At 44.9% G+C, this 72,089-nt stretch overlaps 1 protein-coding gene across 2 annotated transcripts; it reads right to left on the reverse strand.

The window, feature by feature from the left end:
• Positions 1-25,965: 25,965 nt before the first annotated feature.
• Positions 25,966-45,209, reverse strand: LOC125508605 (long chain acyl-CoA synthetase 6, peroxisomal). 2 transcript variants are annotated; one of them, XM_087525911.1, is made up of 24 exons: positions 45,096-45,209; positions 44,805-44,984; positions 43,878-43,938; positions 43,729-43,806; positions 43,170-43,241; positions 42,990-43,071; positions 42,733-42,838; positions 42,576-42,652; positions 42,024-42,068; positions 41,817-41,903; positions 39,993-40,082; positions 39,816-39,895; positions 39,626-39,719; positions 39,248-39,336; positions 39,031-39,119; positions 37,889-38,018; positions 37,680-37,798; positions 36,416-36,539; positions 36,248-36,334; positions 34,966-35,069; positions 34,796-34,881; positions 26,724-26,810; positions 26,540-26,626; positions 25,966-26,459 (listed from the first exon to the last, which is right to left on the reverse strand). In XM_087525911.1, the coding sequence occupies exons 2-24, from the start codon at positions 44,941-44,943 to the stop codon at positions 26,364-26,366; spliced, it is 2,109 nt and encodes a 702-aa protein (XP_087382037.1). In that variant the 5' UTR covers positions 44,944-44,984; positions 45,096-45,209; the 3' UTR covers positions 25,966-26,363. The 2 variants fall into 2 exon arrangements, with proteins under 2 accessions (XP_087382037.1, XP_048529322.1); XM_048673365.2 differs by having other exon boundaries at positions 44,805-45,180.
• Between the last annotated feature and the right edge of the window lie 26,880 nt (positions 45,210-72,089).

Raw genomic sequence — 72,089 nt, forward strand, 5'->3', positions numbered from 1 at the left:
GGGCCCACGAGGCAGGGGGCGCGCCCTAGGGAGGGGGGCGCGCCCACCACCCTCGTGGCCAGGTGGCAGCTCCTCCCGCGGTAATTTTTGCACAGTAAATCCTCAAATATTCCCAAAAAAATCATATTAAATTGGCATGGCTTTCTGAGGACTTTTATTTTCGGGATATTTTTATATTGCACGGATAAGTCAGGAAACAGACAGAAAAATACTATTTTTACTTTATTTCTACTAAATTACAGAAAATATAAAGAGGGTACAGAAGTTTGTGCTTCTAGTTTCATCCATCTCATGCTCATCAAAAAGAATCCGCTAACAAGGTTGATCAAGTCTTGTTAACAAACTCATTCCGATAATCATGAAACCGGAGAAATTTCGAATAACACTAAGTTACCTCAACGGGGATATGCACATCCCCAATAATAAGAATATCATATTTCTTCTTGACAGTAGGAAGAGGGAATTCAAAACCTCCAATTATAATCGATGGAATTTTTCCAATAGAGTTGATACTATGAACTTGAGGTTGTTTCCTCGAAAAGTGTACCGTATGCTCATTACCATTAACATGGAAAGTGACATTGCCTTTGTTGCAATCAATAACAGCCCCTGCAGTATTAAGAAAATGTCTTCCAAGAATAATAGACATACTATTATCCTCGGGAATATCAAGAATAACAAAGTCCGTTAAAATGGTAACGTTTGCAACCACAACAGGTATGTCCTCACAAATACCGACAGGTATAGCAGTTGATTTATCAGCCATTTGCAAAGATATTTCAGTATGTGTCAGCTTATTCAAGTCAAGTCTACGATATAAAGAGAGAGGCATAACACTAACACCGGCTCCAAGATCACATAAAGCGGTTTTAATATAATTTCTTTTAATGAAGCAAGGTATAGTAGGTACTCCGGGATCTCCAAGTTTCTTTGGTATTCCACCCTTAAAAGTATAATCAGCAAGCATGGTGAAAATTTCAGCTCTCGGTATCTTTCTTTTATTAGTAATGATATCCTTCATATATTTAGCATAAGGATTTGTTTTGAGCACATCAGTCAATCGCATACGTAAAAAGATAGGCCTAATCATTTCAGCAAAGCGCTCAAAATCCTCATCATCCTTTTTATTGGATGGTTTAGGAGGAAAAGGCATGGGTTTCTGAACCCAAGGTTCCCTTTCTTTACCATGTTTCATAGCAACAAAGTCTATTTTATCATAACGTTGATTCTTTGATTGTGGGTTATCAAGATCTACAGCAGGTTCAATTTCTACATCATTATCATTACTAGGTTGAGCATCATCGTTAACATCATCATTAATATTTTTACTAGGTTCATGTTCATTACCAGATTGTGTTTCAGCATCAGACATAGAAATATCATTTGGATTATCAGGTGGTTCAGCAATAGGTTCACTAGAAGTTTGCATAGTTCTATCATTTTTCTTTTTCTTCTTTTTAGAAGAACTAGGTGCATCACTATTATTTCTATGAGAATCTTGCTCGATTCTCTTAGGGTGGCCTTCAGGATACAAAGGTTCCTGAGTCATTCTACCAGTTCTAGTAGCCACTCTAACAGCATAATCATTTTTCTTACTATTCATTTCATGGAGCAATTCTTTTTGAGCTTTAAGTACTTGTTCTACTTGAGTGGTAACCATAGAATCATGTTTGCTAGCAAGTTTAAGTTCACCTCTAATATTAGCCATATAATCACCCAAGTATTTAATTATATCGGAATCATATTTCAATTGTCTACCAAAATAAGCATTGAAATTTTCTTGTTTGACAATAAAATTATCAAACTCATCAAAGCATTGCCTAGCAGACTTATAGTGAGGGATATCACCTTCATCAAATCTATAGATAGAATTTACCTTTACTACCTGTGTCGGGATATCAGGAGGTTCTTCAATGAATAAAGGATTAAGATCATATACTTCGTCAACAGGCGGTATATTAAGACCATGTATTTCTTCAATAGGAGGTAAATTCATAACATCTTCAGCTTTAATACCTTTTTCTGTCATAGATTTCTTTGCCTCTTGCATATCTTCGGGACTGAGAAATAGAACACCTCTCTTCTTCGGAGTTGGTTTAGGAATAGGATCATTAATTGGAGCGGGAGCTAGCTCAGGAGGTGCCCAATTATTTTCATTTGTCAACATATTACTCAATAGAATTTCAGCTTCATCCGGTGTTCTTTCCTTGAAAAGAGAACCAACACAACTATCCAGGTAATCTCTGGAAGCATCGGTTAGCCCATTATAAAAGATATCAAGTATTTCAGGTTTCTTAAGAGGATGATCAGTGAAAGTGCAACTATCCCTAGGTGGTTTTGGTAATTTATAACAACATATAGCTCATTGAGCTAATGATATTTCAAGATGATTATTTCAGGAAAGCTCAATGATTGGCATGGCATGGATGTGAAAGTGGAACCCTCAAAATGCTAAGGACAAAGAATTGGCTCAAGCTCAAAAGTTCAAGACTCTTCTTTTTATATTTTAGTGATCCAAGATCACATTGAGTCTTTAGGAAAAGCCAATACTATCAAGGAGGGATGAGGTGTTGCTTAATGAGCCTCTTGCTTTATGTGCTTAGTGATATGCTCCAAAATCCTCAACCACTCTTCCATAGCCACAAATGACCTAAACCCTAAGCCAAACTCGGTCATACCGATTCTTCCAATCCGGCGCCACCGAGTTTCACTTGTCATTTGCCACTGCCAAACCCTAGCAATTCGGTCCTACCGATAAGGATCTCGGTCTCACAGAGATGGGGTTGCAAACTCTCTGTTTCCATTTCGTAACTTTTCGGTCTCACCGAAAGAGCGAATCGGTCCCACCGAGAATGCAATGTAAACTCTCTGTTTCCTTCTTGTAACTTTTCGGTCTCACCGAAAGAGCGAGTCGGTCCCACCGAGTTTACCTGACCAACTCTCTGGTTAGCTAATTGCCAAACTCGGTCTCACCGAGTTTGTGCAATCGGTCTCACCGAGATTACGTTATGCCCAAACCCTAACCGAATCGGTCCTACCGAGTTGCATGTCAGTCCCACCGAAAATCCTAACGGTCACTAGGTTTACTATTTCGGTCAGACCGAGTTTTCTGATTCGGTCCCACCGAGATTGGTAGATTGTGTGTAACGGTTGGATTTTGTGTGGAGGCTATAAATACCCCTCCACCTCCTCTTCATTCATGGAGAGAGCTATCAGAACACATACATCATTCCAACTCATATGTTCTGAGAGAGAACCACCTACTCGTGTGTTGAGACCAAGACATTCCATTCCTACCATATGAATCTTGATCTCTAGCCTTCCCCAAGTTGCTTTCCACTCAAATCTTCTTTCCACCAGATCCAAATCCTATGAGAGAGAGTTGAGTGTTGGGGAGACTATCATTTGAAGCACAAGAGCAAGGAGTTCATCATCAACACACCATTTGTTACTTCTTGGAGAGTGGTGTCTCCTAGATTGGCTAGGTGTCACTTGGGAGCCTCCGACAAGATTGTGGAGTTGAACCAAGGAGTTTGTAAGGGCAAGGAGATCGCCTACTTCGTGAAGATCTACCGCTAGTGAGGCAAGTCCTTCGTGGGCGATGGCCATGGTGGGATAGACAAGGTTGCTTCTTCGTGGACCCTTCGTGGGTGGAGCCCTCCGTGGACTCGCGCAACCGTTACCCTTCGTGGGTTGAAGTCTCCATCAACGTGGATGTAGGATAGCACCACCTATCCGAACCACGGGAAAAACATCCGTGTCTCCAATAGCGTTTGAACTCTCCAAACCCTTCCCTTTACATTCTTGCAAGTTGCATGCTTTACTTTCCGCTGCCAATATACTCTTGCATGCTTGCTTGAATTGTGTGATGATTGCTTGACTTGTCCTAAGATAGCTAAAATCTGCCAAGAACTAAAATTGGGAAAAGGCTAAGTTTTTATTTGGTCAAGTAGTCTAATCACCCCCCCTCTAGACATACTTTCGATCCTACAAGTGGTATCAGAGCTTTGGTCTCCATTTGCCTTGATCTCCATATCTTTGGTGATCATAGCCTTGGTTTCACAACCTAGAAGAGTATGGCGTCTAGCGAGGGAAATTATCACCGTAGAGGTCCTTACTTTGATGGCACTAATTTTGCTAGTTGGAAGCATAAAATGAAAATGCATATTCTTGGACATAACCCAGCCGTATGGGCTATTGTTTGTGTTGGTTTGCAAGGTGAATTCTTTGATGGGAGAGAACCAAACCGTGAAGCTACCGCGGATGAGTTGAAGATGTTGCAATACAATGGTCAAGCTTGTGATATTCTCTTCAACGGATTGTGCCCCGAAGAATTCAACAAAATCAGCCGCCTTGAGAATGCAAAGGAAATTTGGGACACTTTGATTGATATGCACGAAGGTACCGACTCCGTCAAGGAATCCAAGTTGGATGTGCTCCAAAGTCAACTTGACAAGTTCAAGATGAAGGATGGTGAAGGTGTCGCTGAAATGTACTCTAGGCTTGCTCTCATCACAAATGAGATTGCCGGCTTAGGAAGTGAAGAGATGACCGATAGATTCATCATCAAGAAGATCCTAAGAGCCTTGGATGGGAAATATGATACCGTGTGCACATTAATCCAAATGATGCCCAATTACAAAGATCTCAAGCCAGCGGAAGTGATTGGAAGGATTGTTGCTCATGAGATGTCACTCAAGGATAAAGAGGAACTTCACAACAAGTCAAGTGGTGCCTACAAAGCCTCATGTGAAGTCCCCACATCATCAAGTGAGAAACAAAACTTCAATAAAGAATTGAGCTTAATGGTGAAGAACTTCAACAAGTTCTACAAGAGTAGAAACAAAGATAGAAGCTTCAAGTCAAGGTCCTACAATGACAAAAGATCTTCTAGTCGAGAGCGAAACTGCTACAATTGTGGAAGACCCGGACACTATTCCAATGAGTGTACGGCTCCCTACAAGAGAAGAGAAGATTCTCCAAAAAGAAGAAGCAAAGAATCACCACCAAGAGATAGAAGGAGTAGAGATGATCGTTATGAACGAAGATACTCACGGAGAAGCAAGGATTCGGAAAGGAAGGAAAAATCATCAAGGAGCTATACAAAACGAAGACATCAAGCTCATGTTGGTGAATGGGTATCCGGCTCCGACTCCGACAGCCACTCCGAGAGAAGTTATCACTCTGACTCCGAAGATACTCAAGATGAAGGTGTTGCCGGTCTAGCACTTGTGTCAACCAACTCCTACGACATATTTGACTCACCAAATGAAGGAATTGGAAGATGCTTCATGGCCAAAGGTCCTAAGGTAACACACCCCGAGTATGTTGACTTTAATAGTGATGAAGATGACTTGTTAGGTGATGATGATTTGCTTGTTGACAACTCTAGTGATGAATATTATGGTGAAATATCAATTAATCATGCTAAAACGAATGACAATGATAAGGAGAAGATTGAGGCTCTAACTAAAGAACTAAACACTCTTAAGTTAGCCCATGAAACTATCTTCGAAGATCATCGAGAACTTTTAAGAGCTCATGAGAAATTACGCTTTGAAAAGCTCAATCTTGAGCAAGAGCACGAGTTCTTAAAAGCAATCAATGATGATCTTCGTAAGAAAAGTTCTTCTCACATTGCCAAGCGTTTACTTTTATCCACTTACATGCCTCAAGTCAAGACTAGTAACAAGAATAAGAAAGATTCTTCCTCTAGTAGTAACAATGATCATGCTAAATCCAATATTGTTGCTTCTAGTAGTTCTCTTGATTCCACTAATGATTCTCTTAGCCAAGTTACACTTGAGCAAGAAAATAGCTTATTGAAGGGAATTATAGAGAAAGGTGTTTACAAGAGCCTTGCCGGGAGTAAGCAATTCGAGGAAATTGTGCGCAAGCAAGGAATGCACCAGAAGAATCAAGGTGTTGGTTTTGAACGAAAGTTCAATGCCAATGGAGTTGAGTGGGAAGAAGATCAATACCCCAAGACAAAGTTTGTTCCTCAAGAAAAGTATGACACTTCCTTCAAAGGAACACAAGCTCAAGATGATCTTCCACCACAAGACTACAAGCAAAAAGGCAAGGACAAGCTTCAAGAGGAGATTGATGCATTTGAAGAAGCTCCTAAGACCTTAGTCAAGTGGATTCCCAAGACTACCTCAAGTTCCACTACATCAAGTACGACTACAACTCCAAGGATTCCCATCAAGATGGTGTGGATCCAAAAGAAGAAGAACTAGAGAGTTCTTGAGGGTGACTCCGCCAACATACTTCACTCTTATCATTTTGGCAAGAACAAGTGCAATCAACTTCCACATCTTGCACTAGTTCAAGGAGTCACAAACCCTCTTGTTGGTAAGACAAGGGACAAGGTAACCTAAAGTTTTCATGGACATCATCTTGTGTGTGCATCACTCTATGTCTATGGATATCCTTGTTTGTTCCTTGTGGGACTAACCCATGTAGGTATTGAAAGTGCAATTCACTCAAATGGATAGCTCCAAGTGATCTACATCAACATTGAGCATCCACATCTTCAACATCTACATGAAGTCATCATCGACAAAACCCAAGGTTAGTTCATCCCTCTTAGGGGGGATATCACATCTAGGGGGAGCTTTACTCTAAGACTTGAGCTAAAGCAACTCTAAAGGTGTGAATACAACAATGCTTTATGTAAAAGTGGTAACCCCACTTGAGCTTAAACGATGAGTATGACCTACGATCAAGTGTTCTCACTTGACTCCTAAGTCAATATACTCATATATAGATGACCTAGTCATCGCAAATTGCTTGATAGATGCTAGAATTGGTTGTGCATGCTTTGCCACATATTTCATTTGCCATCTTATTGTGTGAGCATGTTGGTTGCATATTTTACTCATTCGAGGACATCCACTTGTTGTTTTGATTGTTTGGTTTTATCTTCTCTTGCCAAGTGGATGGACAAGAATGCCTAAGAACCTCCTCTAGCTATCTATGCTTTTCTCGTCTCAAACTCTATTCATGCTGCATCACAAAATTTGATCAAGTCAGATTCGAACCACTCTGTGTGAGCAACGCTCGGAGTCCCCCGATTCGTCATAGACTTAAACTTCCAAAACCTCTTTATGAATCTCGGTCTGACCGATACTCCACTTTCGGTCCTACCGAGTTCATTAAGTTGATCTAGGTTTTCGATCTCGGTGCAACCGATTTGAACTTTTCGGTCACACCGAGTTGCAATAACTGCACACAGTTTTGCATCTCGGTGCCACCGAGTTGTTCCACTCGGTCACACCGACAGGGTCGGGCTATATATAGTGACGGGCAAAATTTTGGAAATTTCTCCGAAACCTCTTCGCCCGCGCATAGCTCGCTCTGCCTCCTGGGTCTCCGGATCGTCTTCTCGCTGCCAGCAGCCTCCAGTCGCTGGTCTCCGCCGCCGTCAACGGAATTCTGCCCCGCCGTTGCCGCCGTAGCGAGTCTCCGCCGAACTAGGGTATGGACTCAATCTTTGTGCTATTCTTCAATCCGATTCCTAGCACATTGTGATCATCATGATTCTTGCCATGTTTGATAAACTCCTATCCAGTCAATGAACTCGTAGATTAGGTTTAATTCGAAAACTTTAGGGTTAGGTTTCCGCCGAAACCATCTCGGACCCACCGAGTTGAAAAACTCGGTCCCACCGATCTGGCTTATGCCATTGCACAAGTGAAACTCGGTCTGACCAAGAGTCACTTATCGGTGCGACCGATTTTGGAATTCTGTGAAACCCTAGCAGTCTCGGTGCCACCGAACTGTAACTCGGTCTGACCGAGTTCACTAGTTCTGGTGCCAAAACTGCTTCGGTGTCACCGAGTTTGAAAATCGGTAGATCCGAGATGATTTCAGTGGGAAACTAAAACTAAGTTTTTGAATTAATCTTTTGCAAAAATCTCTGCTTTTTGTGATGCTCATCCACTCTATCTCATCTATAATCTATTCACAGGGTCAGCAGTCAGTTTGCAACATGTCTGATCAAAGTGATAGCCAAAATTTGTCTGAGCAGCAAGTTGTGATGAGTGACGGCACTAGCCCCTCAAGTTCTTCAGATGATGGCAGCAGGAGCACCCCCAGCAATCTGCCTAAGGCTGCCACACGTCAAAGGAAGAAGAGAACGTCTGATTCTGAGGATGAAGACTATGTGGCAGAGGAAGAGGCCACATCAAAAAGAGTTGAGCCAGCTCAAGGCACAAAGCCAGGGCTGAAGATCAAAAGGCCAGCAGGCAGGCAGCCAATTTCAAAGGCCAGAGTTTCAACTGAGAAGCCTGCACCTGCTCCCATTGAGCCCATTGCTGCTGAGGGCAAAAAGAGGAAAGAGAGGGTGAAGAAGACTGTGGCTAGAGTCCTTGGCAAGGCCTCCATCATGGATGAGGAGGAAGAAGAAGAGGTTGTTGCACCAGCACCCAAGGCAGCCAAACTTATGGGAGATGCCATAAGGTCAGGAATAGCTGCATCTAAGCCCAAGGAAGCACCCAAGGCTGCATCTAAGCCAAAGAGTGCACCCAAGAGAAATACAAGGAGTATACCTGCTGCAGAAAAGAACAAGGCCCCAGTGCCTGAAGCTACTGAAGTAGAGGAAGAGAGTGTCCTTAGAAAGCTCAAGCCCAAGATCCCAGACCACAACGATGCTCATCCTGTGGCTGAGGACATGAAGCTCAGGAGAGACTCAGGGCTGAGAAAGTGGAGAGAAGCAGATCCGTATGCTTCTAGGAGAAGGACTGCCGTGGATTACAGATTTCACACCAAGGAGCAGCAAGATTTCTATGAGACTGTTTTGCTTGACAAGAAGCCAATCGTTTGTGACATGAGATGGGTCGACTGGACCTACATGAAGGAACATGAAGAGTACTACCCCGGAGTATTTGACAGCTTTAGTGCGTGTGGAGTTGCAGACTTTGTTGGGCAGAAGCTCACAAAGTGGAACGAGGAGCTAATCATGCAATTCTACTCCACAGCACACTTTTATCCGGATGGCAGGATCACTTGGATGTCAGAGGGTACAAGGTACCAATCCACTGTTGAGGAATGGGCGAAGTTGATCAATGCCCCAGAGGAACAAGCTGATGACTTGGACATTTACGCCAAGAAAAAGATGGATCACAACTCCATGTCCAACATGTACAAGGAGATCCCGAATGAAGCACTTGACACATTCAAATTTGGCTCAGTGCATTACCTTCTCTCAGGACTGCCGACTATCAATTGGATACTAAGTCACACTCTGTTGCCTAAGTCTGGAGATCACAAGATGATCAAAGGTCACGCAATCAACTTGCTTCATGTCTTTGACGTGCCTCAGAAATTCAAGGTCATGAGTCTCATTGTGGAAACCATTAAGAGGACAGCTGCTGATCAGAAGAGGAGTTGTGGGTATGCCCCACAGATTCAGGAGCTCATCAACTCCAAGATGGGCATGGGCGTATATTTATTGGATAAGGAACACCTGCCCATCCGTCCAGATTTTGAAGATAACCAAGTGGTTATGACTGAGAATGAGCCCTCATCTGCCCATGCACAAGCTCAGAAGAAGAAGGCAAAGAAGGAGAAAGCTGCCAGGATGCCTACTCAAGCGGAGGCATCTAATTATTTTCTGAAAACCAAACAAGAGCAGCTTGGTTACCTGATAGCGTCCACCCTGCGGATTGAGCAAGGCCTTGCCACCCTGACTCAGAACCAGGCAAGCTTGGAGAGGATCATGGAACAGAGATTCTATGACTTGGACATCAAGGTGACTGAGATATAGACTGCCGTGGAGTAGCTCCAAGATGACATGAACGAGAGGAGAGGCAGGACCACGACTGATGCTTTTGCCAGGGTGCCACGAGGTCCAAGGTCGTCTGCACTGCCAGTTGCTGACACCAGAGCTACAACGTCTACACCAGCTACAGCCTCAGTTCCACCAGCTCCAGCATCCACTTCAGCCTCAACTCCTACCACATCTACTGAAGGCTTCGTCCTTGGCGTGCTCCAGACTCCACCACCACCTGAAGATCAAGCCTGAGCGTCGACTTAGCACTATGCATTTTCTAGGAACTTTTTGGTAACTTGATGCCAAAGGGGGAGAAAATGTATAGATCATAGGCTTCGAGAGAGAGTGTTGCTTTATTCTCTCTTGTTTTATTTGGTGGTTTTTCGAACTTTGTTTGCTTGTGTGTGAGATACTACGTCCTTATGCCTGTGAGACATCGATGATCATGTGTTTGATCATAAGCTACACTTAATGTTTGCTTAATGCTTGCTTAAATATTATCATTCTATCTATTGTTTGCGATCATTCACTATTCTTGGTGATGAGTGCATGTATTTCAATCCTATCATTTTTGAGCGCTCCACCAAGATGTATGTGACATGGAAGAGTAACCCATGATTCTAACTCCTTGTGCATTTGCAGTCCAAAGAAAATTTTAAATATGCACAAATTTAGGGGGAGCTCTTATTTGTCACATTCTTCTCAAAGCGACGATGTATTTCATGATTATTATAATTTGTCGAAGCTTTGATCTATATGTTGTCATCAATTACCAAAAAGGGGGAGATTGAAAGTGCAACTATCCCTAGGTGGTTTTGGTAATTTATAACAACATATAGCTCATTGAGCTAATGATATTTCAAGATGATTATTTCAGGAAAGCTCAATGATTGGCATGGCATGGATGTGAAAGTGGAACCCTCAAAATGCTAAGGACAAAGAATTGGCTCAAGCTCAAAAGTTCAAGACTCTTTTTATATTTTAGTGATCCAAGATCACATTGAGTCTTTAGGAAAAGCCAATACTATCAAGGAGGGATGAGGTGTTGCTTAATGAGCCTCTTGCTTTATGTGCTTAGTGATATGCTCCAAAATCCTCAACCACTCTTCCATAGCCACAAATGACCTAAACCCTAAGCCAAACTCGGTCATACCGATTCTTCCAATCCGGCGCCACCGAGTTTCACTTGTCATTTGCCACTGCCAAACCCTAGCAATTCGGTCCTACCGATAAGGATCTCGGTCTCACCGAGATGGGGTTGCAAACTCTCTGTTTCCCTTTCATAACTTTTCGGTCTCACCGAAAGAGCGAATCGGTCCCACCGAGAATGCAATGTAAACTCTCTGTTTCCTTCTTGTAACTTTTCGGTCTCACCGAAAGAGCGAGTCGGTCCCACCGAGTTTACCTGACCAACTCTCTGGTTAGCTAATTGCCAAACTCGGTCTCACCGAGTTTGTGCAATCGGTCTCACCGAGATTACGTTATGCCCAAACCCTAACCGAATCGGTCCTACAGAGTTGCATGTCAGTCCCACCGAAAATCCTAACGGTCACTAGGTTTACTATTTCGGTCAGACCGAGTTTTCTGATTCGGTCCCACCGAGATTGGTAGATTTTGTGTAACGGTTGGATTTTGTGTGGAGGCTATAAATACCCCTCCACCTCCTCTTCATTCGTGGAGAGAGCTATCAGAACACATACATCATTCCAACTCATATGTTCTGAGAGAGAACCACCTACTCGTGTGTTGAGACCAAGACATTCCATTCCTACCATATGAATCTTGATCTCTAGCCTTCCCCAAGTTGCTTTCCACTCAAATCTTCTTTCCACCAGATCCAAATCCTATGAGAGAGAGTTGAGTGTTGGGGAGACTATCATTTGAAGCACAAGAGCAAGGAGTTCATCATCAACACACCATTTGTTACTTCTTGGAGAGTGGTGTCTCCTAGATTGGTTAGGTGTCACTTGGGAGCCTCCGACAAGATTGTGGAGTTGAACCAAGGAGTTTGTAAGGGCAAGGAGATCGCCTACTTCGTGAAGATCTACCGCTAGTGAGGCAAGTCCTTCGTGGGCGATGGCCATGGTGGGATAGACAAGGTTGCTTCTTCGTGGACCCTTCGTGGGTGGAGCCCTCCATGGACTCGCGCAACCGTTACCCTTCGTGGGTTGAAGTCTCCATCAACGTGGATGTAGGATAGCACCACCTATCCGAACCATGGGAAAAACATCCGTGTCTCCAATAGCGTTTGAACTCTCCAAACCCTTCCCTTTACATTCTTGCAAGTTGCATGCTTTACTTTCCGCTGCCAATATACTCTTGCATGCTTGCTTGAATTGTGTGATGATTGCTTGACTTGTCCTAAGATAGCTAAAATCTGCCAAGAACTAAAATTGGGAAAAGGCTAAGTTTTTATTTGGTCAAGTAGTCTAATCACCCCCCCTCTAGACATACTTTCGATCCTACAATCAGGCAAAGCATTAAGTAACTTGAGAAGCCTCCCCCAAGCTTATGGGAGACTCTCTTCTTTAATTTGCACGAAATTGTATATTTCCCTCAAAGCAACTTGTTTCTTATGAGCAGGGAAATATTTAGCAGAGAAGTAATAAATCATATCCTAGGGACTACGCACACAACCAGGATCAAGGGAATTAAACCATATCTTAGCATCACCCTTTAATGAGAACGGAAATATTTTGAGTAAATAGAGGTAACGTGATCTCTCATTATTAGTGAACAAGGCAGCTATGTCATTTAACTTAGTAAGATGTGCCACAACAGTTTCAGATTCATAGCCATAAAACGGATCAGATTCAACCAAAGTAATTATATCAGGATCAACAAAGAATTCATAATCTTTATCAGGAACACATATAGGTGAAGTAGCAAAAGCAGGATCGGGTTTCATTCTATCTCTAAGTGATTCTTTGTTCCATTTAATTAATAACCTTTTAAGCTCATATCTATCTTTGCAGGCTAAAATAGCTAAAGAAGAATCTTTATAAAAAAGATAACCTTCAGGAATAACAGGCATATTTTCATCATCACTATCATCATCGTATTCAGTTTCATCAATTTCTCTTTCTCTAGCCCTAGCAATTTGTTCTTCAAGAAATTCACTAAGGGGCACAGTAGTATCAGGCATAGAAGCAGTTTCATCATAAGTATCATGCATAGTAAAAGTGGCATCATCAATAACATGCGACATATCGGAACGAATAGCAGAAGCAGGTGTAGGTGTCGCTAGCTTACTCATAATAGAAGGTGAATCAAGTGCAGAGCTAGATGGCACTTCCTTACCTCCCCTCGTAGTTGAGGGATAGATCTTGGTTTTTGGATCTCTCAAGTTCTTCATAGTGTCCAGCAGATATAAATCCCAAGTGACTCAAAGAATAAAGCTATGCTCCCCGGCAACGGCACCAGAAAAAGGTCTTGATAACCCACAAGTATAGGGGATCGCAACAGTTTTCAAGGGTAGAGTATTTAACCCAAATTTATTGATTCGACACAAGGGGAGCCAAAGAATATTCTCAAGTATTAGCAGCTGAGTTGTCAATTCAACCACACCTGGAAACTTAGTATCTGCAGCAAAGTGTTTAGTAGCACAGTAATATGATAGTGGTGGTAACGGCAACAAAAGTAAAGACAGCAAAAGTAATATTTTTGGTATTTTGTAGTGATTGTAACAGTAAAAGCGGGAAAGTAAATAAGCGTAAACCAGTATATGGAAAACTCGTAGGCACCGGATCAGTGATGGATAATTATGCCGGATGCGGTTCATCATGTAACAGTCATAACATAGGGTGACACAGAACTAGCTCCAATTCATCAATGTAATGTAGGCATGTATTCCGTATATAGTTATACGTGCTTATGGAAAAGAACTTGCATGACATCTTTTGTCCTACCCTCCCGTGGCAGCGGGGTCCTATTGGAAACTAAGGTATATTAAGGCCTCCTTTTAATAGAGAACCGGAACAAAGCATTAACACATAGTGAATACATGAACTCCTCAAACTATGGTCATCACCGGGAGTGGTCCCGATTATTGTCACTTCGGGGTTGCCGGGTCATAACACATAGTAGGTGACTATAAACTTGCAAGATAGGATCAAGAACTCACATATATTCATAAAAACATAATAGGTTCAGATCTGAAATCATGGCACTCGGACCCTAGTGACAAGCATTAAGCATAGCAAAGTCATAGCAACATCAATCTCAGAACATATTGGATACTAGGGATCAAACCCTAACAAAACTAACTCGATTACATGATAAATCTCATCCAACCCATCACCGTCCAGCAAGCCTACGATGGAATTACTCACCCACGGCGGTGAGCATCATGAAATTGGTGATGGAGGATGGTTGATGATGACGACGGCGACGAATCCCCCTCTCCGGAGCCCCGAACGGACTCCAGATCAGCCCTCCCGAGAGGTTTTAGGGCTTGGCAGCGGCTCCGTATCGTAAAACGTGATGATTTCTTCTCTCTCATTTTTTTTCTCTCCGAAAGCAAATATATAGAGTTGGAGTTGGCGTCGGAGGGTTTCCAGGGGGCCCACGAGGTAGGGGGCACGCCCTAGGGGGGGCGCGCCCCCCACCCTCGTGGAAAGGGTGTGGGCCCCCTGGTCTTCATATTTGGCGAGGATTTTTTATTTTTTCTAATGTATTCCGTGGAGTTTCAGGACTTTCCGAGAATATTTTCTTTCTGCACATAAAACAACACCAAGGTAATTCTGCTGAAAACAGCGTCAGTCCAGGTTAGTTCCATTCAAATCATACAAGTTAGAGTCCAAAACAAGGGCAAAAGTATTTGGAAAAGTAGATACGACGGAGACGTATCAACAGGGCACTGGACAGCCACCTCATCATACAATATATAGAGACAACGGAGGATGACCCCTCCAAGAAGCAACCCAAGTGCCGACGTCAACGGCGCCGCTCTAAGTCCCGCCAAAGCAACAGTGATGATACCGGCACAGGAGATAATAGAACTCCGGACAGTGCCGAAGATGGCAACAATCCTCCCAGCACGATTTAGGGTAGGAGGAGGGAGAAGCCAGCCCTCCTGAGAGAGCGGCAGATGAAAAGGAGGAGGATGATAATTACATGCCTCCCTCCGAAGACGAGGCAAGCCTCGACGATGACGAATTCATCGTGCCAGAGGATCCCGTCGAACAAGAGCGCTTCAAGCGCTGGCTTATAGCCACGGCAAATAGCCTTAAGAAAAAGCAGCAGCAGCTTCAAGCTGATCAAGATCTGCTAGCTGACAGATGGACTGAAGTCCTGGCGGCCGAAGAATATAAACTCGAACGCCCTCCAAGAGTTACCCAAAATGCAGGTTGCTACCCCGACTGGAGGAAGAAGCGTATGATGCGGCTGATCGGCCACCCCGTGGCCGCGACAGAGAGGCATTCCAGCCAAAAGCTCAGCCTGCACCCCGACGCCATTCAAATAAAAAGGCATGGGAAAATACGCCAGACCTGCGAGACGTATTGGAGAACAAAGCAAAACATGCAAGATCGATCTACGGATCACGAGGGCGCACCACTACGCGAGACGATAATCGTCACGCCGGATACAACACCCGTAAATATAGAATTATACGACGGCACAACAGATCCTGCGGTATGGATCGAGGATTTCCTCCTGCATATCCACATGGCACGCGATGATGATCTACACGCCATTAAATACCTCCCACTCAAACTCAAAGGACCAGCTCGGCATTGGCTCAATAGCTTGCCAGCAGAGTCCATTAGCTGTTGGGAGGATCTGGAAGCCGCATTCCTCGACAACTTTCAGGGCACTTATGTGCGACCACCAGATGCCGATGACTTGAGCCACATAATTCAGCAGCCAGAGGAATCGGCCAGGCAATTCTGGACACGGTTCCTAACAAAGAAAAATCAAATCGTCGACTGTCCGGATGCAGAGGCTCTAGCAGCTTTCAAGCACAACATCCGCGACGAGTGGCTAGCCCGGCACCTTGGTCAGGAAAAGCCGAAATCTATGGCAGCCCTCACGACACTCATGACCCGCTTTTGTGCGGGAGAAGACAGCTGGCTGGCTCGCAGTAACAACATATCAAAGAACCATGGTACTTCAGATACCAAGGACGGCAGTAGCAGGTCATGTCGCAACAAACATAAGCGCCGCATTAACAGCGACAATACCGAGGATACGACAGTCAATGCCGGATTCAAAGGATCTAAACCCGGTCAGCAGAAAAAGCCATTCAAAAGAAGCACTCCGGGCCCGTCCAGTTTGGACCGTATACTCGATCGCTCGTGTCAAATACACGGCACCCCCGACAAGCCAGCCAACCACACCAATAGGGATTGTTGGGTGTTCAAGCAGGTCGGCAAGTTAATTGCCGAAAATAAAGATAAGGGGCCACATAGCGATGACGAGGAGGAGCCCCGGCAGCCGAATACCGGAGGACAGAAGAGGTTCCCCCCATAAGTGCGGACGGTGAACATGATATACGCAACCCACATCCCCAAGAGGGAGTGGAAGCGTGCGCTCAGGGACGTATATGCGTTGGAGCCAGTCGCCCCAAAGTTCAACCCATGGTCCTCCTGTCCGATCACCTTCGATCGCAGGGACCACCCCACTAGTATCCGTCATGGCGGATTCGCCGCACTGGTCTTAGACCCAATTATTGACGGATTTCACCTCACTCGAGTCCTTATGGATGGCGGCAGCAACCTGAACCTGTTTTACCAGGACACGGTGCGCAAAATGGGTAGACCCCTCAAGGATCAAACCCACAAAAACGACCTTTAAAGGCGTCATACTAGGTGTAGAGGCCCATTGCACAGGCTCAGTCACATTGGAAGTGGTCTTCGGATCCCCGGATAACTTCCAAAGCGAAGAGTTAATCTTCTATATAGTCCCGTTCCGCAGTGGTTATCATGCACTGCTCGGGCGAACCGCATTCGCGAGATTCAATGCGGTACCGCATTATGCATACCTCAAGCTCAAGATGCCAGGACCTCAGGGGGTCATTACAGTTAATGGAAACACAGAGCGCTCTCTCCGAACGGAGGAGCCCACTGCGGCCCTCACAGCGGAAGCGCAAAGCAGCCTCTTAAGGCAATCCACTAGTTCGGCGTTTAAGGACCCGAACACCTTCAAGCGCTCCCGAAGTAATCGGCAACAGGACCGCCTAGCACGTTCCGAGCTCGCATAGCAATGCAGCCCCCACCCCGGCCCAAGCCAAACGATGAAACTCGTGCCACGCGTACATAATTACGCATTAAAAGTACCATGGGCACAGGTAGGGAGGGGGCACGATTACGGCACGCTCCAAGACGCGGCTTAAACCGCACTAGGGGCTTCCTACTTTGTTATTTTTCTCTTTCAGGACCTTAATCTCTGGAAACCCTGTCCGGCGGCATGACTGCCGAACACATGATGCAGCAACCAAGGAGGCAGAAAGCTACGTCACACCACGAAATTCCCAGGTGGATTACGACAATGAGTGACATATTTACTTTAATACTATTCCTCAGCTTTCCCTTGGAGGGGACATAGTCCTACTTTTTTCATATCGCACTACCTGTATCATTCTGCTCTAACGCACGTTTTTTTAATAAACAATGCATTGCATTAAGGCTTTTATTACATTCCTTTATATATATACATATATTCATTTGTGACATCCAGCACCCGTACACTCTGGTACGGTCAATACGCTAGGGGCTCAAGCATACCCCACAATACGGCGTGAGAAGTCCGAACACTTTCGACAGTGCGGCACCCCGAACTTATAGCATTATATGCATCAGCTCCGAATCATGTCTTGGGTCAATAGTTGGGTTTGCCTGGCTCCCATTTTTTGGTACCTTACGTTCCTCTATATAGGCTAAGGTAGCATTGGGAGAACTACTGCGATTGTGCCCCGGTTCTGCTGGGCTAAGCACCTCAGTAGAGAAAGCTAAAACTGACTGTCATGATAAGGCGAGAAACTGGTCGTTGTTCGAGAGGTTTTTGAGTCCTTAAAGACTTATGCCACTTAGAGCGAGGAGTCGGTCCTGTCCGGCTTAAGGCGTGTATCGTGCCCCAGATTCGGCCTTCTGAATACTAGGGGCTTCGCCGAAATTTAAAATTATAGAATTCTATGGCTAAGTGAGAGTGATAACGCATTATAGTCCGATTGCCTTGTTCGTTGTGCTGAGCACCTCCCTCGAAGGACCCAAAAATGGGAACAAGAGTGCTCAGGTTTATCCCAAACACCCCAGCACTTGTGGCATGGGGGCACAAGCCGACGACTAGCCATCTCTCAGATTTGATAAACAGCCAAACATAAGGTAATATTTTAAATTCAAACAAGCGTTGCATAGCGCATATGAACAAGTTTTCATGAATACAGGATTACACGAGCGAATTCACTCAAATATTATATCTTTCGTACACTCGTCCGCTACGAGACGGGCACCCTTCAGGACACCCTCATAGTACATCTCGGGGTGGCGATGCTCCTTGCCCTCTGGCGGCCCTTCCTTAATCAGCTTCACGGCGTCTAGCTTGGCCCATTGCACCTTCACACGGGCGAAAGCCCGGCGTGCACCTTCGATGAAGACGGACCGCTTGACGACTTCCAGCCGTGGGCAGGCATCCACAAGCCGCCTCACGAGGCCGAAGTAGCTGTTTGGAAGGGCGTCGCCAGGCCACAGCCGGACTATAAAGCCCTTCATGGCCTGTTCGGCCGCCTTGTGTAGCTCGACCAGCTGCTTTAGATGGTCGCTCATAGGCACCGGGTGTTCGGTCCTAGTGTATTGGGCCCCGAACAACTTCTCTATTGAGCTTCCCTCCTCGGCCTGGTAAAATGTTGCGGCATCCGACACGCTGCGGGGCAAATCTGCGAATGCTCCTAGAGAGCTCCGGATTCGGGTAAGTAACAGGTAATTTACTTTCACATGCTTGCTTTGCATATAGAATGCCTTACCCGCCGCTATCTTATTCATCGCATCAATCTCCTGGAGGGCCTTTTGGGCTTCGGCCTTGGCACTCTTTGCGCTCTCGAGGGCCGCGACAAGCTCAGACTCTCGCGTCTTCAAGTCAAGCTCCAACGCCTCGTGCTTCGTCACGAGAGCATGGAGATCTTGCTGCACCTCGTCCACCCGTGCCTCATGCCTTTCCCGCTCGGTGCGCTCCTTGGCCGCTTTGTTTTCGGCCTCGGATAACGCTTGCTTCAGGGTCGCCACCTTGGTCGTGGCCCCTGGCAAATTTACGATGATCCTGTCATTTTGCAATCGCATTCTTTTTATACATATCCATAGACTAGGTACTACTTACCTTTGTTCTCCTCGAGCTGCCTCTTGGCAAGGCCAAGCTCGTCCTTGGACCCTTTAAGGTCCTGCTTCAGTGCGGCGACCTCCGTAGTCAGTGCGGTAGAGGCTAGCAGCGAAGCCTGCATACGCATATAGACATACTTATATTAGACTCCTGCGATATTGTTTGATCCTCTGTTCGGCTTTTCTTTGTGAACACCGAACAGAGCATCAGGGGCTACTGTCTATGCAGTAATATTTTTTCCCCATATTTCAAAAACTTACCTCAAAGCCTGTTAGAAGGCTGGCACAAGCTTCAGTCAGTCCGCTCTTGGCGGACTGAACCTTCTGGACCACCGCACTCATAATAGTGCGGTGCTCTTCGTCGATGGAAGCGCTGCGAAGCGCTCCCAGCAGATTGTCCGGTGCCTCTGGATGGACAGAGGTCACCGGCACAGGCGTCTTGCCCCTTTTGGAAGGAGGCCGCCTGCCCGAGTCTGGAACCACTGGGGGTTCCGGCACGGTGTTCGGCTGAGGGCCGAACTCGGAGCCCTCAGGAGCCTTGCTCCCTCTGCTCCTGGAGTCCGGAAGGTTGCCTTGAGGCGCCTCCGGGACTGTCTCCCCTCGACCGGGTGCCTTTTGAGACAATACCTCGGCGTTGTCCGTAGGGCAAGGAGAGGTGGCGGTCGGAAGTGGATCGATGTCCATATCCGACGAGCCCAGGGAGCCGTCCGACGATACGTCGATACGGGCTCGTGGCGGTCTGCATAGTCATAATTCGGCGTTAGGAGAGGCAGTGCGACAAAGGTATGCTATGAGTTACTCTGGCATCCAAATACTTACGACTTCGCCAGGGGCTTGTCCCTGAGCAGCCACTCGTCTTCGCCTTCCGCGGCGGTGGTGGAGTAGTCCGGAAGGAGAGTCCTTCCCTTCTTGGACCCTTCGCCCCCCCCCCCCGGTTGGGGAGGCCTTCCTTTTCTTGTCTCCCCCGACTGGAGGGGGGCATCTTCATCTTCCTCCTCATCTTCGGGGGAGGAGTGCGTCACGGAGTTATCGGACAATGAGTCCGATAACACCTGGCGTCGGGAACTCTTTCGGGTTCCCTTGGCCTTCTTGGTCTTCTTCGGTACCTTGTAAGGAGCCGGAGTCAGCATCTCCGTCAGGAGAGCGTCCGCAGTGTCTTCGGGCAGAGGGGCCAGATAGTTAATCTGCCCCGACGTCTTCACCCAGTCCTGTCAAAGGCATGGAGCTCAGACCCCGCACATGGTTAAGCTAGGGGAAATAAATATCCTACCGGATGTATAGAACTCCCCGAATGCGCTTGGCGCTTCGCGCTTAGCCCGCGGTCCTCGGTGAGGGAGGGAGGGACCTCGGCGCCCTTGAATAGCACCTTCCAGACATCCTTGTGAGTCGTGTCGAAGAGCTCGCTCAGAGTCTGGTGCTGGGCCGGGTCGAACTCCCACAAGTTGAAGTCCCGTTGTTGACACAGAAGGATCCGGCGGATGAGCATGACCTGGACTATGTTGACAAGCTTGAGCTTCTTGCTTGCCATGTTCGGGATACATTTCTGGAGTCCGTCCAGCTCCACCGATGAACCCCATGACAAGCCCTTCTCTTTCCAGGAAGTGAGCCGTGTGGGGAATCCGAATCGAAACTTGGGGGCAGCCCCCCATTTCGTGTTGCGCGGCTCGGTGATGTAGAACCATGTCGATTGCCACCCCTTTATGGTCTCCACGAAGGAGCCTTCAAGCCATATAACGTTGGGCATCTTGCCCACCATGGCTCCGCCGCATTCTGCTTGTTGGCCACCCACCATCTTCGGCTTGATATTGAAGGTCTTTAACCACAGGCCGAAGTGGGGCCGGATGCGGAGGAAAGCCTCACATACGACGATGAACGCCGAAATGTTGAGGACGAAGTTCGGGGCCAGGTCATGAAAGTCCAGCCCGTAGTAGAACATGAGACCACGGACGAATGGATGGAGGGGAAACCCCAGTCCGCGAAGGAAGTGGTGGAGGAAAACTACCCTCTCACGAGGTTCAGGGGTAGGAACGATCTACCCCGCAGCAGGCAGCCGATGCGCTATATTCGTGGCCAAGTATCCGACTCCGCGCAGCTTCTTGATGTGTCCCTCCGTAACGGAGGAAGCCATCCATTTGCCTCCCAGAGGGGAAAGATGTGGGCTTGGACGTTGGAGCTCGAGTGCGCAAGAGTGGATGAGCAAGGAGGAAGAAGGCGTGGGTAGAAAAAAGGTTAAACCTTGTCCCTTTATAAGGGCGGCCGAAACTATGCGCCCCCACTAGCCTGGTAAAACTCGCTTATCCCCCAAGCGCCGTAATCGATGGCGCGGTTGGGTTACCCACGCCCGTATTGATGAGAATCCCGTAATAAGGGGAACACGATCTCTGCTTTGACAAGACGTGTCAAGAAACTGCCTCGCGTTATGTGCGGGGCTAGTTAAAGGAAACGGTTCGAATAATTACCGGACCGTGGCATAATGTCATGTTGCCAAAACGTGTCAGCGGATTAGATTTGTGGAAATATTATTCTCTCTACGGTGGTATGTGGAATTTATTTTGCAGGGTCGAACACTATCCTTGTATTCAAATTCTTCTGTGATGTATTCGGAGAAGGAACCTGCCTTGCAATGCCGAAGACAATACTACACGCCGGACTCATCGTCATTGAAGCCTGGTTCAGGGGTTACTGAGGGAGTCCTGGATTAGGGGGTCTCCGAACAGCCGGACTATATCCTTTGGCCGGACTGTTGGACTATGAAGATACAAGATTGAAGACTTCGTCCCGTGTCCGGATAGGACTCTACTTGGCGTGGAAGGCAAGCTAGGCAGTACGGATATGGATATCTCCTCCTTTGTAACCGACCTTGTGTAACCCTAACCCTCTCCGGTGTCTATATAAACCGGAGGGTTTTAGTCTGTAGGACAACATACAATCATACCATAGGCTAGCTTCTAGGGTTTAGCCTCTCCGATCTCGCGGTAGATCAACTCTTGTAATACTCATATCATCAAGAATAAATCAAGCAGAACATAGGGTTTTACCTCCATCAAGAGGGGCCGAACCTGGGTAAAACATCGTGTCCCCTACCTCCTGTTACCATCCGCCTTAGACGCACAGTTTGGGACCCCCTACCCAAGATCCGCCGATTTTGATATCGACAATGATCATAGCAATAATCACAAATGATAGATAGATAGCGTGCAAAGCAAATCAAGTACGGTATGATCCCACACAAGCGTGGCATAGACTTACAAACCGTCACAACTAAAGTATCTCAAAAGCGAATCAAATCAAGAAAAAAAGTAAAAGCAAAAGACTCTCTCTCTCTCTGCCCTATAATATATATTTACTCTCTCCCTTTGGTAACAAGTTAACAAAAAGATCGAATAAAGATAGAGCTAAGCTTCTCTCTGGGCTCGATCAACAGCAGCTGACGATGAAGCCCTCTGGCTTGCAGCTCTGGTGTGGGTCGATGAGAGTGGAGCTAAGTGCATCCGCAAATGCTTCTAACGAAGTCTGCTGGACAAGAGGGTTGGACACAGGTGGTGCGGTAGTAGGAATAGCAGCTGGGGTCGTCTCTGTGGCAGGAGCATCTGATGTAACGACAACAACGGTTGGCCTAGACATAGTCTGGAACTGGGTGGTAGTAGGTAGTGCATCATCATCGTCACTGCTCAGCTTTGCTTCAACATCTTCTTTGAACTTCTCAACATTTGTGGCAATTCCTGTCACCTTAACATCCAGATCATGAAATTTAGTTTCCATAATCCTCTCAGACTCTCCTAGTTCTTCATGAGGTTAGTTAGGCCTCGCTCGATCCTCTGAGTGGCTCGGAGAAGATATAGCATCTGATATGTCTTTGTCTTGGGCATCTATGTTGACAAAGTAGTGGGCCCAACAGAAGGTGCGGCAGCTCTAGCAGACTCTGCCTATGCATGTGCATCAGCATAGTCGCAAGTAGATAAATACCATTACCAACCTTAAAGTTGATAAGGATCTGGATATATGATGCAAAGCCGCAAGAGAGCTTTTGATCTGTAGTTGTCCACTTCACTGTCTCAATAATAAGATCCATGACCTTGAATCTGATGAAGCTGTCAATATGATGTAGCATATCAATTGAGTATCCTCAAACCATCCTCTCATCTCCTGACTTGCGCATAAGAGTGTGCCTCAAGATAGTGTTGATAGTAGCAAGCCCATGCAAGAGGTAGTAGATGGATCCCAGCTTATGTTTTACAACATCCTTCGGAGCGATAGTTGTATACATGTTTGCCATGGAGTTGTGATCCATGCGAGGCTTGGCATATATATATCCACATAGTTCTCACTATTGGGAAGTGCATTGATCAACTCTATCTATTCTTCAACTGGAGACTCATATCTACTCCCTCTGTCATCCATCTAATTTTGCCATCTGGGTAGAAATTTGCAGTTGAATAGAATTGCACGATGATCTCGTCATTCCATGCAGTCAAGTTTGTACCAATGAACTCGTCAAGCTCTAGTGTCTTGAAGTTCTCATGCAGAAAGCGGTCGGGATGAGCATCTATGTACTCCCAATTTACCCATCTCATGTCACTGAAAGTCGGGCTCTTGTTAAGAAGAACAGTCTCGTAGAACTCCTGTTGCTCCTTGATGTGGAAACGATAGTCCACGACTGTCCTCTTTCTAATGGCATAAGGATTTATGGTTCTCCATCTCCTTAGTCCTTTATCCTTCCTCTCTTTCATGTTCTCTACCACGGGACGAGAGTCATCGTGAGCTGGCATGAACGGTCTAAGCTTCTTGAGGTGCACTGGGGCTTCTTCATCATCTATTTTCTCTAGCATTGGGGCCTTATTCTTCTGAGATGCAGCCATGTTTATGGTGGTCTTGCCTTTGGCCTTAGCAACAGTCTTGGCCTTGGCAGCAGGAGGTGCCTTCTTAGGCATAACATCTTCCATGAACTTTCTCTGCTTCTGAGGTCACTCATCCTGAAATTGCTTCAAGATGAGCACACTTAACTTTGAAGTTCTTTCCGAATGGGCTCCCGAAAAATAAGAATTTCTTATTGATATGAGTAATCTATTATCCCTATCAAGTTAGGCTATCACATATAATATCAGAGCCAGGTTATGCCTGCAATTATGGGATTATGGAGTTCTTTCCCAAAGGTTGATGCTTGCAATTATGGGGTTGGTGCTATAGTAATGTAGAAGGGAAGGCCTATTTCTTACTTCAGCAAAACTCTAGGACCCAGGGCCAAGACCTTGTCAACCTATGACAAAGAAACAATTGCTATTCTGGAAGCACTCAAAAAGTGGAAGCATTATTTTGCTGCTTCTTCACTGATTCTTAGGATAGATCAAGAAAGTTTAAAGTACATTATGGAGCAGAAATTAATTGATGGAATTCAGCTTAAACCGTTGATCAGATTTTGGCCTACAATTTTCAATGGAATATAAAAAGGGAAAGACCAACAAGGTAGCTGATGCCCTATCTAGAGTTAAATATCAACTCAATGTGCTCTTACTAGCACTATTGTTCATCATGTTTGGGCTACTGAAGTAATAGCGAGTTACGTCGATGACCCTAAGTGCAAGGGTCTGCTCACTCAACTTGCCCTTACCCCTGATGGCACTCCTAATTATAAATTATAATAGGGTTTGTTCAGATATAAGAACAGAATTCTTATTGGAAATTCCCCTACCCTAAGAACTAGTTTATTGACAACATTTCATAATAGTGAGCTAGGTGGTCACTCTGGTCAAAGAGCCACTTACCAAAGACTCAAGCTTTTATTTTACCGACCTGGAATGAAGCTGCACCACCCTGGTCAAAGATCCACTTAACAAAGACTCAAGCTCTTATTTTACCGACCTGGAATGAAGCTGCATGTGCAACAGTTTATTCAGCAGTGCCCTGTGTGCCAAATTAACAAGCCAAAGCATTGTAAGTAGGTCTGCTGCAACATCTGCCCACTCCCTTGTTTGCATGGACTCACATCTCCATGGACTTTGTGAAAGGTCTTCCCTTGTCAAATGGAAAAGATATCATACTAGTGGGTTGTAGACAGATTCACTAAATACAACCATTTTCTTCCCATGAAGCACCCCATTTCAATAAGATCAGTGGCTACTACTTTCATTGGCAATATTTTCAAACTACATAGGTTGCCTTGTGCAATTGCCACTAATAGGGGCGGGATTTTTACCAACCAGCTCTGGCAAGATCTATTCAGGAGACTAGGAATTAACTCCATTAAGAACTTCATACCACCCACAAACTGATGGTCAGACGGAGAGAGTGAACCAATGTCTTGAAAACTACCTCAAATGTATGACATTCAACTAGCCTAAGAAATGGTGCTATTGGCTATCTCTAGCGTAATAGTGGTACAGCACCTTCCACTGCTCTCAAAATGACTTCTTTTCATGAAGAAAACCTACTACGGTTGCTGAGGCTGCTCTTTATCCTGAAGGTTGCTCCCTTGACAATCATTTTTCAGTCTTGAAGATATTGCAGCAATCATCAAGGAGAACCTGCTCAAAGCAAAGGAGAGAATGAAATTCTTTGCAAACAACATGTCTAATAGATCATTTGAACCTAGGGATATGGTTTACTTGAAGACCCAACTCTACTGCACACTTCCCTTAGCATTCACAAACATTTGAAGCTCCACTCCAAGTACTATGGCCCTTTCAGAATTCTTCTGTTTTTACCTCCAATAAGTCGTAATGGCTTATAAGCCTAGGATCGGCCGTGAGAAGGCAGCTAACTTGTAATAGGGCTAAACCCTAGGCCACCGAAACGGCTGCCTTTGTATCGCCCACCTTGGCGGCGCAAACCCTAATCCAAATTCCCCAAGTTCTTCCGTGAATTTGCTCGTGTGATTAAGAGTAGTGTTGAAACCTCACCAGTGTTTTCTTCTCAATTTTTGCCTTAATGTAACATATATATTTGAACATGATGATGGTTACAGAATGTTTTCCTATAACTTACAGGTATAGGATATCTTCAGTCTTTTGTATAACTTCTGCAGCAGCAAGAAGGCATGAACTGTTGATGGGTATAGTTATATCAAGAATGTTTTCCTATAAATTGTATACCTTCTACCAAAATAACGAACGAAATTCTATAATGGGGCCTTCGGTTTATTCCTTTATAAATATAACCACACCCAACACCACTCCTGGGGTGAAAGGTATTCCTGCTCATAAAGCAAATGAGAAATCCTTGCTCCATTGTGTGAACCTGTCCTGTATTGGTTTGAACCTTACTCCTGAACATTTCTCGAGTAATTACAACTTCTGCCTAGCTGATTCGGCGTCACGCAGTTGTGCATACATATCTGCGAGCTCTTTCGTGAAGTAGGCCTTAGCTTGCGGTCTTTTGACCTGTAAAAGATTCATAGTTCATACTGAGGTTAGCTTCACCATATTTAAACCTACTACTGTAACAGAATGAACGTGCTTACCTTGAACGTGGGGGTGAGGAGACCATTTTCTACTGTGAAAGGTTCAGCAACAAGAGTAACAGCTTTGGCAAATTCAAAACCTCTTAGCTGGTAGATGATAATACAAATATTTATCAAGGGATGATATAATACTCCTAGATTACTTATGGAGAATGTATGTACAGTCGGAAGTGCAGAGAGAAACCTGTGCTTCCTTTCCAATAGAATCCATGTCAGCCAAGACAGCAGCTTTTGCTCTCGGGTCGACACAAAGCTGTCTTAAGTCCTCGCTCTAGAGATTAGACAGCATTTATATTAGAAAATAACATGACAAGATTGGATTGTATGCGAGAACCATTGGAGGATATATGAAATAACAATAACAAAAGAAAGTATGACCCAAGTGTGTTATTTCTCAGCACCACTTTAAGGATGAAACCATGAAGGAAGATAATGTCTTGAGGAAGTGCAAAGTTGATCAAAAGAAAAGCAAAATGACAAGTAGCATATCTAAAGGAAATACTATGAAACAGAATGCCACTATTCTAATTATAGAACCCAGTTTTCTACACCATTAAGGTCAACAAAGTAGAAATATGCTAACTGAGCCAGGGATCCCTTGTACAGTGGCACCAGCCAACAAAAGAAAAGCTTGTGTCCATTTGCGGGGGGTGGGGGGGATCTCAGATGTACTTGCAGTTTTTGTGAAAAAAAAACATATACAGAAAAAATAATATTAAAATGGTGCACACATACAGTTTCTATATTTAGGGCTGCATAGCCACTTTTTGTGCATCTACTACCACTATAAAAGAAAGAGAGGGCGGAGAACCAGATCATCCTATCCATCGAAACCTGCAATCTGATGGTCTACATCCCTCCAGCATACTAAACGCGTTTTACGCTTTAATTACCCACCATGCCATCTACTATATAAAAAAGAGAGGGGCAGATCCAAACAATCAGATCCATCCATCTACAAGATCTAATGGCTCGTAATCCTTCGATATTTAACGCTGCAAGCCACGGGTTAATCAACTACTCCATCAATCGCTAACCCACCCCGCTGTTCGCAAAAAGAAACCGCTGCGCACCACGCCCGCACGACTTCCGCCCGCTCGCCCCGCCAAAAGAAAAAAAAAGGACTTCCGTCCGCTCCTCCTCATCCATGCCCGCACACCAGCCGTTCCCCACAGCAACAGGCGGGCCGCCCATCCTCCCGCCGCCTCCCGCCGTTCGCCACCCGCATCATCCTCCTCTCAGCTTGGCCTCCCCCCATCCTCCCGTCGTTCGCTAGCCGCCCTCCCGCCATACGCCGCCCGCGCCATATGCCGCCCGCGCCATATGCCGTTCGCTAGAGATGCGGGCGGGCGGTTGGGCTGGCGAGCGGTGGCAGGTTCGTCGCGCGACAGGTCGCCTGGGATGCTAGCCGATGTATGCGGGTCAAGCCAACTCGGGCGGCAGCGCATCTTCGAGAGAGGAGAGGGGAAGAGAAGGAGAGTCCTGGCGGCGGCTGAGGAGGTGCTCGCTGGCGAGCGGGCTCCGACGGCCGCCTGGCGCGCGGGGTTGGATGGGGGCGCTTCCCGGCGACCGCAGCCGTCCTCGCGACACCAACTAGCTGAAAGCATTGCCGCTCCCCGCCGCCCGCCGACGCGACGCCGCCTGCCCCACCTACCCACGCGACAATGTCGCTCCTCGGCTCCTCCCCGCGCGACACTGCCTTCCCCAAGAACGCCCACCCCGTCGTCCTCCTACTCCTTAGTGCCTCCTTCTCGCCCGCCCGCAACGCCTTGCCTTGCAGCGGCGCCTGACACACGCACGGCCCACACTGGAGCACGCCGCCCCTCGCTGCCCGATTTTCTTCTTTTCCGTCGCACTGTGCGAAATCTGCCCCATGCTCGGTCTGGATCTACATAAGCGGTTGAGAGAGAGAGAGAGAGCACAGCGAAGACGCACACTGTAGATTGTGGAAGAGGTACGTAGGACAACACCCCTCTGTGTTCTTCCTTTTGGGTCTACTTTCTCTCACACACATGTGTATCTGTACTGATTCCTTACAGGAAGAGGACATGCTGTTGGATCCGAGCACCTGTCGGAGGAGCATAGGCATAAGGAGGCATCCATGAGACAAGTTTTTTAATTCGTATTTCTATGTCTGCATGATGACATTAGTTAACTGGTAATAGTAAGTCACTGTCATACATCACTGATGAAATAGTTGTTTTTTCCCATTTAGCAAAGAAATTATGATCTGTTCCTCTACCAATAATTGTAAATTAGTCATGACACCCAGTCTATCACCTGTCATGTTGTTTGATTTGTCTCTCTCTATATATATATGTTCTCATGAGTGGTCATAGTTTTACATGACGATTTCCAGAATACGAATACACTGAAAGTTAATTTGATTTTCATAAATCTGTCCAATTTTGGTTGTATAAATTATTTTTAAATTTGGCATCCCATTCCATGCCAAGAATCAAATGACAAGCTGAATTTGTTCCTATGTAACGGGGTTCAGTAGCTTCCCTCTCCTGAATTATTCTTTGTGTAATTTCATGGTTATGCAATTATCAATCTTCTCTTACTCATTTCACGTGTCCATAGTTAGCCAGGCAACTGAAGGTGGGTCATGTATTTTAGCACAGATTCGATGTGGCGGTTGTTAACTCATTCCAACTGTGAAGAATGGTAGTTGTTGCCGGATGAATTTCTGGTCTCGCACCTCCTTATTTCTGGTCTTGCACCATGGACGGCCTGAACGGCGCTGACGCATGCTTCTCCGGAGGAGGGCCATGTGACGGCCAGACCGGCAGACATAGCCAGGTAAGACCAAGTGCTAGATATTGTCATGAGATAAATTTTGATGGATAGGATTTTAATAAGTTAGCGGTGTAGGTCGAGACGACGAAGAGATTGGTATGCACAATGTGTAGGCAGAATATGATACATTTACATTGACAAGTCTAGGCTCGGCTGGAGAGCTTTAGGCTTTTTATTGATTAAGCTTAACACTTCTGCTCACTCATTATTACTCTGTATTCATCAAAATTATTTATTTTGTACTATATTGTAGCATGTTCGACGAACACAAACAGAGACGGCCATGGTGCTAGCTGATAGCACTTGCTAACTTAAAAAGTTTGCATACCTTTTCTCTAATTATATAAGTGTTTCTTACCAACTATTGAGCCTACCAGTTTTAGATCTATGTCTCTAAGGCCACTACTCAACTTCAGGTCGGTACTTTGCGGTAGAGTATACCTCCATAATTCTCCATCGAAGATACTAAAGTTTGTTGATGATGATTTGTTTCAGGATATGCGGTACAAGGGATTCGAGGCAAATTGAGGAAGGAGCTGGAGCAGGTGGTGGATTAAGGAAAGAGCTGGAGCAGAGACGGATTAGAGCTGCTTAAGTGCAGATTTTTAGACTAGCCTGCTTAAGTACATGTTCTTAGATTGCATATGGAAGGGAACTTACGTGCATGTTGTTTGGATTGCAGGATGGAAGGGAACTTAAGTGCATGTTTTTGGATTGTACATGAACTAAGTTCCTGCTGAAAAATGGTGACTGCATTTAGAGCTGGCATTGGTGCTTGGTCAGACATGGTGTCTTTGTAACTACACTAAGTTCCCTGGTTCTTGCTTAAAAATGTTTACAAGATAACATTTCTAAACATGATCTAGAAGCCCTCAAACCAGATCAAGCTCGGTACATTGGAATAAAAAGAATGACAAGGCAGTTAGAAGTTCAGAATTCTATATAGGATATATATACTTGGTTGTACCATATTTAGCTGAACTAAAGTAGATGCTCTAACTGTGTTCACATGATTTTGAACAGGCCCATGGAGAGAAGCCCTAATGTACACCCAAGGTTCAGGGAGGTGATCCAGGTTTCCAAGAAGGTTAGAAGGTTAGTTGCTTGTGCAATTCAGTTCAAATGTAGATTGTTGCTGGAAGGAGTAGAGTTTGATTAGATCGGATCAACGTTATTTGGTATTTTGGTAGTGGTTAAGTATGGGATATGCACCTGCCATTTTTCTATGCATATTGTTCTGTCCATGTATGTTGCATCCTTTTGACTTATGTATGATGTGTTCAATGATGTCATTGGTGACTCATGTGAAGTTGCTTTGTTTGATTCAAGTGCAATTAGACCGTGGCAGCCATGCAGAATATATGCATGAAGCCGTGAGCAGTGAGCAGCTTACCTATTTATTATTGTTGGCCTTTTCAGTTGGATTTAGTATAGCTGGATTACCTACTTCTCGGATGACGAACAGAGACTAACATTATTTGTTTATTCTTGCATCTTATACCCTCAGCTTGAGAAAAACAAACCTTATCATTTCCATTTGTAGAATTAATATCATATTTGAGGGATCAGTTGGCACTGATGCCTAAAATGTGTTGTTTTTTCGCATGCTTAATTGTACACAGCTAGATAGACATGCATAAGTATTTAGGTTGATGCACAAGTCAATTTACAGTAGGATTATGAGGACAATCAACTGAGCTCCAACAACTTATCTTCTATTTTCTTTCTTAACCATCAGACCGAATAGTTATGTTTGTTGAGTTTATGTAAACAATCATACTTGAGACCTTTTAAAGCAAAGCAATCTGTAGGACTTGTAGTGAAAGCAAGGCTTATCATTCAGGTTACTTGTTGTGACCTATGACAGAAAACCAATCTGTAGAACTTCTGTTTGCCTGATCCCTATGCCTTTTCTATATATAGTGTCCCATCTAGGTTAACTGTTGGGATGGAACCTTTCAAGGCTGGTTTAGTCTGGTCGATCTTATCAATGTATGAGGGAAAGTCTGCATTCTAGATCAATGTAGATGTCAAGCTGGAATAAAAACATTCAATAGCTTCTCAGTATGGACATTGTTCTACTGATTTCATTACTTCGCCATGGTTTTAGCCTGTCACATATGGAGAATCATCATCCAGCTATATCTCCCTTAGAATCAGGGAAACATTCCCCATTTAAAGACCAAACATGCATAATCTATTTAGAGTTTGAGTTTGTTTTTTGTCTGATATCTCTGTTGCCTCTGTTATATTACTAAATTGCTATTAAAACAAGGAAGAATGGCCTGATGTTTCCTTTGAATCCGATTGTCGGGTACTGGTGGAGATGTGGAACTCAAGAAAACATAATAGATGGAGATTATCGGCTTCCTGTCAGAAATTGAGTTGAGCCAAGCTTTTTGTTCTTTTACTCTGTCTTTTCTTCTTAGAGAGGTTAATTTTTAACACACCTGTGTACAAACCTGCCCTGCAGGTTAGTGACCGGAGACTATGTCGTAAATTGTAATGCTATACCTTCAGAATAGAGCTAGCTCATTTTGATTGTCAAAAGTGGATTGTTTCGTGTTAAGATTTTACTTTAGAATATTGGTTCAATACCATTAATTTTTTTATGTGAGATATTTGTTTTATATTTTAGTAGTCGTTCAAGTGTGAGTTATGTTTATCTGTAACACGTAATTGACTACCGGAAATTTCATGATACCTTATCAAGGCCATTTGCAGGTTTATATAAGCATTTGGTTAGCAACCTCATATTATATAGTATCTGTAGACTTAACTATCTCTTTATCTTTTTCCCCAGGTTTTAGTTATCCATTGCTTACACAATGAATTTAGACCAATTGTAGAGTTGCATCTCCACGTACTGAACACAATGCAAGGTTGCTTTTCAATCATAACTAGATTTCTTTTTCTTTTGCAACCTATCAAACCTGGGGATGTCTCATTTATGGAAAAACTACTCGAGTGACATAACAACATTGTGTATTAATCAAATTTATATATTTGTGGTCAACATTTAACGTGCGTTGCACGTGCAAGCTTACTAGTAACATAAAAAGTAAGAAATTGTGGAGTGTTCCTCCATGTACGTCTAGATACCTCTCGATGTAAGGCAACTCATCCAGAAAACTAAGATAGTGACTAGCTATTGGTGGCAAATGAAGTATTCGACCTGTTGTGAATTTGATTCACGACGCAATAACTACCATGCTGAAGATAGCCAAACTCTATGGCTGCGAGAGATTGGGTGGACATACGTTCAGAAAGAGAGGATGGGGAGAGAGATTAGACTGATTATTTCTTGCTTCCCTGAAACATACTCCCTCCGTTCCGAATTACTTGTCACAGGTATGGATGTATCTAGATGTATTTTAGTTCTAGATACATCCATTTCTCCGACGAGTAATTTGGAATGGAGGGAGTAGATAGATGGGATCCTTATATGGTGGAGGCTTAGACCCTTGATCACTCCTAATACGATTAGACTTAGGGCGTGTTCGGTAGCTCTCCACAGCCTCAGAATCCTCAACTCCATAGCGCAAAACCATAGCCAGCTTCTCCTGAAAAATCCTGGAGTTCACAGATCGTTCGGCTCCATAGCTTCTCGCTGGTTAGCGCTGTATTGGGCTGGCAGCCCATTTGGCTTGGCTGCAACCCAGCCCTCCCACGTTCTCACCTCTTGGCCCACCTTGATGCTTCTTCAACCTGCAGCACTGACAGAACAGGGTGTTTCCTGAAGCTGTCAATTTGCTATCAAATAGGGAGATAAAGGCCACGATTTGCCTGAACTTCAACACGTAATTTGTTGCCCACTTTGCTCCAAATCCATTCTATCAAATAGCACACTCTATCATTCAGTAATGGAAGAGATCGGAGTGCAGCACTGACGCCTAGCTACGAGTAGTGCGTGAGCCAGCACAGCCCAGCCCAGCGCGTGCGCAGACAACGCCACAACGTGGGCGGCGAGACCACTCTCCCCCACGCCCACTCTCGCGGGCGGCGCTCAACTGGGCCGCCAGGAACGCAGCCGCCGGGACGGAGCCGTCGATACGGGACAGAGAGAAGGACCTGGGTGTGGAATCAGCCGGAGAGGCTCGAACTCCTGGCGGCAGAGCTAGGTCAGATCGGCCGAGAAGGAGGACATGCGCGAGCGCGTCGGCGGCGGTTGAGGAATATAAGGGGAACGAGCGGCAGGGGAGGGAGAGGAGGGGAACAAGCACGTCATGGGAGAGAAAAATCAGTGCGAACCGGTACGCAAGTTCACTTGGCGGTGGCAATCGGGAGTAATTTCTGTCAACTCCCGCTCCTTTGATTTCTGGGAGCTCGGATGTTCCAACTCCACCGCTCCTCTAATTTTACACTACGCGAATAGCCAGCTTCCCACTTGTATAACCAGGATTTGGATCGTTCGGCTGGGCTTCCGACCTGGAGCTGAGGAGTTACGGAGCCAGAGGGCTACCGAACACGCCCTTAATAGACCTTCCCGTATACAACAGGACTTTGTCCTAATCCTATACTTTCCTTAAGGACTTTCCTCTTTTACTTGCTGCTGCAAATCTTTGCCCAACACAGTGACCATCTCCTGCTACAATACAGTGATCCTGGTCTCCTGGTCTTCTTGCCGTCCAGCCATCCGTAATGGAACTAGTGCTGCTTTAATGCGCTGTACTAACATCATCAGTGGGACCAGTTTAAGCCATTTGTTTAGTGTCGGTTTCCAGCTACTAGCATTTCAAAATTCCAGGACACAGCAGAAAAGTACTGTAAACGAACTCTTAAAATCCTTTTTGGAGAATAATGCATGGTGACGGGATAGTAGCAAGAATATAAGTTTGTGTATAGCTAAAAGCAACACTCTAGTTGCAGGCTCCTACCACAAGGCTCAAGAAGGTCCTGGTTGCGTCCCCAACATTTTGAGTTCAAGTGTTCAATACTAACTCTAATTCACTAAATGAAAAGGACTTGCCTAATTCCATGAATGACCAAACATAATATGAGAAACAAGCCTTTCTCTTTGAATCACAAGAAATGGAAAACGCAGGAATAGGAAAAAAACATGAATGAGATGCCACATATTTTGGGCTTCTGTACAATCTCAAAACAGGAATAATTGAAGTACTGCCTTTGGATGGTTCGCATAAATGAACATAGAAATGTTGGGAGGAATGAAGACCAAAAGTCGAGAGAAATAAAGAGAGGTTCCATTGGAATTCTAGAAGGAAAATTAAGGTTTGAGCTTATGTTGGTTAAATTAGAGACAGGAATATGACAACCCCATCCATCTGATGAATAGGGTCCTTATAGGAAACAAATTATTGAGGATTAGAATCCCACAAAAATTCCTATGAAATTATACAATCCAAAGATGAGTCTAATTTGAGTAGAAACAATGAGTTCATCTCAATGTTTGGTTTTATAAGGTAGTGGGAAATGAAAGGTTAAAGTACTTACTTGTATTCCTTGAGATGCAGCCCAAGCCTTCAAAACATCTGGTTCAACTGCTACAATGGCAACTAGAAAAGAGTTGAAACTATCACCTGCATCCAAATCAACAAACTCAGAAAACACGTCACCACAATTGATAGGTACAAGTACAATTAATATAAAATCATGAATATTACCATATATAAAGCATTGAGCAATGAACTTGCACTTAGCATACACATTCTCAATCTTCTCTGGAGCTATGTATTCTCCTTGAGCCAACTTGAAAATGTTCTTTTTCCTGGAGCTCAGAAAAATACAGAACAGTAAGAAATGGAAGAAAACTAGTACCAAACTAAGTATAGTTGAACATACTAAATGAATTAACCTAGGGAAATCTGCAGAAAGAGATTGGGTGATTACCCAAAGAGTCTCTAATCCAAATAAAAGGATATACTGTGAGCTGAGGTGATTCCTCAAAATTCTCCATACATTACACTACTTAACAGGACAAAGGCCAACCAAGTACCAAGTTCAACGGTTCAATAACAGTGAGCAAAATTGTAATAATATTTATGCGTGATCAGATTTTGATCAGTACTTGAGAAGGTTGATATGCTGCTTTCACTCGGCAACACTCTAATTTTAGGGCCGCAAACTTGTCTTTAGATAGTCCTCAACATACTTGAAATTATACTGATTCAAAGAATAACTGAGTGGCAGATATTATACTATTAAGTTCTAATAACATATTAGAGTTTTATCATCTACCATGCCAACCTTACATAATACTCCCTCCGTTACGAATTACTTGTCGCAAGTATGGATGTATCTAGATGTATTTTAGTTCTAGATACATCCATTTCTGCGACGAGTAATTTGGAACGGAGGGAGTACATTCTACTTTCAAGTGAGCATTAAGAGTTTATTGGCAACTTCTGAGTAACATTAGAAACCTGTACAGAAGTTAAAAGCACTGATACATAAGATATAACTTCCCCTAAATAGAAACGGAAGCAGATGGAAACTTAAGGACATGGATTGATAATTTGATAGCATCATGTGCGCCTTATCTACTTTGTGCACCCTAAACAACTACCAAAATCATAACAAAAATCCAACTAGCTTAGAAGCGCTCCAGTATGCTACAGAAGTTCAAGTCCTAATAACGATATAAAAGCAAAAGATCAGTCATAAGAATATGAAAGCAAAAGAATAATTTTCAGTAAATAATAATTCCCTTGCTGCTATTCACAGGAACCTGTAACATAATTTTTCTTTTTCTGAAGAATCACTTTCACTTGGAACTTCGTTAGATAATAGATCAACTATACTCTACAGCTATTGAATTGTTTAGTGATAGTTCTAATATCTCGCACATGGACAGTATAAAAGCACCAAACAGATAAACTACACTAGATTAAGCAATCTAAATGAAAGCAAAATGCGCATAATTGCCATCCAGTTTTTCGGTTTTACCTATCTATAATTTTTAGACGCCCTCCAGGCAGCCACAAACCTATGTCTCCAGTGTGCAACCAGCCATCATTGTCAATGACATCCCTTCTGCACATTTCCAAATGCATTTATTTTAACTCACTTAAGAAATTCAAAAGTTCAAATAGGAGTTGAAGGATAGCAAATTACGTTTGGACTTCGTCTTTATAGTAACCGCGGAATATTGTAGGTCCTCTAACACAGATTTCTCCACGAGGATATGGTTGATCCTCACAAGTGTAATTCATTTCTGGGACATCCACAAGTTTAACCTCTGAAAATGAAAAGAATATTTGCATTACGAAAGAGAGAATAAGAAAACACAAAACTACATGTAATTATTACAAATGAGACCTTAATTTCTGTCAACATGGAAAGATACTGAAAGATTTCTCAAGACACAATATAATTTATCTCTGGATAAAGAAATCCAATCAACATGGGTCAATGGACCTTGCTAAGTGAACCTCAAATAAAATTTCTTCAGTTCTGCTTGTGCTGACCTACTTGTTCCTCACCTTTCTTGTTTCTTGGCTTGTTGTTTTTGCTAGTTTCATTTTTATTTGGTTTGCTAGACTTTTTAGCTTTCGTTTGATTTGTTGGTTGCTTTTCTGCCTTCTCATTGTGCCCCTTCTAATACAAAACAGCACGCATTTTGAGATGTGTTCAAGAAAAGAATGAATTCCATCCGACATGAACGCTGGCACTGACATGCTGACTTCATGGCACAAACAGAACAGCAACAGTGTGTTCCGGGACAGCATTGCGACCTAGTATCGCTCGTGGAGCATCAAGGAAGATGCCAAGCTTGTGCCAATTTAGAGTGTGTTTGTTGGTAGAGTGTGGGTGGTTTCCTTTACTTTTAGTAAATCAGCCACATGTTGGTCTTGCGATTTTGTATGACTGGCTTCTTGCTTAATGAAAATGGGCAAGCCTCTACTACATTCTCTAAAAACAGTAAATCAAACCCACATTTACTCATCACTAGCTAATTGCCCGTGTATTGCAACGGGGGCATACATATTTTAGTGGTTCAACACCAATCATGTCCAACATAAATCTTACACCCATCATATTCTAGATTTTGGTAAGATTTGATTCGATTTGAGTATGGGAAGGGGAAGGCAAGCAAAGTTTTGATTTAGTTAAGGTTTCGATAAGATTTGATTTGATTTGGGTATGAATAGGAGGACGCAAGGAATGATTTGGTTAAGGTTTTTTGGTAAGATTTGATTTGATTTGAGGTTAATGCAGGATGTGGGGGAGTTGGATGTACGAACATACAATCCCCAACTCCCTTTAATAGTAGAGATTACTAGGATGGATTCTCTATGCACTAATAACATAAAATAATGATTTCACGAGAATATTATGGTCAACCTAAGCACAAATGTTAACCAAACACAAAACTTACCACAAGAAGGATTTGGTGATCCAACATGACCAATTAATTTGTCACCAATATCCATTGTAGTGATGACACAAGATGTCTCTGTCATTCCATAGCCTTCAAGAACCTCACCACCAAAGCATCTACAAAAAGTTAAAAACAGTGTTTACTTTCTAAGAACATGAAGCTACCAACAATTATCACACACGGCAGCGCACAAGAAATAGGCTTACATTCTTAGGAATTCCATTACATCTGCTGACAATGGAGAAGCGCCTGAAGTCATAAGCCTCACACGTCCACCAAGCCTAGCTTTTATTTTGTTAAATACTAACTTATCCCACATTGGGGAAGGATTTCGTCCTAAAACACAACGTAGTAAGTAAATTTCATTATATATGCAAGGGAATGAAAATGGATCAAATGACAAATATGGTGTGCTTACAAGAATAATGAAATTTCCATCTTGCAGCATTCAGTCATTGCTAAGCAACAGAAATATACTTCCTCTGTAAACTAATATAAAAGCGTTTAGATCACTACTTTAGTATTCTAAACGCTCTTATATTAGTTTACGGAGGGAGTAACTAACACAAGAGGATTACTATTCATGTTTCCAACTTGGAAATTGTGATTACTTGCTACCTACTAGAAAATCATGAAAATGCTACATAAGCTTTATATTTCCAATTATCACACATATCAACCCTTTTAATCTTATTAAGAGTGACCTACATAAAGAGTTGGAACCCATTTGGTCGTTCACTTGCACCTTTAGTATTTTCAGTGTCTAGGTTAAACATGTCAGCAGCCACTTATCTTCATATCCAGCGTTCAATTTACAAGAAAAAAACAGACAGTATTATGGCATTTAGGACTACTTTGAGAAAGCACAATAAACTTCTAAACTAAGTGAACACAAAAAAAAGCACAAGAAAGCGAGCCCAACTCTGACTACAGCTAACCCCGAAGGAAAATGGAATCGTAGTCACACTTATGTTACCTGGGCACCAATTTGGACAGGAAGGAGAAGGAACAAAACTTCATCTTTAGTATACGCTCTTTAACACGAACAATGTTGGATTTTATAAAATTAAATTATAGAAGAATTTTGCTTGCACATACTCCTCTTCTACATATGCTTGGTCTCAAATAAAATTCTACTGTTGGGGCCGCTTCTACAGTTTTCAATTCAAACAAGAATCAATCAATCTACGGAATAGCGTGTTATGGTCAACATACACAGGTGCATAAAGTGAATTGTGTGTGCTGATTTCATGCTTCAGTGGTGAGCAATAATTATGTTAAATGGTTTCTAGACAAAAAATAGGATGGATGGGACACTGAACTTAAATGAACTTCATGATGTGCTTACCATTCACAAGCGCTTGCCTCTTGGCATTGTACGCAGTACGGAATAATCTTTCTTTTAGCCCACCAGAATCCTTCACAGCATTTGTGATTCTATGGAGTAAACAAGCAATAAACCAGTTAACAAAACCCAGTTGAAGAAAATGGACCTCAGAAAAGGTATGCCTAGCCATATGCACAATGAACATGAAAATGTGTAATAACTGGTATAGTTGTATTACGCAGAATAAATTCTGTTATATAGCCGGGGAACACTTGCGAATACGGTTGGTCTCAAAGCAGCCAAATCATCCATCAGCTTCAAATTATCCTGGAAACAGCGGTAATATACTCATGACAAGTACTATAATTGGATGGTTAAAATTTTATCTTTGTGATGAAAGATATTGATGCATATGGCCTTCAAGTAGTCTCTGAACGGTGCACAGCTTTTATGAGAAGTTGCCAAGTGCAAACTATTGCATTGATGAGTAAAACTTATACAAGATCACATATTATCAGTTACTTCTCTCGATACACGTCCTTCATGTCGTTCAGTTTCTATACAATAATGCAAAGTACTACTAACTCTCATCTTAAATAGTTCAAAATCTACATACCCCTTGGTAAAATCCAATGGCAACACCATAGTGAAGCAGTGCAATTTGGTTAGCTCTCTCATAGATGTGAGCTAAAGGTAGGTATGAGATATACCTGAGGAGACATGTCAACGTTATTATCATACAAAAAATGAGTTTTTGGACATTGAATAAGGTACGGCAAAAAAGAAAGGGTATATCAAATCCTCACACGTCGGAGGGGTAAAACTTAACGCCCAAGCTTGATCCTGCAACATTCGCGATTAAGTTCTCGTGAGAAAGAACAGCTCCCTGGGAAAAGATTGGCATCCAATATCACATGTCTGGAAGTAGAAGTAGAAAAGTTTCGTGATGAAGCAAAGAATAATAAGAACGGTGAATGATTTACCTTTGGTGTGCCAGTAGTGCCACTCGTGTAGCAGATAGTGGCAACATCTTCAGGTTTTGGAGGACGGTAAGTTTGAGAACTCATCTTTCCCTGAGTTAGAAGATCGAGAGGAGTTCAGAAAAGAGACGAACACTTTTTCAGGAATGAGCAGAAACTAGATGCCCTAGTATTTATTCTCATTAAAAATAAAATGTTATAGGTAACATAGGACATTATTGAATCCCACATGCATGGAGTAAATACACACTAAAATGAAGGCAATATATCCAGCATGCATATAAGCCTACCAGAACCACCGAACATTAAACAGAAAAACTCTAAAAAAAATTGTGGCTTCAACAATAGAGTGTCTAATCCATCTGGTAGTTTTACCATTTGTCGCTACATGTTGCGCATGCTAGTACACTGCACCAATGCTGCAGCTCAGTTAGGCCAAACATATTTGCAATAGGAGATGAAGAGATGGCCACCTATTGGCCAGGGACTTGCAGCAGTAAGGAAACAAGGGAGTTGGGGGGGGGGGGGGGGGGGGGGGGTATACTGTGATACTGTGTTAGGGAAGGTTAAGAGCCTGAGAGCATCCACCATACAGTGTTATCTACGTTTCATGCAGACAAGAAAAATAGATATACCAACCTGGCTATACTCTCCCAAATATGCGCTCATACCAACCTGTCTGCCTAATCCCTTGCAGCCATGCATCCTGGCTATCTTTAGCACGGTAATTGTCCCATACAAGGTTCACAACAACTATATGTCTACTCTTGTATGTGTATTGCACAACATGGGGAGAAGTAACTGTTGTACCAGCATAAACATACACACATCACCCAGTCAGTTTACTTACAACTGGATAATCAAATTTCACATTCTACATTAACCAATTTTCAACCCAAAAGGAAGTAAAAACTTCACCATATACCAGTCACATGGCAAGCAAAGCGCTGCATGTTCTAACATAAGCAGAAGCTAATTGTCACATCAATTTAGTGTGTACTGTGTACAAAACAAGTCTTGCAAATGGGTTAGAAGTTAAACGATGTAGCAGACATGATGAAGTGCAGCTGACTAGTTCATATCTCACGAATGGTGGTTCAAATGTTGCATTATATACCCTTAGAAGTTAGAAGTAGGCGCACGATGAAGCTACAGAATGAGTACCATGCTACACGAAGCCTATGAGAAGTGTGACTTGCACAAGTGTCGTGCGGATTTTGCGACAGTATGCATGATTTGGGGATTTTCGTGGATCAAGGCACACGTGGATGATCTAGGTACAGGATTTCACACAGTGGAGGTTTTACCCAGGTTCGGGCCCCCTGTTCTAGGGGTAATACCCTAATCCTGCTGGATGTTTCTCTCTTGTATGTATGAACAATGCGGTTATAATGTAGTGTCCGAGTGATCTTGTGGATCTCGGTGATTCTACTGAGCTTGTCTAGATTGTACTCTAACTTTGCCTTATATAGGGGTGATGAAGCAGAGGATATAATGGCATTACGCCCACGCCCTGATAACGGCGCAGTTAAGTTGGCTGTTACCAGGGCCTTGATGGCACCATTGGTGATATCGTGGTGTAGCTGAGGTTTATGGCACCATTGGTAACGCCACGACCGGTTCAGTCGGATGAACATCGTGATGCAGTTTAGCCAGATGGGCTTAATGATGCCGGCCCAGCTGAGTGGTTTGCTCGAAAGACTCGGCAGGGAGGGCCTGTCGGGCCGTATCCTCATCATGGGCCTAACCTCTTATGTATCATTAAAAATTCACAACACAGGATGTTTGTTTGTTTGTTTTAAATGAAGGATCAATTAGCAAGTCCACCTGGCTGTGTAGCCTGGAGTAAGTTATGATTTCCACTCCAGCAGCTGCTGTTGTAGATGGCGTATTTGCATTGTCTCCACCAACTACCTATACAAAAAAGAAGATTCAAATACAGAAGAGAAGTTCTCATAAAAACATCACCACCACATTGCATAAAGTATTGTAAATGGGCCACAAAATTCAAAAAGAAAAATGGTCCACGCTTACCACTATAAGGCGAACACATGGCATTTGAGTTAGGAAGCTTAGCAGCTGCAATTAAGGGATTAATAGTTAAGATTATAGCTGGAAATTAAATATACTTCTTTCCAAATGTACCTGATGCAATGCATAGTTAGAGTGCTGAGAGGTATCTATAAACTGATGTAGTGTTTCAAACTATAATAACATTTGGATGAAGTCCAAGTAAAATCTATAGCAGGATACCGACCGCATTAATCTTCTGCATACTTGATACAGTCAGTCCAGAACATAAAGTATTTGACATGGCATCGTGAAGCCCTCATAAAGAGAGTCATAGTCAACATAAATTAAGACCATAGCAGGATGAGATTAACACCTAGAAGTATAGGTAAATTACTGGAAATAATTAGCTACATGTCAGCCTTGCTAGTTACGACTCGACAATTGGTATCAGAAATGGCATGAGTACTAGAACTTTTATGGATTTTATTAACGGAAACTGTAGGGGTGGCCCAACTTTTATGGAGTTTAGAAAATAGTCATCATTTAAGGTTGCGATAAGGGATTAAAGCTCACAGTGCTTAGCGTTTGAGGCACACAGAAAATAGCTTCTACTGTTGCATGGTTCACAATGAACTGAACTGCATCTGGACCTACAGAAAGTACATTACATAGAAAATGTTACTGGACGACTGAGACATAGAGCAAAGATCATTTGGTAATAGGAACATACCAAGAGTATCATAAAGTGGTACAGATACATATGAATATGCAGCACAAGCATGATCAATTATGATCCACTCAGGTCTGTTTATAAAATACAGACCAATGCGTGCACCCTGGTTCAGATAAAAAGAATTAAAGTAAGTACAAATAAATAATCTGAGAAACTTGAGGTGCTATATCAAGATAGCAATATATGGCAAGGTATCTACTTGTTACTAGTCAATAACAAAAGGGCAAGTGCTCGTTGAGATCTTGATGACTCACTTCAGATATTCCATGATAAATAAGACCAGAACCTATTGCAATTCTGCTCGTACTAGCTTCTCCATACGTCATCCATTTGTAGCTGCAATGTTATATGCCATTTATAAGAGTCAAACAAGGCAATCATGAAAAAGACTACAAAATGAAAAAGTAAGGAATACTCGGTTACTCAATCCTTACTCTCCGACTGCTCCATCAGCGCACACTCTTGTACCCAGATATCTACAATCTGTAAAAGTCTCGACTGCGTACCTGCACAATTTGGGATACCATATAAAGTTGTACAGGAAAGATGATTACAGTAATGAGGTTTAAAAGGTTTGCAAGAACTCCCACTCAGTTAGGATTTGCACTTTGGTAAGTTTAACCTCATGTTTGACATATATGCATTTTTTGCAGCCCCCAAGGCTTCGCTAAAACAATAAATAAACAGGTTCCCTTGCATATTACTCTGTTTCTAGTTAGGATCTGCCAGACTATAGCACAAATAGCAATAACTAGTGAGAGCTTCCTCAGGAAAAAAATTACACTCGTTTTGCTGAACTCTGCCTTCCAAACGTTCTCTAGAAATTTCCATCTTTCTAGCATATATTCAGTACATAAGGAGGACATAATCTGAAAGGCTATTGCAGCACTAATCATTCAAAATGAGAGTTTGCTAATATAAGTATATGATTAAGTTTAGATGGATATTAAGAAACAGAAGTTCAGATGTTCAAGATATTGTGAGTATTCTTACACAAAATTATCATGCAGTGTTCCAATGTCTGGAGTAGCAGGAAATCTGTTAATTAAACGCAGAGGTGACTCTGCAGATCTGCAGGATTGTAACAGTGATTGTGAGCAACAGTATATGAAAGTGCATCTTATAACATATAAATAGCATACCGGTACACGTTCCACTTTCCAGTTTGCAACTTTTCAGGAAGAACAACGCTGTAGCCCTGCACTGAAGAAGATATGCACATTGAGTTAATAATTATAGTTACTTCTTAATATGTTATTTCACAAAATAAAAATTTGGCACTAGTGAATGCTAACTGAAATTTAGGGTACATTGAATCGTTAGTAATCGATTGTTTTAAAATATAAGCCATTTCTCAAACAAAGGAAAAACACATGCATTACTGTCCCTGACAGAGTGGGGCTTCTTGCAAACCCCAATGAACACACCGATAACACCACTGTTCATACAAGGAAAAACATGTACGACAGTTCTAAGTAGATGCATAAAAAATACTATAAACTATTCCAATAATCACGAACAGGCCCAAAAAGTAGCAAGGAATATTCCAACTTATTTGGTACTTTTTGAGTTTGCTTTAGCCAGGATTAAGCTACAGACTTGCACTCAGCCTTGAGGCATCCCGATCAGATTGCAGCCAGCAATTCAAGCTTTTCAGATTGCATATAAAGGATTCCGTTCCATTCACACCTTCCTGATGCCGACAAACCAAAAAGGGAAGCTATGGACAGTTAGCAAAACAACCAGCCCAGTCCAGTGCGGGAGCAACCACTCTCTTCTGGTACTATGTTACTTTTCCAGGAAAGTAAAATCCATTTTATAATAACAAACTAACAAGGGAAAAGCAAGCGAGCGACGGAGCAGATGCGCCGTGCCCCGCCCCGATTCGTGAGCCACTCAACAGGATTCTCTGACCACCACCGCGCCGCCAGCGTTAGTCGCTATCCCCGTTAAAGCGTGATGTTGAATCGAACGCGAAATCCAAATCCTAGAGCATCCCGCTGAAGGCCGGTCCAACTAGGACATGCAGGCCAAAGGGTAAGGTGCGAGGGAAGAGAAGAGAGACGTACCGTGGGCGTACTCGCCGGCGGTGGGGTTAGCGGCGAGGCCGGCGGTGGCGCCGGCCTGCGGCTCGAGGTGCGCGGAGACCACGCGGAGGCGTCGCTCCGCGGCGTCCATCATTGCGGGTCCTTCCTCCTCCCGCGCCATGGCTCCCGTGCTGCTGCAGTGCCGGTAGTGTCACGCAACCCCTGTCCGCGCCGCTACTCGTTAGCGCCGCGTGATGATAGGGGAGGTGGGGGGAGCAGACGCGAGGGACGGAAAAAACACGGGCTTATCGCGTGACGTGAGAGCGAACAGACCGAGACAGACGTGGGGAACTCGGCTCGTGCGCCTTGTTCGAGCGGGTGCTCCAAAGGTTGCAGCGGGGATGGATGATCGGGTGGAGAAGGAGAGACGGACGCATAGATATCTCCGATGCATTTTGGTCTTTTGGAGCGGTTCGGGGAGCACGGATGTGGTTGTTCGGTTGCGTGCGCGCGTCGACATGCGGCGGCACGGCATGGCACGGCGCCCAAGTGTGTGCGGGGATTGGGTTTTCTATTTACCTGACAAATCTTCTATATCTAAATAGCTAGCCCCATTAACATATTTCTCTCAACATGCAAGCATGTTACCTCATCATTCAACATGCATAAGGAAAGGGCCACCTCAATATGTAACTATTCATATTAAAAATCCACAACAACATGCATGCATATAAAATTTCATTTCATTATGCTATTTACATTTAATTCTTATATACTTTCAACAACTATTGTTTCAATAATTCATGTTCCATATAATCAAAATATCATTGAAATATTGCAAACGTTCCCGCAATAACGTGCGGGACATCATCTAGTGATAAAAAAAAAGCTAAAGTCGGTTTTCTGATCGGCGCCCACGAATGCGCTCTGCGCCGTTAGGGCATCTCCAATGAGAAGGCGCTTGTACAGCCGCTTGAGGAGAAAAAATTAATAATTTACCACTTAGCACCAACGTAAGAGTTTTAGCCTCCAACGCTCGTATCAATCTGCGGACGCTTAGTCAAATTAAAAAAATGCAAGTGTCTGTAACCTCCAATGCTGCTAAGGGTATGTCCAACGCAAGCGCTATAAGCGGGCGCTAGGATGGATTTCCTTGCCGTTACGCTTCATTCCCTGCCGATCCTGGGATTTTCCTTTGGCGTCGACGCGTGAGGTGGCATCGGGTGCTCCAGTAAAAAAAAGTCTCACGTGTGGATATAACGGGAGCCGGGCGCTACATAGGACGCAAAGAAAGGAACAGAAATCAACCAGGTACGTACGGATCTTGCGGTGAACTTCGATGGACGCTTCATTAGCAGCATTGGAGGTTACACGCGCTTGCATTTTTTTTAATTTACCTAAGCGTCCGCAGATTGATACGAGCGTTGGAGGCTGAGACTCTTACGTCGGTGCTAAGTAGTAAATTATTTTTTTTCTCCTCAAGCGGTTGTACAAGCGCCTCCCCATTGGAGATGCCCTAACGAAGTGTCCATCGAAATTCACCGCAAGATCCGTACATACCTGGTTGATTTCTGTTCCTTCCTTTGCGTCCTGTGTAGCGCCCGGCTCCCGTTATATCCGCACGTGAGACTTTTTTTTACTGGAGCGCCCGGTGCCACCTCACGCGTCGACGCCAAGGAAAATCCCAGGATCAGCAGGGAATGAAGCGTAACGGCGAGGAAATCCATCCTAGCTGTCACGCCCTCGATGCGGCTATATCTTCCACGTGTCGAAGTACGACTTAGAGGCATAACCGCATTGAAAGCAATGTCGCAAGTGAGGTAATCTTCATACAACCCATGTAATACATAAGGAAAAGAGATACATAGTTGGCTTACAATCGCCACTTCACACAAATACATGAATAAAACATTACATCATCCAGATACAATCAAGGTCCGACTACGGAAACAAAATAAAAGAAGACTACCCCAAGTGCTACACAGATCCCCGATCGACCCCAACTGGGCTCCACTACTGATCAATTGGAAACGGAACAACACAAAGGACAAGATCTTCATTGAGCTCCTCCTTGAGCTTGGTTGCGTCACCTGCTCGGTATCATCGGCACCTGCAAACTGGTTTTGGAAGTATCTGTGAGCCACAGGGACTCAGCAATCTCACACCCTCGCGATCAAGACTATTTAAGCTTATAGGAAGATTAAAAGGTATGAGGTGAAGCTGCAGCAAGCGACTAGCATATATGGTGGCTAACATACGCAAATGAGAGCGAGAAGAGAAGGCAAAAGCACGGTCGAACAACTATGATCAAGAAGTGATCCTAGAACAACCTACGTCAAGCATTACTCCAACAACGTGTTCACTTTCCGGACTCCGCTGAGAAGAGACCATCACGGTTACATACGCGGTTGATGTATTTTAATTAAGATCAACTTCAGGTTTTCTACAACCGGACATTAACAAATTACCATTTGCCCATAACCGCGGGCACGGCTTTCGAAATTCAAATTCCTGCAGGGGTGTAACACCCCGGATATGACTTTCCCAATATGTATTCCAACTCTTGTCGTTTCCGGCGTTAAGTTATTTTATTTTCTCGGGTTCGGGTCTTTGTCTCCGTGTGTTGTTATCGTTGTCATGCATCTCATATCATGTCATCATGAGTATTACATTTGCATACGTGTTCATCTCATGCATCCGAGCATTTTCCCCGTTGTCCGTTTTGCATTCCGGCGCTTCGTTCTCCTCCGGTGGTCATTTCTAGCTTTATTTCGTGTGTGGGGATTAAACATTTCCGGATTGGACCGAGACTTGCCAAGCGGCCTTGATTTACTACCGGTAGACCGCCTGTCAAGTTTCGTACCATTTGGACTTCGTTTGATACTCCAACGGTTAACCGAGGGACCGAAAAGGCCTCGTGTGTGTTGCAGCCCAACACCCCTCCATTTTGGCCCAAAACCCACCAAAACCTTCTCCATCATCTAGAGCGTTCGATCACGATCGCGTGGCCGAAAATCTCACCTCATTTGGACTCTCCCAGCTCCTCCTATGCCTATATATAGCCCCCTCCTCGAAAATCCGGATCTTCCCCATTCAAACCCTAAAAATACCACCTCGCGCCGGCCGGACACGTCCGTCCCTGGCCGGACAGATCGCCGCCGCCCGCAGCCAGTGGCGTGCCGCCACATGGCCGCCGCCGTCCCTCACCCGCCGCGGCCCGCTTGGCCCGGGGAGAGCCCCCGAGGGCCCGAGCCGCCCGCCGCCAGATCCGCGAGATTCGCCGCCGCCCGAGCGCCTCTCCCTCGCCGCGCCGCCCGCCTCCTCCTCGCCGGTGCCGGCCACCGCCGCCCCGCTCCGCCTCGCTCCTCACCGGACAGCCCTGCGCCGGAGCTCCTCGCCGCGTGCTCGCCCGACCGCCGCCCCTCGCCGCAGCTCCGCCGCCTTCGACCACCGCCGCCTCGTCGCCCGCCAAGTCCGGCGACCTCCATCTCCGGCGACCCTCATGTCCGGCGCCGACGATCTTCGTTTTCCGCGCCCTGCTACAGTGCGCCGATCCGGATCTCAGATCTGGAAAACCCTAATTTCAGGGTTGACTTTTCCCTCTCCTCTCAATATTTTTATGCAACTTCATCATGCCGTAACTCTGCATCCGTAGCTTCATTTTGGGCATATAGCATATCAAAATGTTCATCTCAGAGAGTACATCATTTCATCTCATTGCATCATTTTCATTTAAGTTCATCTTGATGCCCGAAATGCTGTTAGAAGAGTGCTACTTGTGATAATTGTCAGATCTGCCGCTCCATTTAGATATTTATCATTTTTGCCATGATTATTGTGTGCATGATATGCCCATGAGTTCTACATATGTTTTGTTAAGGATTTTGCCATCTTTCCAGAGGTGCAACCCATGTATTTTTGTGATGTGTGTGGTGACTAGCACAAGCTTGTAAAGTGAGGCACTTGGTAATGCTGATTTCAGGGACTTAGCATTTCCACTAAGTCCTTGAGCTGTTTATCTCATATGGCCATATGTTCATGTTGTTTCCTAGTGATTCGTGCATCTTTTGAGGATGATCAGTAAGGATGTTTTGTTAATCTTGTAGTGATCTATCCATCCATGTCTTTGTTTGCAATTATGGAGCACCCTAGCTTGAGTCAATCGAGCTCTACTTTTGCTATTTCGTGAATCTGGGCAGATTGTCTACTTGTTAGCGATTTTGCCGAGGATGTTGTAGTTGATCCGTGCATGCTATGCTATTGTTCCTGCCATTTCTAGCTTTCATTTTGTGTATTCTTGATGGTTGTATGCTTAGATTGTCATGACATGCTCTATAGTGAGTGCATCGAGCTCGTAAACATGCCTACTTGATATCTGTTTTCAGCATGCTCCAGTTTTCACTAAGTCTGAGAACTGATTATGTTTTTGCCATGTTCACATGCTTGCAAATGTATTTTCTGATCCCTTTTGGCTCAAGGTCACTAAGGGATTTTTGTTAAGCTCTTTGAGCAGCTCCATGCCATGTTTTACTTTGCCATGTTGAGGTCCTGTAGCATATAGTTTTGATGCTCCGAAGAGTGCTATCTGATCTGAGATTCCAGACAAGTGTTGATTTCACTAAGTCTGAAATCTGTTTACCAAATGCATTTTTGCCATGCTTGTTTGAACCTGTTAATGGATGAATTGGCCGTAGCTCAGTGCTAGACTTTTGTTAAGAATCATTAATGCATTCCAGCCATGTATTTTGATGCCATGTTTGGGTGCTGTAGCATGTTCATCTTGTTGCATTTAGATGGCTACTTGCTGTAAATCGCAGAACGTGGTCATATTTGAATTGCTTGCCATTTCCAAACCGTAACTCCGATTCCGGCGTTCTTTATATCATTTTCAAGCGATTTCATATCATATTTCCAGTGGCACACTTGGTTTTCCAAGTTGAGGCCAGGTTCATGCATCCCTCGTCAAATCTCGCATATGCATCCCGCATCGCATCCCGCATAGCATATCATCTTTGCATCATATTGTTTGAGCTTTGCACGTGGTTGATTGTGTTCCGTTTGCTTGTTTGTCTTGTTTTGGGTAGAGCCAGGAGACGAGTTCGCTAACGAGGAGCCCGTTGAGTTTGCTTTCGAGGATTCAGTCAACTCTGACAACTTTGAAGGCAAGATGATCATACCCTCGAAATCACTACTATCTTTGCTTTGCTAGATGCTCGCTTTTTTGCTATGCCTATGCTACGATGCCTACCGCTTGCTTATCATGCCTCCCAAATTGCCATGTCAAACCTCTAACCCACCATGTCCTAACAAACCGTTGATTGGCTATGTTACCGCTTTGCTCAGCCCCTCTTATAGCGTTGCTAGTTGCAGGTGAAGATTGGAGACCGTTCCTTGTTGGGACATTATTTACTTGTTGGGATATCATTATATTGCCATGTTATCTTAATGCATCTATATACTTGGTAAAGGGTGGAAGGCTCGGCCTCTCGCCTAGTGTTTTGTTCCACTCTTGCCGCCCTAGTTTCCGTCATATCGGTGTTATGTTCCCGGATTTTGCGTTCCTTACGCGGTTGGGTTATAATGGGAACCCCTTGATAGTTCGCCTTGATTAAAGTTTTTCCAACAATTTCCAACCTTGGTTTTACCATTTGCCACCTAGCCTCTTTTTCCCTTGGGTTTCCGGAGCCCGAGGGTCATCTTATTTAAACCCCCCCCCCCCGGGCCAGTGCTCCTCTGAGTGTTGGTCCGAACCAGGCAGCCTGCGGGGCCACCTCGGGGAAACTCGAGGGTTGGTTTTACTCGTAGCTTGACCTATCTGAGTGTGCCCTGAGAACGAGATATGTGCAGCTCCTATCGGGATTTGTCGGCACATTTGGGCGGTGTTGCTGGTTTTGTTTTAACTCATCGAACTGTCTTGAAGAACCGGGATACCGAGTCTGATCAGAACGTCTCGGGAGAAGGTCTATTCCTTCGTTGACCGTGAGAGCTTGTCATGGGCTAAGTTGGGACTCCCTTGCAGGGATTTGAACTTTCGAAAGCCGTGCCCACGGTTATGGGCAGATGGGAATTTGTTAATATCTGGTTGTAGAAAACTTGAACCTTAACTTAATTAAAATGAATCAACTGAGTGTGTTACCGTGATGGTCTTTTCTCGGCGGAGTCCGGGAAGTGAACACGGTGTTGGAGTAATGCTTGCGCAGGTTGTCCTCTAGTTACTCGTTCGCGCTTCGCCTCCTCTTCTCGCTCTCTTTTGCGAACAGGTTAGCCACCATATATGCTAGTCGCTTGCTGCAGCTCCACATATTTACCTTGCCTTACCTATAAGCTTAAATAGTCTTGACCGCGAGGGTGCGAGATTGCTGAGTCCCTGTGGCTCACAGATTACTATTAAATCAGATGCAGGGCCTGATGATTCCGCTCTAGGTGACGCGCTTGAGCTCAAGTGGGAGTTCGACGAGGACTCTCAACGATACTATGTGTCTTTCCCTGATGATCAGTAGTGGTGCCCAGTTGGGGGTGATCGGGACCGTGTCACATGTTGGGTTATCTTTTATTTTCGCGTCGTAGTCGGGCCATGAGTGTTTGAATGATGTAATGCTATTTTATGTTCTTTATTGACATGGCGAGTGTAAGCCAACTATGTTATCTCCCCTTTTATTATCTATATTACATGGGATGTTGTGATGATTGCCTAACTTGCGACATATGCCTTCAATGCGGTTATGTCTCTAAGTCGTGCCTCGACACGTGGGAGCTATAGTCGCATCGAGGGTGTTACAAGTTGGTATCAGAGCCTTCCCCGACCTTAGGAGCCTCATTGCTTGATCATTTTAGCGGCCGAGTTGTGTCTAGAAAAATGTTTTGAGTCATTTAGGAATTATATATCGGAGAGTTTAGGAATTCTTTTTACTTCCCAGTCTCCTCATCGCTCTGGTAAGGCATCCTGATGTAGAGTTTTGACTCTTCTCTTCTCAAATTTCACTAAAAAAAACTTAGAATCACGCGGGTATCTTGGAATCGTTCCGATGGTTTTATGATGAGAACATTGTCTTGGTGCCTCCTGTCAGGGGTTTTGTGGAAGTGTCCCGGGGAGTTGAGCTCTGAGGTGTTGTCGTCATAATTTTATCGTTGCAGTTCTGGAATACCTGAGTTTAGTACGCCGACATCGAAAATCTCTTTTATGCAGTTCGTTGGTGAGATAACCTCGACGCCACCCAGTACTGGGGCGGGAGTTCGGGAGTATCGCCATAACTTGTATAACGGATGCTTTTCGAAGGTTGAGGTAGATGGTTTCCGAAGTTTTTTCTCGGTTATGTGTTGAAGGATGGATACAGCTGGATGTAGGAATTGCTAGATTTGGGTGAGATATTATGCTTCCATGTATCCCCAACACCTGATTGCATAACCGGAAAGGTTCGGGAGTTTCATAGGTGGGAATTCTCGCAGCTCTAGTTCTTCTTCCACGGATAGTTGGTTTGAGATTGGGATTTCTTACCGATTATTCGTTCTTGATCCGTACCTTGTTGATTTATTTCTCTACCTATAATTCTAAGTGGCTTCTCAATTTATGGATATGTGACCATTTCAAGAGGAATGCATTCGTTCATTTTGTTCGGATGTGAAGACTTTATGTTGCAATTTTCATTCCGTTGGATCCAGCTTCATTTATCTGTCTATGTGCTAACGGTGGTCAACCTCTTCAGGATGGCTCCCGCTAAGAGCACCAATCAGAATCAGAATCAAGATCCTCCACCACCCCCCTCCTTCGGAGGCATGGCAAGCTGTGATGGCCGCAACCAATGCAAACACACAGTTGATCATGCAAATTCTTCAAGAGCGCAATCAAGGCAACCAAGGCAACAATCAGAATCACTTTGCTACACTCAACCAGTTCCTTGCTAACGGGCCAAAGACTTTCAGCAATTATGTTGAGGCAACTGATGCTGACGATTGGCTCGTGGATCTGTGCAAGCATTTCGAGTGCAGTAACGTCAGGCCTGAGGACTTTGTCAAGTTCGCTTCCTTCCAACTCAAAGACCAAGCCGCAGAGTGGTTCCAGCAGTACAAGGATTCCAGAGGAGGACGTGTGATTACTTGGGATGAATTCCGTCAAGATTTCAGAACTCATCATATCCCTCAGAGCGTGGTTGAAAGCAAGCGTGAGAAATTCCGCAACCTGAAGCAAGGCTCTTTGTCTGTCTATGACTACAACAAGTTGTTCCAGAAGCTCGCCCGCTTTGCCAAGCAGGACGTCCCTGATGAGAAGAGCATGATATACCAGTTCAGGGGTGGTCTCAGAGAAGAAATTCAGCTAGCTCTTGTTCTCTTTGAGCCCTTGAGGTACGATGAGTTCTACAACATGGCATTGAAGCAAGAGGCTGCTCAATTGAGGTGTGATGCTTCCAAGAAGCGAGTCAGAGATGCTACTCCTTCTTCCTCTACTCAAGTGGCCAAGCAGCAGAAGTATTGGCTTCCTCCTCCTCCGTTCCGTCAGCCGTATCAGCAGAAGAGCAAAGGTGGCAGTGGATCTTCCCACCCACCCAACCCTGGCTTTCAGAACAAGACTTCGTCTCAAGCTCCAAGATCGAGTGCTCCGTATCACCGTCCGCTTTCAGAGGTCACGTGCAACAAGTGCCAACAGAAGGGTCACTATGCCAACAAGTGTCTCAACTAGAGGCGTCGTCCTCCTCCTCCTCCTGTGAGATCGGCAAGTACAACTGTGGTAAAGCATAACCCCAAGCACGCCAAGGTCAACTTGATGAATGCAGCTCAGGCAGAGGACTCGTCAGATGTCATCATGGGTAACCTTCCTGTTAATGATATTCCAGCTAAAGTTCTTTTTGACACTGGTGCATCGCATTGTTTCATCTCGATACCGTTTACATCTAGGCATGAATTGGTTTCGCAAGTTTTGCCTAGTCCGTTAGCACTTGTCTCTCCCGGTAGACGCATGCATGCTAACTCCATCGTGCCGGATGTTACTATCACCTTGGGTGACTACAAGTTTCTGGCTTCTCCAACGATTCTTGGTGACTCGGATATTGATCTTATTCTCAGAATGGATTGGCTTTCTAAGCACAAGGCGCATCTTGATTGTGCTGCCAGGCAGATTCAATTGACTCATTCGTCTGAGGATGTATTTGTCTTTGCCGCTCGTGACGATACCATCCGTCTGTTTTCTCGCAATGAGAAGGGTGAACTGGATGCTATCTCGCAAATTCCAGTCGTTTGCGAATATCAAGACGTCTTTCCAGAAGAGCTTCCAGGAATGCCTCCGCACCGGCCAGTTGAATTCGTCATCTATCTTGAGCCTGGCACGGAACCTGTGTGCAAGCGTCCTTACAAGCTCGGACCTGAAGAGTTGAAGGAGCTGAAGAAGCAACTCGATATTCAAGAGAGAATGGGTCTCATCCGGCCTAGTTCTTCTCCGTGGGGTTGTGGTGTTCTTTTTGTGAAGAAGAAGGATGGAACGGACCGACTTTGTGTTGATTATCGTCCATTGAACAAGAAGACCATCAAGAACAAATACCCACTTCCCAACATAAACGAGCTATTCGAACAACTAAAAGGTGCCCAAGTATTCTCCAAGCTTGATCTCCCTATGGGTTATCATCAGATTCGAATCCGTGAACAAGATATTCCCAAGACGGCTTTCAGGACAAGCTATGGTTCATATCAGTACACTGTCATGTCTTTTGGCCTCGTCAACGCTCCTCCGACTTTCTCTCACATGATGAACTTCATCTTCAACGCCTACACCAATGACTTTGTTTTGGTCTATCTCGACGACATTCTGGTTTTCTCGAAGAACAAGGAAGATCATGCCAAGCACTTGCGTTTGGTGCTTGATAAGCTGAGGGAACACCAGTTCTACGCCAAGTTCTCCAAGTGCGAATTTTGGCTCGAAGAGGTTCTTTATCTTGGTCATATCATCTCTGCCAAGGGCATTGCGGTGAATCCTGAGAAGGTTTCTGCAATTGTGAATTGGGAACCTCCTCAGAACGTGAAGCAACTCCGTAGCTTCCTCGGTCTCGCAAGCTACTGCCGAAGATTCATTCAAAACTTTTCTAAGATCGCGAAGTCTCTGTCAAATCTTCTCCAGAATCACGTCAAGTACGTTTGGTCTCCGGAGTGTGACATTGCTTTCAACACTTTGAAAGAGAATTTGATCACTGCTCCAGTTCTGACTCCGCCTGATGAATCCAAGCCGTACGAGGTCTTTTGTGATGCCTCTCTCCAAGGTCTTGGCGCAGTGTTGATGCAAGAGAAGAAAGTTGTTGCTTATACCTCTCACCAGTTGAAGCCCAATGAGAAGAACTACCCCACTCATGATCTCGAGTTGGCGGCAGTTGTGCATGCTCTTTTGACTTGGAGACATCTCTTATTGGGAAGAAAAGTGGACATCTTCACTGACCACCAGAGTCTCAAGTACATCTTCACTCAGCCTAATCTCAACCTCAGGCAGACTCGATGGGTCGAAATGATTCAAGAGTATAATCCAAGTATCGAGTATACTCCAGGCAAGGCCAATGTGATTGCTGACGCATTGAGCAGGAAGGCTTATTTGCAACAGTCTGATTCTCAAGCCTTATCAACCCGAGCTTTGTGAAGCTTTCCGCAAACTTAATCTGCAAGTTGTTCCTCAAGGTTTCCTCGCCAACCTTCAAGTCTCTCCTACTTTGGAAGACCAGATTCGCCAAGCCCAGCTTCTTGATGCTATGGTGAAGAAGGTGAAGATTGGGATTGCCAAGAGTCAACCCAAGTACATGTGCTACCGCCTTGATGACAAGGACACTCTCTTCTTCGAGGATCGTATTTGAAAGTGCGTTATATCGACTAGTGGGGGGGGGGATGAATAGGCGATTTTTATGACAGTCTTCAAAACGTGAGAGTTCTGAAGACAAACAGTACGGATATGCCTATCACTTAAGCAGCGGAAGTTAGATTACACTAGGCAAGCCATGGTCAGGTATTCAATAGAGTAAAAGCACAATGACAAGTAGCTGCAGTGTAATAAGGATCAAGTAGGAAGAAGTTATGAAGCCAATCAAATCATACAGTTATGTTGTGAAGACAAAAGATAGAGCAAGCATGCAATGGCTTCACAATGAATAACAGTAAGTTGAAGGGAAGTGAAGATGAAACCAGTGACACATTGAAGACAATGATTTGTTGGACCAGTTCCAGTTGCTGTGACAACTGTATGTCTGGTTGGAGCGGCTAGGTATTTAAACCAAAGGACACACAGTCCCGGACACCCAGTCCTGAACACGCAGCTCAGGACACCCAGTCCTCACCGTTTTCTCCTTGAGCTAAGGTCACACAGACCTCGCCCAATCACTCTGGTAAGTCTTCAAGGTAGACTCCCAAACCTTCACAGACTTCGTTCACCGGCAATCCACAATTTCTCTTGGATGCTCAGAACGCGACGCCTAACCGTCTGGAGGATGCACAGTCCTCAAGTGTAATAAGTCTTCAGATCACTCAGACACGAAGACTTAAGTGATGCCCAATTTACTCTGGCTCTGGGTGGTTAGGGCTTTTCTCCTCGCTAGGAATGTTCTCTCAAAGGCTTCGAGGCGGGTTGCTCTCAAACGACAAAAGCCGTGCACTGAAATCTGAGCAGCCAACCGTTTATGGTTGTAGGGGGTGGGCTATATATAGCCACTTGGCAACCCGACCTGATTTGTCCGAAATGACCCTGGGTCACTAAGGAACTGACACGTGTTCCAACGGTCAGATTTTGAACTCACACGGCAACTTTACTTGGGCTACAAGTAAAGTTGACTTGTCCGACTCTGGACAAGATTTGCTCTCATAGTCTTCGCTCGAAGACATAGGATTTGAATTAGGCATCACTTCAGTCATTCTGACTGGTTCTCTTGGACCCTACTTGACAGTACGGTGGTTCCTATGACTCAACACAAGTGAAATAAAACTACGAAGGATCTAAGTCTTCGAGTTCCATAGGCTTCATGTGGTGTCTTCTCTTGTCATAGTCTTCAATATGAATATCTTCATGTACCACCATTGTCTTCAATGTCTTCATACATTTTTAGGGGTCATCTCTGGTAGTAAAACCGAATCAAGGAGGGACTTCTACCTGTGTTATCCTGCAATTCTCACAAACACATTAGTCCCTCAGCTAGGTTTGTCGTCGATACTCCAAAACCAACTAGGGGTGGCACTAGATGCACTTACAATCTCCCCCTTTTTGGTGATTGATGACAAACTAGTTGAAGTTTTCAACGGGGAACATAATTTGTGAAATTGTAAAGGAATTGTCTTCATAAGTTGCAAGGGCTCCCCCTGAAGATGTGCATATAAGTAGTTTTGCTTCTTGAATGCAAATGCACATGGCAGGTTGTACTTGTGGAGATCCACTTCAACTTATGATGACAATCCACTATGCATGTAAGAGTATATGAAGATAATGACATGCATAATGGAAAATGAACGTCTGCAGAATGATCTAAGTGCGGAATTTATCGTCGCACATGCGGAATTTATCTTCGCATAACAGAGTGACAAACAGGTAGCAGACGACCATCAAGTCTAAGTGTTACAACTCAAAGAAGCAAATGTAGCAAAAACGGGAGTTGTAAACACGAAGCAAAGTGTAGCAAAATATAAAGGCACCCGCCCATAGTGACCCGCTTGAAGACTATAAACATCATATGCTTCTCCCCCTTTTGTCAGTGATGACCAAAAAGGTTTGAAGACATAGAGTTTTCTACGCGTTCCCAGGCGCAGCAGGGTCGGTGGAGGTGTTTGGCAGTGCAGACGAGCTTGGTGCAGATTCAACGCGCGCTGAAGGAGGTGGAGGTGAAGTAGCGTCTTCTTCTTCTTCAATGATCCGTGCAGTCACTGTTGCAGCAGAAGAAGAGAACTCCGAATCTTCAAGTGATGGAGTGCGGTGCAGCATAGCTCTTCGAGGAGGCGTGGAGTCAAATTTGAAGCTCTCTGTGAAGCCATCCTCTTGAAGTTCAGTTTCAGGACACATCATTGTGAGGCCTTTCCAAGTGCGGCGACAGGTTTCGTGTGCGACAAATGCATTCTTGGTTGCCAGATTTCGGATGCGATTGACGTCTTCCATGATGCTTCTCATCTGCCTCTTGAGCCAGTCGTGATGCCTATCTTGCTTTTGGTGAAGAGCCACAAGAAGCTCTCGGTCATTGAGTGCACGAGCGCGCTTCTTGGGTCTCTGAGCAGCTGTGCTGTCAGTGGCTGCAGTAGATGCAGGGGCACGTGTGGTGCCAGCCAACGGATACACTCTTGAGATGGCTTCAACACCTTCGACATTCTGAGTGAAGCTCTGGTGTTCGGCATTTTGAAGACTTAATGGTTGCTTGGCAGGCTTAGGGTATATTGCTTCAGCAGAGGTGTCCACATCTGGCAGGAAGATCCGATGGTTGCGGGCTAAGGGCTGATAGGAGATCGCAGAGTGAATCTTGATCAGCCTCATAACCCAAGGAGCATAAAACTTCAAACCAAAGAGATCTGAGCCGGATGCTGCAAGTTGGCGTATAAAGAGATCCTGTGCGTTGAAGCATTTGCCATGCAGAATACAGAAGATGAGAGTCTTCATTGCACCTTCAACCTTGGCATGTGGAGAGTGTCCCTTAATGGGCCATAGAGTCCGCCTGATGATGTGATATATGGTTCTGGGCAGGTACTCTAAGTCTTCAACGAAGAACTCAGTTGGATAGGGTGCATCATGAGGCAATGGCTTCATCATTGAGAGCATCTGACTCATATTTGGTTCAGGCCGCTGGAATATGCTCTCAATTGCTTCAGCATGGAGTTGGCAGCCTTCTTCGAAGAATTCGCCAGGAGTGGGAAGGCCGGTAAGCTTAATGATATCGAAAGCATTGGCTTCATGATGGACATTGCCGGTCATCCACTCCAGGACCCAAGTCTTCGGATCTCTGTTGTAGCCTTTGATATGAAGGGTGGCATAGAACTGAAGCAGAAGCTCTTCATTCCAGTGCTCTTCATCGGTGATAAACGGCAGCAGACCTACTTGCTTGAAGCAATCCAGTGCGTCTTCCAGGCCAGGCAAGCCAGCAGCAGCTTCAACCTCAAGGCGCTTGTGCGGGAAGATGCGACCTTGGTTGTATAGGATGCATGAATAATAGTTGCGCTGTTGATAGCTCCAGAACCTATCTGATACAATCCGTTCCCTTGAATAAGGGTTCTTGGAGCTGTTGAAAAACGTGTTATCTGCCCTGAAGCTATTGATGTTGAAGGAGCCAGGAGCTGATGCAGGACCTGGGAACCTTGGCAGTCGTGGGATCGGCTTATGGACCTGGGGCATGTGCGCAACATGATAGTTGAATTGGGGACCGGCAGCAGACTCAGGCACAGAAGTGTTAGGAGCAGTAGCTTCAGTGTCTTTTGAAGCTGTTGTAGGGGAGGGCTCCACATTGGCTTCGGTGTTGGTGGTGGCAGCCTCAACATTTGCAGCCTCCACACGTGTAGTGGGAGGGACGAACTCAGGCATGTTCTCCTGGAGAACTGCTTCTTGTTGGTGCGGGGGAGTTGGAGCTTGTGGTTCTTCTTCAGTCTCTTCGGCTGATGCAGCCAGAATGTCTTCAGCAGGATCTTGAGGCCTTGGTCCCTTGCGAAGCCTGCGGAATGCAGACGACGCTGTTGGAGTTGGAGTGGGCTGGGCCTCATTGTCTTCCTGTGGGCGATCTGCCCACGATGCATCTTGTGCAATTGGCGTCAATGGACGACCAATGCTTATCAGTTCGCTTGTCTCAAGCTGAGGAAGGGCTGCATCACCTTGTACATTGTCTTGGTGACCAATGTCTTCAGCAGCGTTGGGGTTGGCTGCTGGAATATCTTCAGCGTCAGGAGCCTCTGTGGGAGCAGGCTCATGAATGGTCAACTGACGATTTGTGTCAGGATAGATGACGGAGAGGGGTTCAACTATCAAGGGCTCTATGGGAGCAGCCCGAGCCTTCTTGGGCTTGCGCTTCTTGATGATGGGGTCAGAAGGAGAGGCTTCAGAGTGTTTCCTCTTCCTAGCTTCAGCCTCTGCAGTCCGTGTCTTCTTGAGCTCTGAGGCGGTTGACCGACTCTTTGGCTTTGAGCCAGTCGTTGTAGTGGGGAAGACAATCGGAGCAGTTTCTGACCTTGGCGCCTCTGGTTCAGGCACAGTAGGCTTCTTTTTCTTCTTCGCGGCCATCCTGGGGTCGATGCCGGGACGCCCAAGCGCCTTGCGCTTCTCGGCCTCATTGTAGGCCTGCACACAGCAATCAGCTAGAGTTTTCATTCGCTCCCGCGAACCTTGAGCTTCGGCACGCTTCTTCAGAAAGTTCTCCTTCAGCTCGTGCAACATGATCTTGAAGCTTTTCACTTCTTGCACGCTGAGCTTGGCCACGTGCTTCTTGAACTGTGCCTTTTCAAAATCAATTTTCTGCTTCAGTTCAACAATGTGCTGGGCTATTGCAAGTTCTGAAGCAATTGCGCCTTGAAAGGCAATGCTGAGGCCTATGGGCAGCTGCAGATCTTTGAAGCTGATGTTCGGTGAGGCAAACCATTCATCGATGAAGTTGTGGATGATGGCAACATCAAACAGAGGCAGATTGTTGAAGATTTCAGCCTCCTCCTTGCTCTTGATGAGCTACTCAAGAGCGTCATCTCCAAGATCTTCATCGCTTGATAGATCAATGGTTTCGCAGCACAGAATGGCAGCAGCTGTGAGCTCTTTGCCTGTGTGTGGCTGAGGCTTCTTGGCTTCTTGGGGCTTGGAGACTCGTGATAAGTCTTCCGACTGCACACTGGCTTCAGGAGGTGCAGTTGCCAATTGCTTCGCTCTTGAGATTTTGGGAGAAGCGGCCGGCTTTGAAGCTTTTGGCTTCTTCATCTACTTTGGCTTCGGTGCAGCAGGGGCGTCATCAGACTCAGTATCTGCTAGAGGGTCGTTTACGGCAGTCCCTTGGACTAGAATGCGGGTGATGAGGCCTGCAAGATTGGCATACGGACCGATGATATTGGGTTCGGCGTCGCGTGTGCCATCCGCCCTTGGTTCGGAGGGACCAGGATTGAAGTCTAACCCCAGTTTCTTCTTGTTTTGCTTTGCAGAGTTCTGAGCGAACTGGAAATTTCGCTTGAACAGATTGTCATCGCGACACCAGAGGAGTGATGACGGATGTGCTTCAGCTGGCTGCGGTCCTCGGACCATGCATGGATAGAAGCCTTGAGCAATGGCTTCGTCTCTGGACCTGGGTACGAGATTTTTGTATAGTACGTCTCCCCATGGTCTTTTGATGGTGCACTTCTCCGCATACTCCTGAGTGATGAAGCGGTTGTGGAACCATTGCTCTGCCCAATATCTTCGAATCCATTGGATTCGAGTCTTGCGCTGTCCATAGCTTTCTTCTGGGTCAGTTTTGTACATCTCTGCCAGTTCATCAGGCAGATCTTTGGATGTTTCCCCACGCCTCTGTCTGCCCCCCTTCCTTGCTGCTGTTTCTGAAGCCATATACCTTAACTTGGAAGGCTTCAAAACGTTCAAAGGCTTCCGTTTGCTTGACCAACAGGAGCTGGCTTCAGGAGAGTTGATGTGATGCTGTAAGTACTCTGCAAATGAATGCAGACTATGAGAACCAAAGGATTCTCCCACGGACATGTACCTGTGACAGCATTAAGGTGCGAGGGAAGGGGAAGAGGTCATATGCATTCTCAGAAGATTTTGAAGATAAATTGGTTTAGAAGACATTGACCTCAGCGTGCGAAGACATTCACTCATAGAAAAGAAGTTGGTTCCAGATTTGTACGAACCCATAGATCAGTACAAGTGAGGAATCTAACTACTTCATGAAGTATAAGTGAATATTCTAGGCAGATTATGAGATGCAGACAGAGAGAGATCTAACTTGTGAGAACAGAAACTTCTTATGGCAGAAAGTGACTGAACTGTAGGATCAAAAGAGGCTGTAAAAAGAGGTTTTATTTACCACACTTGGAACTGCTAGACGAAGTGGGAGATGAGGCCGAGCAGTTCAATCCTCCGTGCCCTAACTTGGCGACGGAAGACACCTACGGCGACGGCGGAGAGGAAGATGTCCGCGGTCGGCGTGAGAACGGCGTCGGAGAGGTTGCGGCAGTGAAGCGCTTCGTCGCTGGCGTCGTCGAGAGCTAGCGGTGGCGCTAGGGTTCGTGCGAGGGTGGAAGAAAAGATAATGACCACAGTGAATCGTGTATTTATAGGGATAGAGGCGGCACTGCGCTGTTACACAGGTGCCCCTGGCGATTCGCATCTGTATTGCACGTGTCCACCATGCGGAATATCGGGGGCAGTTCCACATCCCACGCACGCCTGGATTGTCGGGTGGTCGTTCCTACTTCTCCGGATTTCTTGTGGATGAATGAGCATTGAAAATGGTTTTAAAGTTTGTCTCTGTGTCTTCTGCTGACAAGGACGCAGAGAAGACATTCGACAGTTTCAATAGAATGCATATGACTTGGAGAGATAGAGTTTGAGATAGAAAGCATAGAGAGATTAGGGTCCGATCACATTCACTTAGTTCAGGATTCAAACAAGAAGACATAGCTATAAGTGAATGCTGTAGAGGACAGAACACTAGTACATATATATATATCTATATAATCCACGTAGCGAAGATAATCATGAAGACATGTTGAGACTGAAGCCAAACCAAATGTGAAGACATTGCAAGGTAACGCCATGAGTGAAACACTTCAAAATGGAACGTTTGGTGGTGGCGTTACCCACCGTATAGGAAGTATTAGACTCAGACACGACGCACAATTATCGTGGCGCTCTGAAGTCAATTTCCACATTAATGTATTCACACTTAGAATGCATGTCTTCATTGATTGAAGATATACGTTACTTCGTGTGTTGCACACCTAAGTCATCAATATGCATAAGTGTTAGGATGTGTGCCTGATTACAGGACATTTGAGGATTCCAAGATATTTAGCTCACACCGTAACTTGCAAAATCTCTTCTCATCCAAGGGCTTGGTGAAGATATCTGCCAATTGCTCTTCAGTGTTGACGTGTATGATATCAATATCTTCCTTTGCAACATGGTCTCTGAGAAAGTGATGATGAATTTCAATGTGCTTTGTCTTCGAGTGCTGAACTGGGTTGTTGGCGATTTTGATGGCGCTTTCATTGTCGCAGTAAAGTGGCACTTGCTTCAGATGAATGCCATAGTCCTTGAGAGTTTGCTTCATCCACAGAAGCTGAGCGCAGCAAGATCCAGCAGCAATGTATTCAGATTCAGCAGTGGAGAGGGATACACAGTTCTGCTTCTTTGAAGACCAACATACAAGTGATCGGTCCAGAAAGTGACATGTGCCTGACGTAGACTTCCGATCAACCTTGTCACCAGCATAATCAGCATCCGAGAATCCAACCAGATCAAACTCTGAGCCCTTTGGATACCATAACCCTAGAGTTGGGGTGTGAGCCAAATATCGAAGAATTCGCTTCATAGCTAAGTGATGCGACTCCTTTGGTGCCGCTTGGAATCGAGCACACATGCAAACACTAAGCATAATATCTGGCCTAGATGCACATAAATAAAGCAAAGAGCCAATCATGGAGCGGTATACCTTTTGATCGAACTCTTTACCATTGTCGTCGGGACCCAGATGATGTTTGGCTGGCATTGGTGTTGTGAAGCCTTTGCAGTCTTGCATACCGAACTTCTTCAGGCACTCTTTAAGATATTTCTCTTGAGATATGAAGATGTCGTTGCGTTGTTGCCGTATTTGAAGACTGAGGAAGAACTTCAGCTCCCCCATCATGGACATCTGATATTGCTCTTGCATCATATAGCCAAACTCTTCACTGTACTTCTGATTGGTGCAGCCGAAGATAATGTCATCCACATATATTTGGCATACGATCAGTTCACCATCATATGTCTTCGTGAAGAGAGTGGGATCTAGGGAACCAGGTATGAAGCCTTTGCTCTTCAAGAAGTATTTGAGTGTATCATACCAGGCCCGAGGGGCTTGTTTGAGGCCATATAGTGCCTTATTGAGCTTGTATACCATGTCAGGATGTTTTGGATCTTCAAACCCTGGTGGTTGTGCAACATACACTTCTTCTTCAATCTTGCCATTGAGAAAGGCACTCTTCACATCCATTTGATACAGAATTATGTTGTGATGATTTGCATAGGCCAGCAGTATACGTATGGCTTCAAGTCTAGCCACGGGAGCAAAGGTTTCATCAAAGTCAATTCCTTCCACTTGAGTATATCCTTGAGCAACGAGGCGAGCTTTGTTTCTGACGATCTGACCATGCTCATCTTGCTTGTTGCGGTATATCCATTAGGTGCCTATTATGTTATGCTTCCGTCGATCAGGACGCTTAACCAGTTCCCATACATTGTTCAGCTCAAACTGTTGAAGCTCTTCTTGCATTGCTTGAATCCATTCAGGTTCCATAAATGCTTCTTCAACTTTCTTGGGTTCTGAAATTGAGACGAATGCGAAGTGCCCACAGAAATTTGCCAGTTGAGTTGCCCTTGAACGAGTGAGGGGATCTGGTGCATTGATGCTGTCAATTATTCTGTCAATCTGCACTTCATTGGCTACATGAGGATGTATAGGGCGAAGACTTTGCTCTTGTTGATCTGTGTTGTCGTTGGGAGGAATATCTTCAGGCTAAGCATTGTCTTCATGTGGATCAGGTGCTGAGATGATAAGTTCTTCTTCAGGATGAGCTTCAGAAGGTACAATCTCTCCAGTTCCCATAAGCTTGATTGATTCACTAGCTGGAACTTCATCTAGCACATTTGGCAGTTGCTCTCTTTGTGATCCATTGGTTTCATTGAACCGCACATCCACTGTTTCAACCACTTTGTAGTGGAAGAGATTGAAGACTCTGTAGGAGTGCGAATCTTTTCCATATCCAAGCATGAAGCTCTCATGTGCTTTTGGTGCAAACTTTAAGGTGTGGTGTGGGTCCTTGATCCAGCATCTTGCGCCAAATACTCTGAAGTAACTGACATTTGGCTTCTTGCTAGTTAGGAGTTCATAAGATGTCTTGTTCAGAAGCTTGTGAAGATAAACGCGGTTGATTGTATGGCATGCAGTGTCAATGGCTTCAGGCCAGAATTTTCTTGGAGTCTTGTATTCATCTAGCATTGTTCTGGCCATCTCAATGAGTGTTCTGTTCTTGCGTTCGACGACGCCATTCTGCTGTGGCGTGTACGGGGCTGAGAATTCATGTGTGATGCCCAAAGTGTCAAGATAAGTATCAAGGCCAGTGTTCTTGAATTCAGTGCCATTGTCACTTCTGATGTGCTTTATCTTGGCGCCATAATTGTTCATAGCTCGATTGGCGAAGCGTCTGAAGACATCCTGCACTTCAGTCTTGTAAAGGATTATGTGCACCAAAGTATATCTAGAATAATCATCAACAATGACGAAACCATAGAGGCAAGCAGTAGTGGAAAAAGTTGAGTAGTGAGTGGGACCAAAAAGATCCATATGAAGCAGTTCGAAGGGTCGAGTAGTGGTCATGATTGTCTTCGAAGGGTGTTTTGCCCTCGTCATCTTCCCTGCTTCACAGGCGCCGCATAAGTGGTCTTTCTTGAACTTGACGCCTTTGATGCCTATGACGTGCTTCTTCTTTTCAAGGGTGTGGAGGTTCCTCATGCCAGCATGCCCAAGCCTTCGATGCCAAAGCCAGCATTATGAAGCCTTTGCCAGAAGACATACTGCAAGCTGTGGCCCTGCTGAGAAATCTACCACATACAAATCATCTTTCCGATACCCTTCAAACACTAGAGACTTGTCAGATTCCATTAGTACCAGGCAACGATATTTTCCAAATATTACGATCATGTTCAAATCGCAGAGCATTGAAACAGACATTAAGTTGAAGCCAAGGGATTCAACAAGCATGACTTTATCCATGTGTTGATCCTTTGAGATTGCAACTCTACCTAGACCCAATACCTTACTTTTACCAGTGTCAGCAAATGTGATGTGGCTCTTGTCAAATGGACGTAAGGTTGAGTCCATAAGAAGACTTCGTTTGCCAGTCATGTGATTTGTACACCCACTGTCAATAATCCATTCTGAAGCCGCTGGTGTCGTACCCTACAGTGCAGTTAGGGGGATAGGCTTCACGAAGAGTATTGTGAAGCAGAAACATTTGACGAACCAGTGGGTTATGAAAACTTAAATCCAGGTTAGGACTAATAGGGAGAGTAGCATGCGATTCAGGAACGAAATACATAGTGATGCCATTCGGGCATTTGATCTTGCGCCCCACAAGATTTTTAAGGTCCCCAGCAATAGTGTCAGAAGATTTTGTTTTTCTGCTGGAGACCTTTCCCTGCAAAAGAGAGTTAAGCTTTCTTAACCACCCACATCTTCAAGGGTGTCTTAGAAGCAATAAGTCTAAGTGCATCATCTGAGAACTTTGGCTTTGGAGCCCTAGCAATCAGTCTAGCAGGGGGACAATAGTAATCATAAGAATAGGCAGAATAGTTCTTATTCATATGAACATGGCGGTTTGATGAACCGTTCTCATATTCATATGCCTGATTATGGTTTCCCTGCAAAACATTTGCGTTAGTGCGACTCTGGTGAGTCCTCTGTCTGTATGAAGCCTTTGGACCATATGAAGCCTTTGGTCTGAGGTTTGTCTTCTTCAAGTGAGGTGTCAAGAAGACATTCACAGGAAGATTTTCCAGACATGTTTTCGGAACCCAGATCTTCTTCATAGGCGGTCCATTCCTGCAGTTAGTACCAATGTACCTGGCAAATACTTCACCATTCTGACTCTTAAACAGTTTGTAGTTTGCATCAAAGGATTCATCAATGATAATGGGGTTAGCACAAGTGAAGCCAGATAGATTGGATGGATCTGCTGAGGATTCCTTTGCAGCAACCCATGTGGTTTTGGGGTACTGCTCAGGTTTCTAGTAAGAGCCATCTGCATTAATTTTCCTCACGAACCCAACACCCTCTTTCCTGGGGTTTCGGTTCAGGATCTGCTTCTTGAGGACATCACATAATGTCTGATGTCCTTTGAGACTTTTGTACATCCCTGTTTCAAGCAATGTCTTCAACCTAGCATTCTCATCAGCAATAGCAGTGGTATCCTCAGCAGAGGGGTTAGTTACCACTTCAACAGTTGAAGATATTGCAACAGCAGTAGCAGTGGAACATTCAGCAACAGAAGTGGCATTATCACGCTCAATGCATTTAAGGCATGGTGGTTCAAATCCTTCCTGAGCGGAACTGATCTGTTCGGCACGAAGTGACTCGTTTTCCTTTTGAAGGTCTTCATGAGCCACTCTCAATTTCTCAAGATCTTGCTTCCTTTGAAGATAATCATAGGAAAGCTTTTCATGAGTAGTTGAGAGAGTATCATGACGATCTTCAAGTTCCTGATACTTAACATGAAGATTTTTTATGTCTTTAATTAAGGATTCAGATCGAGTCATTTCAGCACCCAACAGATCATCGCTTCTGTCTAACAGTTTTTGAATATGTTCCATGGCTTTCTGTTGTTCAATAGCAATTTTAGCAAGTGTTTTGTAGCTGGGCTTTGAATCACAATCAGAATCATCATCACTGGATGTTTGATAGTGAGTAGTGCGTGTGTTTACCTTGGCACCACGTGCCATGAAGCAGTAGGTAGGAGTGGAGTCGTCCTTGTCAATTGCATCGGTGTTGGTGATGAAGTCATTGTCTTCAGTGTTGAAGATGGACTTGGCGACATATGCTGTAGCCAGACTCGCAATGCTAGAATCAGACTCCTCCTCAGACTCCACCTCTGCCTCCTCAGAAGCAGATTCCTCCTCTGAGTCCATTTCCTTGCCAACAAACGCACGTGCCTTGCCAGATGAGCTTTTCTTGTATGATGAAGACTTTGAGGAAGACTTGGAAGAAGACTTTGAGTATTTCTTCTTCTTCTTGTCGTCAGAATCGTATTCCTTGCTCTTCTTCTTCTTTCTGTTCTCATTGCCCACTGTGGACATTCAGAGATGAAGTTTCCAGTTTTCTTGCACTTGTGGCATGTTTTCTTCTTGTAGTCATGAGCAGATGCTTCATCATTCCTTGAGCTTGATCGTGAAGACTTTCTGAAGCCTTTCTTCTTGGTGAATTTCTGGAACTTCTTCACTAGCATTGCAAGTTCCCTTCCAATGTCTTCAGGATCATCAGAACTGCTGTCAGATTCTTCTTCAGATGAGGACACAACTTTTGCCTTCAGGGCACGAGTTCGCCCATAGTTTGGACCGTAGATATCTCTTTTCTCAGAAAGCTGAAACTCATGTGTGTTGAGCCTCTCAAGTATGTCAGACGGATCGAGTGTCTTGAAAACAGGACGTTCTTGAATCATCAGGGCTAGGATGTCAAACGAACTATCAAGTGATCTCAGCAGCGTCTTAACGATTTCATGTTTGGTGATCTCAGTGGCGCCGAGGGCTTGAAGCTCATTTGTGATGTCAGTGAGCCGGTCAAATGTGTGCTGGACATTCTCATTGTCATTTCGCTTGAAGCGGTTGAAGAGGTTGCGAAGAACACTGATTCTCTGATCTCTCTGGGTTGAGATGCCTTCATTGACCTTGGAGAGCCAGTCCCAGACCAGCTTGGATGTCTTCAAGGCACTCACACGGCCGTACTATCCCTTGGTCAGATGACCACAGATGATATTCTTGGCAGTAGAGTCCAGTTGAGTGAACTTCTTGACATCAGCAGCAGTGACACCTTCTCCAGCCTTGGGAACGCCGTTTTCGACGACATACCATAGGTCGACGTCAATTGCTTCAAGATGCATGCGCATCTTATTCTTCCAGTAGGGATATTTAGTTCCATCGAAGACGGGGCATGCAGCGGAGACTTTGATTATCCCTGCAGTCGACATAGCTAAAACTCCAGGTGGTTAAACCGAATCACACAGAACAAGGGAGCACCTTGCTCTGATACCAATTGAAAGTGCGTTATATCGACTAGAGGGGGGGTGAATAGGCGATTTTTATGACAGTCTTCAAAACGTGAGAGTTCTGAAGACAAACAGTACGGATATGCCTATCACTTAAGCAGCGGAAGTTAGATTACACTAGGCAAGCCATGGTCAGGTATTAAATAGAGTAAAAGCACAATGACAAGCAGCTGCAGTGTAATAAGGATCAAGTAGGAAGAAGTTATGAAGCCAATCAAATCATACAGTTATGTTGTGAAGACAAAAGATAGAGCAAGCATGCAATGGCTTCACAATGAATAACAGTAAGTTGAAGGGAAGTGAAGATGAAACCAGTGACACATTGAAGACAATGATTTGTTGGACCAGTTCCAGTTGCTGTGACAACTGTACGTCTAGTTGGAGCGGCTAGGTATTTAAACCAAAGGACACACAGTCCCGGACACCCAGTCCTGAACACGCAGCTCAGGACACCCAGTCCTCACCGTTTTCTCCTTGAGCTAAGGTCACACAGACCTCGCCCAATCACTCTGGTAAGTCTTCAAGGTAGACTCCCAAACCTTCACAGACTTCGTTCACCGGCAATCCACAATTTCTCTTGGATGCTCAGAACGCGACGCCTAACCGTCTGGAGGATGCACAGTCCTCAAGTGTAATAAGTCTTCAGATCACTCAGACACGAAGACTTAAGTGATGCCCAATTTACTCTGGCTCTGGGTGGTTAGGGCTTTTCTCCTCGCTAGGAATGTTCTCTCAAAGGCTTCGAGGCGGGTTGCTCTCAAACGACAAAAGCCGTGCACTGAAATCTGAGCAGCCAACCATTTATGGTTGTAGGGGGTGGGCTATATATAGCCACTTGGCAACCCGACCTGATTTGTCCGAAATGACCCTGGGTAACTAAGGAACTGACACGTGTTCCAACGGTCAGATTTTGAACTCACACGGCAACTTTACTTGGGCTACAAGTAAAGCTGACTTGTCCGACTCTGGACAAGATTTGCTCTCATAGTCTTCGCTCGAAGACATAGGATTTGAATTAGGCATCACTTCAGTCATTCTGACTGGTTCTCTTGGACCCTACTTGACAGTACGGTGGTTCCTATGACTCAACACAAGTGAAATAAAACTACGAAGGATCTAAGTCTTCGAGTTCCATAGGCTTCACGTGGTGTCTTCTCTTGTCATAGTCTTCAATGTGAATATCTTCATGTACCACCATTGTCTTCAATGTCTTCATACATTTTTAGGGGTCATCTCTGGTAGTAAAACCGAATCAAGGAGGGACTTCTACCTGTGTTATCCTGCAATTCTCACAAACACATTAGTCCCTCAGCTAGGTTTGTCGTCAATACTCCAAAACCAACTAGGGGTGGCACTAGATGCACTTACAGTATTGTTGTGCCCAAAGGTGACCTTCGTAAAGTGATCATGAACAAGGCTCACAATTCTCTCCTCTCCATCCACCCTGGGAGCACGAAGATGTATCAGGACCTCAAGCAGGCTTATTGGTGGACTCGAATGAAGCGCGAGATTGCTCAATTCGTGAATGAATGTGATGTCTGCAGAAGAGTGAAGGCAGAACATCAAAGGCCAGCGGGTCTCCTCCAACCTCTTGCCGTTCCAGAATGGAAGTTTGACCACATTGAAATGGACTTCGTGACTGGGTTTCCAAAGTCCAAGCGTGGCAATGATGCTATATTTGTTGCATCGACAAACTCACTAAAGTGGCTCACTTTCTGCCTATCAAAGAGTCAATCACTGCAGATCAATTGGCGGAACTCTATACCTCTCGGATTTTCTCTCTGCACGGTATCCCACAAGTGATCTCTTCAGACCGTGGCAGCATCTTTACCTCCAAGTTTTGGGATTCTTTTCAGAAGGCCATGGGCACTAACATCCGCTTCAGCACAGCTTTCCATCCTCAAACTAGCGGTCAAGTCGAGCGTGTCAATCAGATTCTTGAAGATATGCTCAGGGCTTGTGTGATCTCCTTCGGCATGAAGTGGGAGGATTGTCTTCCTTATGCTGAATTCTCCTACAACAACAGTTTTCAAGCAAGTTCGGGCAAGGCCCCATTTGAAATTCTGTATGGTAGGAAGTGTCGTACCCCTCTCAACTGGTCCGAAACCGGTGAACGTCAGCTTTTGGGTAATGACTTAATCTCAGAGGCAGAGGAATGTGCAAAGTCATTCGAGATAACCTCAAAGCAGCCCAATCCCGCCAGAAGAGCTACTATGATAGTAAGCACCGTGATCTGGCTTTCGAGATCGGAGATCATGTTTACCTCCGCGTCTCTCCTATGAAAGGTACTCGTCGCTTCGGTATCAAAGGGAAGCTTGCCCCTAGATACGTGGGACCTTTCAAGATCGTCAGCAAGAGAGGCGATCTCGCCTATCAACTCGAGCTTCCTTCAAACTTTGCAAATGTTCATGACGTGTTCCATGTCTCTCAGCTCCGAAAGTGCTTCAAGACTCCTGACCACACCGTCAACTTCGAGCACATTGAGCTCCAAGAAGATCTCTCTTATCGTGAGCACCCAGTTGCTATTCTTGAAGAGACTGAACGCAAGACTCGCAACAAGTCAATCAAATTCCTCAAAGTCCAGTGGTCACACCATTCTGACCGTGAAGCTACCTGGGAACGCGAGGATCACCTCCGTTCTGAGTACCCGGCGTTCTTTCAGTCCTAGATCTCGGGACGAGATCCTTTCGTAGTGGTGGAGTGTTGTAACACCCCGGATATGACTTTCCCAATATGTATTCCAACTCTTACCGTTTCCGGCGTTAAGTTATTTTATTTTCTCGGGTTCGGGTCTTTGTCTCCGTGTGTTGTTATCGTTGTCATGCATCTCATATCATGTCATCATGAGCATTGCATTTGCATACGTGTTCATCTCATGCATCCGAGCATTTTCCCCGTTGTTCGTTTTGCATTCCGGCGCTTCGTTCTCCTCCGGTGGTCATTTCTATCTTTCTTTCGTGTGTGGGGATTAAACATTTCCGGATTGGATCGAGACTTGCCAAGCGTCCTTGCTTTACTACCGGTAGACCGCCTGTCAAGTTTCGTACCATTTGGACTTTGTTTGATACTCCAACGGTTAACCGAGGGACCGAAAAGGCCTCGTGTGTGTTGCAGCCCAACACCCCTCCATTTTGGCCCAAAACCCACCAAAACCTTCTCCATCATCTAGAGCGTTCGATCACGATCGCGTGGCCAAAAACCGCACCTCATTTGGACTCTCCTAGCTCCTCCTATGCCTATATATAGCCCCCTCCTCGGAAATCCGGATCTCCCCCGTCCAAACCCTAAAAATACCACCTCGCGCCGGCCGGACACGTCCGTCCCCGGCCGGACAGATCGCCGCCGCCACCCGCAGCCAGTGGCGTGCCG

Source organism: Triticum urartu, chromosome 5A (genome assembly GCF_056163025.1).
Source record: "Triticum urartu cultivar PI428250 chromosome 5A, HENAU_Tu73, whole genome shotgun sequence".
NCBI lineage: Eukaryota > Viridiplantae > Streptophyta > Magnoliopsida > Poales > Poaceae > Triticum > Triticum urartu.

Bases quoted from the DNA above. Each gene is read 5' to 3' on its own strand.
- LOC125508605 (XM_087525911.1), bottom strand. From the start codon at position 44,943: ATGGCGCGGGAGGAGGAAGGACCCGCAATGATGGACGCCGCGGAGCGA. The intron at 42,839-42,989 runs GTGAGTCATCAA...TATCTGAACCAG, and splicing joins TTTATCATGGAATATCTGAA to GGTGCACGCATTGGTCTGTA. The intron at 41,904-42,023 runs GTAAGCGTGGAC...TTTTTTGTATAG, and splicing joins CATGTGTTCGCCTTATAGTG to GTAGTTGGTGGAGACAATGC.